Below are 72,089 nucleotides of genomic sequence, written 5' to 3' on the forward strand. Positions count from 1 at the left end.
CTCTCTTCCTCTCTCTTAACGTTAGGCCCAACAATTTTCGTTCCATCGCTTTTTGTGTGGTTCTTAACTTGTTCTCGAGCTTCTTTGTTAACCTCCAAGTTTCTGCCCCATATGTTAGCACCGGTAGAATGAAATGATTGTACACCTTTCTTTTCAACGACAGTGGTAATCTCCCAGTCAGGATTTGGCAATGCCTGCCGTATGCACTTCAACCCAATTTTATTCTTCTGTATATATCATTCTCATGATCAGGGTCCCCTGTGAGTAATTGACCTAGATAAACGTACTCCTTTAGAGACTCTAGAGGCTGATTGGCGATCCGGAATTCTTGTTCCCTTGCCAGGCTACTGAACATTATCTTTGTCTTCTGCACATTCATCTTCAACCCCACTCTTACACTTTCTCGGTTAAGGTCCTCAATCATTTGCTGTAATTCAATGTAACCGCTTAGATACTCTTAAAACCAGGCTTTGCATTTCCACATGCTCTAATACTACAACGATGGCTGTTAGGTGGTTTTATTTGCTTTGATTTTCCGTTAGTCTCTGACAGCGATTGTTAAACATTACAAATATTTTCTACAGATAATGCCGTAGACCACGAAGCAAGAAATTATGCGCCAGGAAAGGAAGAAACTATCTGTTTACTTCGAACGGTACTTCTGAGTAAGAGAAGCGCTGCAAGCTTTAGTTTGTTTATTTGGAGCGAGACACTATTCAGCAATAACTACCTAGCAGATCACGAACAATTATAGATGTTAGGTGTGCAAGTACCACCACGCCAATAGTGATGCGCAGGCCAGTGAAAGCTTGGGCAGATTATTGCTTCATTTTCGTGACACTGCATTGTACTTCTCTACTGCGTCATTGCAAGATATGCAGTGAGAAAGTGCACGAAGTAATTATAAGGTGCCAATTAACATATCTCCGAACTTGCAAATCAGTCGTGAGCAAGGAACAGTGATCAAACTGTCCGTACTTACGTTCTGCGCTAGAATTTATGCCACTGCAGCGAGATTTGTAGCGTGAGGGGCAAGCAGCTAAGGCGTGAAAAATTGCCCGGGCTTTACAGAACGTTGAACTGTAGTCTGAACGTTGAAATTGATTCTCGATTTTTACCGCGCGTAAGATGGCAAAAAGCTGCTGCAAAAAGCTGATGTGAAGGCGTCGCGTTGTTCCCGAGACACGCCGTCAACGTCGCCGGGAGCACGCTCGCGCTCGCCGTGCTGATCCTGCGTTCAAGGCAGCCTAAGCTCAGGCTCGGTTACAGCGGCAGGCAGCGATTCCACGTTAAATGTCCGCCTTACCGAAGCCCAGCGTCAACGAAGGGCAGCGAACCCCGATGCCAGGGAACGCGACACCCAATTTAGAGAGTATACGACAAGCTTCGTGTGCCCCCTCTTTTTCCGTTAGGAGAAGGGTCTTAAATTTCAGAAAGCAGAGAACAGCATCACAGTTTCCATTTCAAAGCCTTCAAACAGCTACTATTCACAGGGAGTAACTTAGAATTAACTATATTATCCAAATTAATCCAAGTTTGGCGCATCGTAAGGCAATTTTTTCTTCTCAACGAGAATAATGAGAGCACTCAGTGCCGCCTGCGGTCATCTGCTGGAGTGTCAGAGGGCAGCGCCATCCTGCTGAGGACGTGTTTGAAAGCATAAAAAAAGGGGCCCGGTGGGCAGCCCCGCGCCCCCGTGACAGGCAATGGAAATTGTAGTAGAGGAGACTCAGTTTGTTCTTATGTTAACGAATAGCCCTTGTGTCTCTATAACATGGTTTGCAGCGTGAGTGGCACCCAGCTAAGGCGTGAAGAATTGCCCGGGCTTCTTAGAACGATGAATTGGGGTCAAAGCAGAGCAATGGCTGCTCCATAGGACGCAAAACGTAGCAACGAGCTGTCTCGGCTGGTACGGTTGGCGGATGTGGAGCTCCTTGGAAATTCCTGGCAGAGGACGGTGCAGTTGCAAAAGCATGCACAGAAAAAAGAAAAGGAAAATAGACAAGCGACAGTTAGAAGCTAGAAAAGGCAGAAAGTTGAACGGCTACATGAACGTATATGATAAGAATGGTATATAATATAATCTATATGTCTTTTGAGAGTTTCAGACTCCTTTTTTTTGCAGTAGAATGGGATCCTCGGTAAAGCATCGGCTTTTTAAATATTGCCTGAGGTAATGCCATTCCGAATGAAAAGCTCAGTGATGTGTGGCCTTTTTAGATGTTTTGTGACTAGGTAGTGCCATTCCGTGCCTCCGTGTATACTACCTAAAAAGTAGGCAGAAAAATGTTGACCTATTGTGTGCTCGAATTTGATAGCGTACTTTCACTATTTAAACTTTGTTCACTTTATAAGCACAGTGCTGTAGCACAGTTAAAGCCGTGATACACTGAAGGTGTATCTTCTTGTTGCAATCCTCATGTTTTTACTTTTATTTTATTTATTTACAAAATACTGCAGGCCCAAGCTAGGGCCCATGCAGGAGGGGTATCAAAAGGTTTACACAAGCAAAAAAAAAACATCGAAATTCATTACAGATCATGAAGAGAGGAAAAAAAATATATACATAAACGTACGTTACACATCAATGAGCACCCTGTGGCCGTGAAAACAATTATAAAGATTGCAACTGTAGGGAAAACAGTCCTATGGTTCACGACAAGGAAGAAAGAAAAAGGAAAGAAAAAAAAGCAAGACGAAAACAAAAGAAAGCGCGTCACATTATGACGTTAATGCGTCGAATAAGTCACTGTGCTGTAGCAAAGATAGCGGCAAAGCGTTCCAGTCTGTAATGGTTTCCGGAAAAAATGAAAACTTGAATGTATTAGCACGTGTTCTAAATGGTGTTAGCGATTCAGCATGACGATTTCGAGTCAGTCGTGACATCAGAGGTTGGATGTACGGAGCAGGGTCTAATGCGAGATGGTTGTTTTTCAAGTGTAAAAGAAACTTTAGTCTCAGAATTTTGCGACGGAGCTTAAGTTCGTGGATATTAGTTTGTTGCATCATAAGAGTTGGGGAGTCCGTCATGCGGTATTTAGAAAAGATAAACCGAATGGATTTACGTTGAATCATTTCTAGAGCATCAATGTTTTTCTTAGTGTGTGGGTCCCAAATAATACATGCATATTCGAGGGCAGGTCTAATGATTGAATTATAGGCCAACAGCTTGACGGACAGCTGCTTGGATACATGAGCCTCCGAAATAATTGTACATAATAATTTCCACTGGATATTGCAGCCAATATGGCGGCAGAAGTCCCGAAAGTGGCACTAGTTTCGAGCTTACTTGCGAAAATCATATAACTTCGCTACGACTGTTCTTCAACTATTGATGGCACCCTGCCGTGGTTGCTTAGTGGCTATGGGTTTGGGCTGCTAAGCACGAGGTCACGGGATCGAATCCCGGCCACGGCGGCCGCATTTCGATGGGGGCGAAATGCGAAAACACCCGTGTACTTACATTTAGGTACACGTTAAAGAACCCCAGGTGGTCCAAATTTCCGGAGTCCCCCACTACGGCGTGCCTCACAATCAGATCGTGGTTTTGACACGTAAAACCCCATAATTTAATTTTTAATTAACTATTGATGGCAACGCGTGCCTTGAAGAAAATAGTGAGCAAGTTGATTCATGGTACTTTACAAGCTCAGTTCTTTGGTAGAACATTATGTGACGTTTTTATTTTATAGGACAGAAGAAGCATAATCACGGTAATTTGAGCAGGCAATCTTCATACATCCGTTCGAAAAATAACAGCTACAACTTTCGGTATACTAAAACACAGTGGTAATTTTTGAGCAGTGTGGGTATACGGATTCATTAATCCTATATTAGGTGGTAAATATGGTAAACTTGGGCTTACATGGCTGGTTATTGACTTAAAATATTGACTTAGAAATAAGAAAAACGAAGAAAATAGAATGCACTGGGGAAGCAAGTCCACTTAAATATTGCAAGACACTGCCAGACAACAGTCTATGGATAACGCACAGAAAGAGAGAAAAAAAAAAGAAAACTTTGTATCAGCACATTACTCAACCTAAGTAATCGCAAATGGTTTATTGGAAAGTATGTTAGAAAGTTCTGTGTAGCTCATCAGTCCTTTAGTCAGGGCAGGTGAGGGAAGGGTGATTGTGCACATCTTTTGCAACGTGAACGTACCTGTTGATTTTATTCGAGGATGTTCAACGTCAACGCATCATGTACACGTCGCTGCTTTTGTCCCTGTTCTGTGACCGCAGGCTAAGAATCACGGACTTATTTTCTCCAGATTTTTTCTTTCCATTTACTGAACGTACCCCCAATAGAACAGATGATTCCTTCTTCAAAAAAATATTGTTATTTACACTTATGACTTCAGTTTCTTTATAAAACTCGTGACCAATCCCGTCGTGAGGTTTTGACATTAACGATAACCTGTTCAAAATATATGAGCAGCACAAGTTCCAGCGTTCATTTTTAATTGTGTGCGTTATAAAGGTAATTGTGATTCGAAAGGAAATATAAGAAAAAAACGTACTCCTGTTGCAGGAAGTGGCCTCCACCTACCACACACTGAGGTGCGAACAGTTCGTCATACTACTGTATAACTCCTTGAAATCTTTCTGGATGAGCGCCTGTGCGAGTTGCGCTGACTGAAAGCAGAAAATAAAGTTGCCGAATTTGGCTTGACGTAATCTTTTATTATTAAAAGATATTACACCTCCACGTTGCTTTTATCTTTTAAAGTGACCAACACTTGTTGCCTGAACATGCATACAGCCTTGATGCTTTCACGTAGCATACAAGGGTTTATGGACCAGCTGCCGGCCTCGAAACGTTGCGTGCTGGGTGACACCTGCGGGAAAAACATCTGCTGTTTAGCATCTGCTGTCAGCGCCATGAGTAGAGAGGGCTAAAACTCCCGGCCGAGATCTAGCGCGCAAACACAAATACTCAAAATTTGCGCTGGAGGACAGCCACTGCCGGAGGACAGTCCGTTTCACTGTCCTCCGGCAGCGGCTGAGGAGGACAGTTGAGTCGGACAAACCGGAGGACAGTCGGTTTCACTGCCCTCGACATGGCGCCGAAACTATCCATTCATTTCAACTTTTCTTAATATTTTTACATTTGAATGAAAGCCCGTAAGCCTTGCTTAGCTTCATATGTTTGTAACTAACAAATCCAGAAGGTGTCACATAATAATGGCTATATCATATAAACTACATTGCTTTACTAGAGCTGGCAGGCATGCGATGTTACAATGACGAGCGCGTCTTATCATGTGCTCAGAAACACACACACACACACACACACACGAACTCGAACTTAACACAAAAGAAAACTCTCCCGCGACGCGTACGACAAGCCCACAACGCGGGGATTTATGTTTGAAAAGAAATAAACAAAATATACGAGGAAATGAAACAATTACACAAGGTAATTTCTGCGACAAAAGGTATAACCAAAGAATACGCTAAAAAAAAAAACACACATGATGGTTATTTAGGCGGAAGATTAAACGCGCCTAAAGAGACAGTCCGACGGAACGTTCCGAGAGCAGGTTACAACACATGACCTTATCGGTGGAGTGTTCCTCCAAATACCGTTCTGAAGAATATTTGGGCTGCTTGGTTCCTCGCTGCCGAAGGCAATGGCGGACTCACACCGCGCGTCTGTTTATTTGCCGAGTACGCCGGCCTGGTGAACTTCACCTACCGACGACATTCTTCAGCTGATTCCTGATGCACGCCACCCAGCTTTCAAGCGAACTCATGCTCTGTCACCACGGTTACCTCGCCCCTCTCTCCTACGCAGCGCGTCGGGTATTACGTGATGGACTGGTTGGCCCACTCGTGGGAGAACAGGAGACGTTCGTTTTTTGTAGCCCCGTAGGAAGAGGTTGTGCTCTTGCCGCGAGCAGCGGCCACACTCAAGGGTACACGGGCTTAGTGACAATATGCCTTTTGCATCGGCACCTTGGCATTCAAAGGCTGATCACCACCAACCACCGTGCACAAAGACGGAGAAAAACACAGAATCCAGGCTGTTTTATAACAAATCTATTGGCATTAAATTCAGAAGCACGGATGTTCACGTACTCTGAATGCAGAGCTATGTGTTGAACGCCAACTGAGATACTTTCAAAAATCAATGCACATGTAACCTGCGCCCCTGAGTTTTGAAAAATGGCACTTCTTGCCTTGTAGGGAACAAAATTAGCAACACCAAAAAAGCGCCATGTTAGGCGTAACTTTAAGAGACAGAAAGACAGCGGCGTGCATGGGAGAGTAAACGGGAACAGCCGATATTCTAGTTCATCTTAAGAGAAACAAAAATGGAGCTGTGCAGGCCAGGTAATGCGTAGGGCAGGTAACCGGTGGGCCATTAGAGTGAAAGAATTGGTGTCAAGGGAAGGGAAGCGCAGTCAAGGACGGATGAAAATTAAGTGGGGTGAGGAAATTAGGAAATTTGCAGGCGCAATTTGTAATTAGCCAGCGCAAGACAGGGGTGAATTGGAGATCGCTGGGAGAGGCCTTCGTCCTGCAGTGAACACAAAAAAGTCGCGGTTTCGCACGAATGGTGAAGCATCGTTTGTGATTGCAAATTAGTGGACAGCTATACGAAGTAAGGATAGTAGTTTTATCGTCCGTATAAACTTGCAAACATAGGCATACTAACTAAATTAACAAGCATGATGTCACGAGCGCAAAAGCAAACATGAACGCATCTCACTCGATGACTGCGGAAACTCGGTGTCAGAACGCTGGAGTAAGGAAGCGCGGCAGCATCAGTGAGGGAATTGACCTTCGTGCTGCATCTCGCATTAACGTCAACCAAGCCAAGCAGGGTTCAAATCTGACCAGTGGAGATTGTTATTTATTTACTTTATTTCTTACTAGTGGCAACTAGTGGCATCCAGTATCACAAGTAGGTCATAAACGACCAGAAACTGACAAACCGTAAACGGGGTAGAAGAGCCAAAGAGAATGATTGCTTTAAAGTCGGTCCTCGTGAAAGAAGATGCTTTCTGCTCCGAAAATTGCAAAATGGCTACAACATGCGGTCTATAAAAATGGAAACCCCGCTCCTGGAACAGCTCGACGTGCATTCCAAGTTCTTATCGCTGCTTGGACCTTGCAATAGCAGCAGTACCATTGAGAGTGCACAATCTCAGGTAAATGTTCTGGTCATTTTCATTGAAATACAAGGATATGAGCCGTGGCAAATAATTTCCCGTAAAGACACGGTGGCCCACGATACAGCACGGTTTTACACTTTTATTACTATGAGTTAGGTAGACCTGATCTTTTTCCCAACAATCACGTGAACCTGCGTATCTTAGAAGGTGCATGTTTCAGAATACATTTTACAGCGCCAAGCAAGCAGTTACCTAAGGCAAGAAGGTCATGGATACGGAAATCCAATGTTAGGTCAGACTGAAAGTGGATTCTGGAGTCTGAGGCACTTACACAATGCAGAAAGGTCATTATTGTAATTGGCATGCCATGGCTAACTTACTCGATTTAAAGATAAGCAGAAGCCTGGTCTCGAGTTTTATGAGTAGATTTCTTTTGCGTCATTACTTCTCGCCTGTTTTGTTTCTCTTTCAGTTCTCCTTTTTTCCTAGCTCAATTTAACTGGCTATAGGGATGTTCCTCATGTTGTCGTCTGTGCCTTTCATATTATCACGAGCGGCAATCCTGTGGTCGGTGCTTGGACGATGACGACGACGACGGTGTGGCTATTTGATGTGCACGTGCTAACTTCACCATTGCTGCTGCGTTGTGCACCTTGCCTAGTAAATATATTCATAGTATATAGAATCTCCCCGTAACGATATTAATACGTTTCTCTCTCTTAGTAAAAATGCTATTGAAAAATAGGTTGTTGCAACTATGGAAGAAATATGGTTAGTGAAGGGCATGATTCTCTCTTAAGCAAAGGCACATTTTCTTTAAAAATTAATGAAATTCAAGCGGTGCATGTTTAAAAGTTTAAGCCAAACATTTGTTTGTATAAGTTTATTTCTGCAACGCGGCTCTCCAGGTTACAAAAAGTTATTGGTCATGGAAACTTTAACAATCTTGGCCAGAAAATGGGTTTCTGCTTTACATTTGCCAGCACGATTTTCCTGTTTTTAAACTGATGCTACTACCGCTTTTAAAACTTGCATAGTATGTGTCTGGAGAATGAAAAACATGTTTTGTAATAATTTTATTAACTAAGTTTATCATCTATGACATACAGCCAGTCACCAATGTTTGCAATCAATCAATCAATCAATTAACGGAAGCTCTATTTTAGCCTTCAAACTAAGCTGGCAGGTTCAAAAATGCTCAACAGCTTATGTTCGAAACATTTCTTTATTTGCACTGTCGTGTTTTCAATTTTTAGTTATTTAGAAAACAGTCCTATTCACGATGCATACATCTAGTGCAGGGGGCGGACAAACACCGTGAGAGTTCGCAACGCTAGCGCGTAACAGGGAACGTTTTTGGACAGAGCTCTGCACGTAGTCATGCAGGAAAGTGAAAGCACCCAAAACAAATTACCACACTCTTATTGACTCCAGCGTTTTGACGTATGTTCTGCTTATAGTGCCCGGGGGTTGTATATGTTGCACCATGGCAAAGCGTGCCTAAATGTGCATAGTCCCTTCGACAATTAAACTGCACAGTTTTAAAAACCACAGAAACGCGCGCTCTATTGCTTTGTTTGTTCTTTGTGATAACCCAGTTTTCTTTTGCCAACTGCCGCATGTAGCACGGAAGTCACGAATCACTTCAACCCTAAAAAAAGCTTTAGGAACAACCATTATTTGCAATAAATGGAAATTTAGACGCACGTTTATGAGATCCATATCATTGGCTTCAACATAACGTCAAATAATTGGCACAGGCTTGTACTGGCCGACTATAAAATTTTTTCTCACCAACTGTTTACTTTTTCCAGACAAGCTAACTCATCTAATTTCTGTTGGAGTTCGTGCCTACGGACCATACAACAGGTGCGGACTATATAAGAGAAACGTTTTGTTATAAGCCGTATTTGGCCCTTGCGACTACACACTATAGTCTGGAAAATAAGGCACATGAGGAATAGGTATACTGGGCCAAATAAAAACCTGGATGATTTAGATTATCCCGCACACTGCTGCAGAGAGCAATTGCCCTGAATTATTCATAAATTTTGAACTGCGCCCCACAGAGGCACAGTACATTCACTGGACATCGCTTGCAGGCTAGCCGGAGCACTTGTTCGCGAAAGCGGAATCAAGATACACCGGAACACTTTCATGTGCAGACAGGGCGGCTTCGTCGGCATGGTCATTCCCGCTGATGCTGCAGTTTCCTGGAAGCCATTGAAAGGTTATGTTGTGTCCCTATTCCCGGCTGCGATAATATATTTGTCGAATTTCTGAGGCCATTTGTTCCTTAGGTCCGTGGCGCATGGGGCTTTGTATACAGGCCTGCCTTGGAATCACTAAAAACTGGTCATTGTTGCGGTGCTTCGCAATTAATTAAATCAAGTGCAGCACGGAATACCGCAAACTCAGCACCCGTCGATGTGGTTTTTAAGCATGAAATGCTTTTAGCTCCCGTTGTCAGCGACTTCCAAGTGACCTTGAGCCAAGACAGAGCCGTTATCCGGGCACTCAAACGCGAGCATCCGGGCAAGCAGTCAAAAGTTAAGAAAATGGGTCTTTGGCCCCCAACACCCTGTACAAGACCACATTACATACACTAGTTACCGCTCAAACAAGTTAAATAAACAAATATTGCTTCTGATTTCTTCCTAATGTTTTTTCACAATATCACTTAAGCTGTAACTTCTTGTACGCTGAACGTTTGTCATTTCCAATAGCGACATTCAAAAGGCAGATACCGAGCACCATACACTTGATTGTAATCTTTTGGCGCTGAGACAGGGTTGCCTGTGCTCTTTTCAGCGCCAGCAGCCCCTGAAGTCCACGGCACGGGTTTTGCGCCGCCTCGTTCGAGGGATGGCACCACGCTGCGTGACCATCAGGACGCCAGCGTCCGGCGCGGCGCGGTTGGTTGTTGGCCGAGACGAGACTTGCTACGAGGTTCAATTTACAACAGGTTTATGTCACTCAGTAAGCTTTCAGGCTTGCATCGAAGCACCAATATGCCGGTAGACATCTCATGCTCACATCTACTCTCCATTTCGGGAGAGCCATTTAACTTGATTTCTTCAGATTCTGCTAGGATGATGACTGCAGCGCCAGAGCTGTTGAGTTTCAGTGAACCATCTGTGTAGACAAGTTGCCGGAATCTGTGCATGTTGTAAATGTGTTCCAACGTTGCTTGCTTCAAAGCTTGCAACGGCGCCCCAGGTTTTGAGCGTTTTCCCCATGTGTCATTTGCATTCGCTGTCTCCGCTAATCTACTGACTGGATTACCACGACGTGAACAACACCAAGCTGTACAGTCTATGGCTAGACGCAGCACATACAAACGCTTATGCCTTCCTTATTGGAATGGCCAACAGCACCACCTGCGACACATGCAGCTGTGATAAGACGCTCGCACACATTATCTGTGTCTGCCCGTGCTATAGTGGCGAGAGGAAATTGATGCGCAGAGTGATGGACCAATTGGACAATCGTCCGCTATCAGAACTGGAAGCTCTCGGCCAGCACTCCCTGCCCCCTTCCCCCTCCCCCCCCCCCCCAAAAAAAAAGAAAAAAAAAAAAAGAAATACACGCAGCAGGCCTTGATGGCCCTTCTAAGATTCCTGCGATCTACGGGGCTTCACGATAGACCTTAAGAACATCGCGCGCTACCGCTTTCTAGCGTAAGCAGTTAGTTTATGCTCGTCTCTCTCTCTCGCACCCCGTCCGCTCTCTTTCTATTTTTTATCCCCCTACTCCTTCCCTTCGTGCAGGGTAGCCAACCCGAACTGCCTCTGGTCAACCTCCTTGACTTTCTTTGCACCTTTTCCCTCTCTCTCTCGCTTGAAGAGCCTCGAAAAGAATAGCTTGCCGACGTAGAATCGCTCAACACCAATACAATGGCTCTGCCATGAAAGTCAAGGTGATCGGTCAGATTGTTAAAAAATGAGGCGAAACAGCACAAAAGAAGTTAAAGCGCGATGTAAGGAAAGAAAAGGGAAGCAGATGCTGCATAAACATTGTTTGAAAGGGGATCTAAGCAAAGCCAAGCACGAACTCCAACTTTTGAGATTTCCGTTATCTTTAAATATGGCTAAAATTTCCAGTTTCCTACATTCTGGTCGTTTCCGTTGTTGTGGCCGCTATTCTTTCGAATACGCAAGATCTAAGTACCCCATTTGTCCTTGCTTCTCCAATTCTTGGGTGTTGTGGGAAAAAATGTCGAGCCAAACGTGGTACTAAGCAAAATCAGCAAGCACCAGAATATTATGCTCACCCAACTCCAGGTCCTCGGCCAAACAATCCTCTTATTGGTAAGCAACTACGTTTATTTCAAAACAGCACCCGTGTTAAAATAGGCTAGGTAATCCGGTTTTAACTTGCATGCCTACGTTATTTGGCTAAACGTATCACAACATTGAGCAACCCGAGAGAAAGCACACAATTGTGATTTTAGTGAAAGACCGTATATACGCCCAATACATTAATTGTTTCTTTCGTCCTTATCATGAAAACAAATAGCCGACGAACCTCGAATAAATCATGTAGCAGTTAACCTAATTTGAGAGACAGCCTACCAAAAAGTGCAATACCAGAAAATTAGTCAATCAACAATAGTATATTCAGGATTGTTGCATGCTACCCTACTTTATTATGTATACTTGTTACGATTGTTACTTCAACATTACGATTGTTACTTCAACATACTGTTACGATCCACATTGTCGGCGAAGTTATTAGTGAATTATTGAAGTCTTTTTTCACGGGCTCTGTATTATTACCACAGTATTATACGCAGATTTTGAGAAATCCAGTTACTAAATTCGAAGTCTTGAATGCGTGATTGCGATCAGAAATTATTTCGAGGCTGTTGCATGCCCCCTACTTCATTTTGCCGACCGCAGATGTCATGTGACCTCAGGTTTAGTGGACCCAGTCTGAGGCTTTACAGATAAGACAAAGAAGCCTAATTGCAATGTGCCGCCACATGTGCACTCACCCAAAATTTAACGAAAGGTCAATTGTCTGAGGCATCCATTCTGCAATAATTATATAGTCACATTTGCTGGAATTACAATTTTTCACTTCAGCGTTGCGAGTCATTGTGATTCTTGTAGAAATAAAAGGAACCGCACGGTTTAAAAAAGATAAGAACAAATCATCCCCCGATTATCATGACAGCATTTAGACGCTCAAAATTAGGGCTTGGCGGCCGTTAGTCCGTCCGCACTTTCTTTTTTTTTTAACACAGTCTGTCATTATTGTCTAGCCATAGTCGGGAGGCCAAATTCTGATCGTCAGCTCCACTGTGACCATACGACAACCTTGCCCATCACTGCTACTTGGGCTGGAACTTTTTCCCCTGGGGCAATATCTACCGGAAGCCATACACGTTAACCACTACGCTATTGTGCACCTTTTGTACAACTTTTGCGTAGCTATTGCTGAAAGCTTCGCGGAGATTGTTGCGTCATGGATTCACTATCACAGTGGTGATGGGAATCAATTTTGAATGCCACAGAGGTGACGCCATAGAGGCGACGAAGCGTGCCTCGCAAAAATAAACGTTTCTTTTGAGAAGATGGCGTCTACTTTGAGAAGCTGTTTCTGACGTAGCATATCGCATCAGATCCGAAGGAATCGCGAAAGCCACCTATTATTGTAACGCGTTTGTTCAACATTATGGTGTGTGTTCTCACTATGCATCACCCTTTCTTACTGATCCATATATACATGAAGCGGTTCAGTTTGCATCATTGCTGAAGTGAACGAGCATCGTAATGTATTATTTTTCAATAAAACATACGCACAGTAGTGCAGAATATTGCCTGATTTCTACAAATCAATGAGTTCGTTCAGCACGCATAACCTGTATGGTAAGGTGGGCTGACGCAATCAATTGCATCAGCGCTTGTAAATAAATATAAAACCTTTACCGCAACACATCACGGGCACTGACATAAGAAGTGCAGTAAACGTGCATGAAATGTAAACGTGCAATGTTGCTGAATGATAAGCTCCCGTTGACGCCGCATGAATAATAAAAAAAGAAAACAAAAGAGAAAAAAAGACTGCTAAAAAACGAATCTACCTTCGTGTGCGTATTTTCGTTCATGAACATAGCTATATACGCGCTGTGAAAAGGGAAATGCGAGAAACGAAAGTCACCTTCATTGTGACATACGCATGCACAAACGGAGCAGCTCACAAACATTTATTCCTAGCAGCGACCCCAAACAGACATTGATGACCTCAAAATATAGCATTATTTTGAACAGGAGACTAGTATCTCGATAAAACTGTATCAAGCATTTAGTTTTCAACAGCCCCTACTCCTCACGTACTGGAAGTAGTGCGGATGAAGTGCAACCAGCGGAGTTTCCCGTACGAGCCAACAAACTGCAGCAATAACCAGCCTTCTTAGAGCACATACTACATATATTGCGCTCCAACGTCTCAGCACTAAAGCCAGCGTCCCCAGTGCGATGCAGTGTCAAAAAATGCGGTGGTCTTACGCTGCAAGACCCTGGAAGGGCCTGGTTTTGCAGTAGGGATACTGAATTCACCAGTAATCTAATAGCTTTAAAAATCAACACCTGAAGTTCTAATCTTCTCATTCCTCACAATGTCATGCCTTTGAAATAGGCACTGTACTAAAGAAAATTTACAATAAATAAATGTATTTCTATTGCTGCAGGCCCTCCGAAACCACCGAGACTGCACCTGCCTCTTAGAATTCGGGAGACGAATGTGTAAGGAAGCCTAACAATCTTAGAATATCCGCTGCGGAACGCCACGCAGCAGGTAATAAGCAGAAAATAAACAAGAAATTCTTTTTGGTGTTTCAGTGGTAAATTATGAGCTGCATATACTTCTGTGTTACGTGCACTATGTTTACTGTGTTATGCCGTTTTACTGTTTTAAAATTATAGTGGCATACGCATTTTAGCTTTGCTAGCACGAACAAAGGCATCGTGTATGAGTCAGGGAAAAAAATGAATGGCCTGCAATGTGCCCATTTTTACATTCTGGTGGTTTAGCACGAGAATCACTCTTTTTCAGGTATTACCATATTTGTCTTCATCTGCGTTGTTGTGGGGTATAACGTACGCCCACAACAGCCTGCTTTGATAGGCTCACATGTAGGGCAGAGCTGCGGATCCACTTAAAGAATCCACATCAGGTCCACTAGAGATCCACATCAAGAAAAATAGTAATATTTGATATGAAAACACAGATAGATAAGCCAAAAAAAAGAGTAGCGCAGATATTGCGGGAAACGGTTTGCTACCCATCGTCAGCAACGTGGCTAACCCACGTTCTCGAGTCCAAGCAGCATGAAAATCGGTCGTAGCTAGCTCAATCACTGAATAGCAATCCAAAAGGAAAAATTTCAGTAGTTGCCAGGAAGGATTTAGCGAACGAATGACTGGTAAACACGAAGATACGCGTATTTATTAGATATTATATAATATGTAGAGAGGCACTCTAGTGTAATTAATTAGAGCGTAGAGCACTGCAACGAGAGGTTACACAGCGCAGGCAACACAGGCACACGGCTTCGACCAACTCGTCGTCGTCGTCTTTCTTGAAGCAGTGCATACTGCTCGTTCTTCTTCAGTACAATTATCTCCCCGGAGAAAAGGAGCCGTCCCGGCGACCTACGGGCAGGAGAGCACAGGGGGGTCGAAATAAGGCTTTAGCCGCTAAACGTGCACGATTTCGCGCCCTCGGCGGCGCTTATCCGAAGGTGGCTCAAGGGGTTCTATCATGTAGTTCACAGGAGACGTTTGACTGACCACACGGTAGGGACCCTGGTACTTGGAAACGAGTTTCGCTGAAAGTCCAGGGCTGGTGGCGGGAACCCAAAGCCAGACTAGTGAGTCAGGAGCATAGGGTGCAGGAGAGGCGGAAGTATCCCAACGGTGCTTCTGTCGCTGCTGGTCTTCCGTAGTAAATGTGCGGGCGAGCTGTCGGCACTCTTCCGCGTGTGCAGCAGCTTCGGACAGGGCAGTAGACTCCGTTGTGTCAGGGCGATACGGGAGGATGGTATCCATTGTGCAGGAAGGCTCGCGTCCGTAAAGAAGAAAGAACGGGGAAAATCCCGTAGTGGTCTGTGTGGCGGTGTTGTAAGCATAGGTCACGAAGGGTAGAACGCGGTCCCAATTGGTCTGGTCAGATGCGACGTACATGGATAACATGTCGCCAAGAGTGTGGTTAAAGCGCTCAGTCATCCCATTAGTCTGCGGGTGGTATGCAGTAGTGGTGTGGTGAGTTACGTGGCATTCCTTGAGTAGGGCTTCTATAACCTCAGAGAGAAACACACGGCCTCTGTCGCTGAGCAATTCTCTGGGGGCTCCATGGCGAAGTATGATGTTACGCAGAAGGAACCATGCAACATCACGCGCAGATGCGCTGGGCAGAGGCGAAGTTTCCGCGTAACGCGTTAGATGGTCTATTGCCACAATCACCCAGCGGTTGCCGTCTGAAGTACTCGGCAGGGGCCCGTAAAGATCAACTCCGACGCGGTCAAAGGCGCGTCCTGGGCAAGGCAAGGGTTGCAATGGGGCAGCTGAGGAACAAGGGGTATTCTTGCGGCGTTGGCAAGCGAGGCAGGAGCGCACATATCGGCGGACGAATCGGTACATTCCGCGCCAGTAATAACGGAGTCGCAGGCGCGCGTACGTTTTTAGTACTCCTGCATGCGCGCATTGCGGGTCATCGTGAAACGCTGTACATATGTCCGAACGTAGATGCCGTGGGACCACGAGTAACCATTTGCGGCCGTCCGAGAGGTAGTTACGGCGGTAAAGGAGTCCGTCACGAACAGCGAAGTGGTGTGCTTGGCGACGCAGTGTACGGTCAGAAGAAGGCGCTGATGGGTTGGACAGAAAAGCCAGCATAGAGACAATCCATCGATCCTTCTGCTGCTCCTAAAGCATGTCCGTGGCGGTGAGGGAGGACTCGCATATCGGTACCTTCGAATAATTGGGCTGGCCTGGCATAGGGGAGCGGGACAGGGCATCCGCGTCCGTATGTTTACGGCCAGAGCGGTACAGCACTCGAATGTCGTACTCTTGGAGGCGGAGCGCCCATCGAGCGAGTCGACCTGAAGGGTCTTTTAAGGACGACAGCCAGCAGAGGGCATGATGGTCAGTTATTACGTCGAATGGGCGGCCGTAGAGGTAAGGGCGGAATTTAGTTATGGCCCAAATGATAGCCAAGCATTCTTTTTCTGTAACGGAATAGTTGGCTTCCGCTTTCGTCAGAGCGCGGCTGGCGTAAGCAACGACGTATTCATCGAAGCCAGTCTTTCGTTGCGCAAGAACAGCGCCAATGCCGACACCACTAGCATCCGTGTGAATTTCTGTCGGTGCGCTGGGGTCGAAATGACGGAGAATCGGGGGTGAGGTTAGAAGACGACGCAGCGTCGTGAATGCGGCATCGCAAAGTGGCGACCAGGCCGAGAGGTCGTGGTTACCCGCGAGAAGCTGCGTCAAAGGCGCTATTATGGTGGCGAAGTTGCGGATGAAACGGCGAAAGTATGAGCACAATCCGATGAAGCTGCGGAGTTCTTTGGTGGTCTTTGGTCGTGCGAATTCGGCGACTGCTTGGAGTTTGGTAGGATCTGGAAGCACACCATCTTTCGAAACAACGTGGCCAAGGATGACTAGCTGTCGGGCGGCGAAGCGGCACTTCTTGATGTTGAGCTGGAGTCCAGCATCGGCGAGGCAAGTGATAACGCGTTCGAGTCGGAGCAGGTGAGAAGAAAAGTCCGGGGAAAAGATGACAATGTCATCGAGGTAACAAAGGCATGTCTGCCATTTGAGGCCGCGGAGGATGTTATCCATCATTCTTTCAAATGTGGCAGGCGCATTGCACAGGCCAAAGGGCATCACGGTAAATTCATATAAGCCGTCAGGCGTAACGAATGCCGTTTTCGGGCGATCTGACTCAGCCACCGGGACTTGCCAGTAACCAGATCGTAAGTCTAAGGACGAAAAGAATTCAGCGCCTTGGAGGCAGTCTAGTGCGTCGTCGATACGGGGGAGAGGATAGACATCTTTCCGGGTTATTTTGTTCAGGCGTCGATAGTCCACACAAAAACGAATTGTCCCATCTTTCTTTTTCACCAGCACTACTGGAGAGGCCCAAGGACTGTGGGAAGGCTGTATCACTACGCGTTGAAGCATGTCGCCTACGTGCTCGTCGATGACACGGCGCTCCGTCGCGGACACACGGTATGGACGCTGTCGTAGTGGGACATGGCTACCGGTGTCGATGTGATGAACGACTGTAGCTGTACGCCCTGAACATTGTTGTTGGTGGTCAAAAGAAGTGCGAAATCGGGTAAGGAGGTCGACGATCTGCGCGCGCTGACTCGGAGTGAGCTGCGGATCAATACACCGAGCAAACGTTCTGTCACACGCTGGCTCAGACGTAGAGACAGGAAGAGCCATGGCGTCAACCTGAAGAGGAGTCGAGTCATCAGGCACATCGTAGAGAAAGTTCGGCTCGAATTCGTCAGCAGACCCGAGGCACTCGCCATGTCGTAGGCTTGATGGACACGAAAACGGATTCGTAACGTAAAGTGCGCTGGAGCTCTGGCGAATGGGAAGGATGGCGAAGGGAAGCAAGAAGGGATGACGGCGTGCAGCAAGTTTCGATGGCGTGAAGAGAACTGCAGAATCGTAGAAAGCAGCACAGGAAACGGGCACAAGGGCGGAAGAGAAAGCAGGGATATCGGTGTCGGCGGCGACGAACACTCTAGCAGAAGAAAGAGGCAAATCTTCAGAAAGACTTCCGCAAAATGGAGTAAGCGCAAGTTCTGCACGGGCACAATCAATTACTGCGCGATTAGAAGAGAGGAAGTCCCATCCTAGAATGATGGCATGAGAGCAGCGGGGAAGAACAACAAACTCAATGTGATATAAACTGTCTTGTATGGCGACACGGACGGTGCAAGTTCCTACAGGCTCAATTGGCTCAGCGCTTGCTGTACGTAGCGAAATAGCGGAAAACGGCGTCGCGACCTTTCGGAGCGTACGGCGAAGCTGGTCGGCAATCACTGACACCGCGGCACCGGTGTCGACAAGCGCGTGAACAGCGATACCTTCCGCATAAACTTCAATGACGTTCGCAGGGGATAAGCGAGGGCTTGAGCAGTTCGATGAGATCGCAGTTCTTGCCTCCGGAACTGCGCCTTTTAGTTTTCCTCCACAGCGGGGGGCGGCGGACAAGGGGGGACAGGGAACGTCGACGGGGAGAGGGAGACCGACGAGTGGTGAAACTTCGAGGAGCAGGAGACGAGGAAGCGAAGTGCGGAACAGGTGGAACATAGCGGGGCTGAGAGTCAGGTGTATTCCCTTGGGGTCTCGCAGTATCGGGAGGGTACCAACCCCGCCGGCGGCAAAATCGTGCCACGTGGCCAGCAAAGCCACACGCGTAGCAGATCGGCCGATTGTCCTGGGTACGCCACGGATTGTGAACAGGGGGCCCAGGCTGGGGTGCACAATGTTGAGCCGGACGTAGGGGCTGCGGAGGCGCGCAGAAGTCGCTTCTGGGCACGTAGTTTGCAGCTGCAGAAGGCGACGCGTAGAAGCCGCTTGCGGGCGTGTAGTGTGAAACTGCAGGCGGAGGTCTTGGACTGGCAACGACGGCAGCGTACGTGAGTGGAACCGGCGCAGGAGGGGGCTGATGAGCGAGAGGTAGTGCGTCGCTCACTTGGTCGTGTATGACCCGACGTAGTTCCGGAGACAAGGAGGACTCAGACGACCGGGTAGCAGGCAAAAGGGACAGTTGACGCGCCACTTCCTCTCGAACAAGTTGTTTGACTTGGTCGAGGAACGCGGAGTGGGCGGGAGCAGCATTGAAACTGTCGGTGAGGGCCGAAATCGTGTCGTCCGGCGCGGCAGCTCGGCGCGTAGTGAGGCGTTGTTTGCGGAGCTCGTCGTAGCTCTGGCACAGGGTGATCACCTCGTCAACCGTTCGAGGATTTTTCGCCAAGAGCATCTGGAAGGCATCATCGTCGATGCCTTTCATGACATTCTTTATCTTGTCACTTTCTGGCATAGTGAGGTTGATGCGCCGACAAAGGTCAACGACATCTTCAATGTAGCTGGTGAAGTTTTCACCCTTTTGCTGAGCGCGACCACGCAAGCGTTGTTCCGCACGAAGCTTTCGCACAGCAGGGCGACCGAAGACCTCTTTGAAATAATTAGTAAAAGCAGTCCAGGTGGTAAGGTCGGATTCATGATTCCGGAACCAGAGATGAGCGACTCCAGAAAGATAGAAGTTGACGTTAGTCAGCTTATCCTTGTCGTCCCATTTGTTGTGCGCACTTACGCGGGCGTATGAGGAGAGCCAATCCTCGACGTCATGATCGTCGGCGCCACTGAAGACAGGAGGATCGCGGTGGCGTAGGGCACCGGAGCAGACAACAGGCGAAGCCTGGGGAGGATCGGGCTGTTCGGCGTCCTCAGGCATGGCAGAGACGGGAGGGAGCGTCCGGCTGCGGAGTTCCAGGTCGGTAAAGGGCCCAGCACCTCCACCAAATGTAGAGAGGCACTCTAGTGTAATTAATTAGAGCGTAGAGCACTGCAACGAGAGGTTACACAGCGCAGGCAACACAGGCACACGGCTTCGACCAACTCGTCGTCGTCGTCTTTCTTGAAGCAGTGCATACTGCTCGTTCTTCTTCAGTACAAATACAACAAAGCCGAGCTGTTAGCCTCTAGTTGGTCGGGATCTTTCGCGGCATCGTCCTCGCGGGTAAGAAAAAAAAAGAAAAAAAAGAAAAACCTTCAGCGATTGAAGCGAAAGTGCATACGTTCTTTAGTACTACGCATACATTCGCTTCAGTAGAAGACAAGCACAAAAAAAGCATCCAAACCACATCTTTGCTGATAAGGCGCTTCTAACAATGCGAAGTAGGTAGCATGCCCCACATACGTTCCCCGGTAAAGATTACTGGCGACGTTGGGAGTGACACAAATAGCCTTTCATATACAAAAGAACCAGCCTAGTAACCGATTTCATTGTTGCTGCAGAACCGCTATGTGTAGGCAACGGATAGTTAGCACTCCCAAGGAGCAGTGCGAATACGTGGAGCACCAAACGGAAAAGAAGCGGCAATGCTACCAGCGGCGGCGTGCTGCCAAAATTGATGAACTTGGTTCCCCAAGATGCTCAGTACGAGGGCCATGCCAGGGAGGACCCGATTGTTCTTGTTCAAGAGGCTTTAATGTTCGCGACTTTAATGCGACTTTATTGTTGACATTGCGAAACCTGACAGTAAGAACCCTGCGTTTGTGTTGTCGGGTTCGCTCCTTTTGCGTCCGTGTCTGCATACCTTATGTTGTTTCCTGACAAGGCGGGCTGATTCCTGTCGTTTCTCAAGGACAACTTTGGACTCGCATGCTACAACAATCACAGTCAACCAACCACGCGGGTACAGATCGTGTTTAGAATTAGGCCTTGGCCACGAATGTAGCGAGTGGTCGCGGAACCCATCACGGTGTATCACAGCGACCGCAAAGCGATTGTCACTACCATTACTCTCGAGCAATAAAGCACTGCATACCCCCCTCAGCAGTTGTAGTGGTGCTTTTCAACAGCTTCGCTGGATATTCACTTTGGCAGGGCCGAGATGGCGAGTCAATTATTTTGAGACAAGTCTCATACATCTGCCGCGCGCAAGAGCCATACATTGTGTTGCATTTTTTTTTGCTTCACAACACTTTTATGTGGTTTCACGTAAGAAACTGAAAAGACTTCGTATATGCTTCATTTCGCTAGGCCATTTTGCATCGAGCTATGCTTTGCAGGCTTCGGACAAGACACTTCAAAACATATTAAAAGAATGCCTTTAGCGCCAGCTGTTCAAGCAGATTTATTTCAAATGCACACGCACGACAAGGCTGGAAAAACACGCCCCAAATATAGGAGTTCGCTTGTTCTGTGTGATACATATTGTTTCTTATGTAGAAAAGCTGGACGCTTGAAAACATCTGGATTACATTGCTGGACTTCGGTGTTTTGTTGCATATTTTGCAGAGAAGTGTGATAAAGTAGCCAGCAATAAAACTAAACCTATCCCGTCATCTCCCATTTGATAATGCGGATAGTATCCATTGTGATATTGTTAAACTCCTGAGCTGGAGCATATGGAAAACTAGGGTTACTGTGCACAATGCAGACGACTGAGGGTACACGTCTGCGTGAATACTTTCACGAATCTTAGCCGCGGTTTGTCAAAGTGCAGAAAGTGCGGATTTATACATCAAAATGGGATTCCAAATAGGAATCGCTAATACGCTGGCGAAAATTTTAATATATACTTAATCAGCCAAATGAGCCGGTGGCTTATTATAGCATGACAATATTGTTGAGTGTATGCGAGCACAGTGATTTTAAGAAGAGTATGTAGGAACCGTAATAAAGAAAAAAATTGCACACACTTTGGGTGGTAATTGAATTCGTTTTTGAAGCACATGGTAGGCACGCGGTTATCAAGTATCATTTGGGAATCTACAAAACAAATACCGAGCCTAAAACACATTGCAGCAGAGGCTTGAAGCAGCAAGAGCTACGATCCCGTGACGCGCGAACACCGCAGCAAATTTAATCGAGTGGTCCGTATGGCGAGCAGTGACCTTTGCCGTGGCGCGCCGCCCAGTACAGCCATTGCTCTTATCGAGACCGGTGATGCGTGCAGACACAGAAAGTGTCGTCACTGGCTACGCTAATCCAATCTTTCGCTATAGCCCTTTTTTTTCTTCTTTCTATAAGGTTGCTCCGCTCGCCTCTTCTTTCCCTCATGACTTTCCTATCCCTCCTCGCATGCCTCGCCTCAACCTCCCCTCATCCCTCGCGCAATGCTTTTTTTTTTATTTAGCTGGCCGCGGCACGGTCTTTATTTTTCTTTCTCACGGGCGTTATCAGACGGACCGCCGGACGAAAGCGCGCACTCCTCTCTTGTCCGGCCATGCCAGGCGTTACACCGTGCTTGTGCGCAGTAGGGTTCTTGCGTTTTCATGCACGCAGTCCCATTCATTATTACGATCAAGCAACCATGTGTCCAAATTATAATAAAAATAATTCCACTTGCAACACAACAGTTCTTTGGACTCACTTTATTGTGTTCGTTTGCGAAAACCCGAATTGGAGCTGACAGTGCAACACACTATAGGATGCAACAAAAAGAGGATGGTGCTTCTCGCTCGGTCCATGAAATCCACCTCCGTGAATTTCGCCGAGCATATCCTGCGGTTGTTGACCTTATCTCTGGGCAAACCCATTAGGTCCGTCCTTCCAGCGCTTCCATCCTGAAGAACAGTGAAGATTAAAAATGAGAACATCGCAGTTGGAACATACAAAACTGAGCTCGTTTCGCGTCGCCGCAGAGTATCAGTTGTGATATATCAACCTTAATTCTCAGAAACGCATTTTGAAACGATGGCGACCAATTAGCTAGAAATGAGTGCAAAGCGCATGCGCACAGATGTGTTCCTTGCGATACGCACAGGTGGTACTATATTTATCAGGCGCTTTATGTTCGCTGCTTGTTGGCATAACGATTTACTGCATCGTTGTGTTTTCAAATCAGCTAGCTGCTGCCTCACAACCGGACAGCCATGTACGACTGCGCACAATTACTATAACAAAATAAAAACCGGGACGTAAACTGCGCAGTGCTCACCTGTTGTCTTTAGGGATGCGGTAGAATTTCACGTCGCATGGCTCACTTCGTCTTGATGTGTTCGTAAACGATTGAAGCACACACGAACAGCGACAGCTGCGAGACATTGCGGAAAAAAGCCGACAAACGTGCAACGGTAGGGTACCATACGGACCACACTGCTAGCGAGGAAGACGAAAACCGCAAAACTGACCGTATACTGCCAGAAAAAAAATCACAGCATATCCACGAAGTGAATGATGATGAGTGGGCGTAGCACCGGGGGATCATTCGGGTAACCGTGAATCCACTGTATACAGGCGAGATCGCGGGAAGCGACGGCAAAACGCCGGAAGCGTTCTCTACCCGAGGTTGGTGGCGCCGATGCTCGGCTCAAGCGCGACGCCGGCAAGCGGACCCAGAGGCGGCGAGAGCGCGGGAAGCGGTGGCAAAACGCCGGAAGCGGTCTCTACATGAGGTTGGTGGCGCCGATGCTCGGTTCAAGCACGAGCTTCGCGAGCCCTCAGCTCCGGGTCCGCTTGTTGTCTGCGTCGCCGTGCTGCAGCAGCTTTGCGAGCCCTCGATTCCGCTTGCAGTTGAGCCGCCACTCTCGCCTTTTCATCCATAGCAGGCTCGCCGTTATCAGAAGCGACTGTTATCATCCATGACTGAAGAGCGAACGAGAGCGCGCGTCGAGAATGAACGCCCTTGTGCACCGCAGGGCCCCTAGCGGACTACATGCAAACCAGAGCTACGGGCGAGAGAGAAAGACAGCGCGCATCGGGAACGAGAGAGAAAGAGAGCGCGCTTCGGGAATGAACACCCATGTGCAGCGCAGTGCCCCTAGCGGTCACCATGCAAACCAGAGCTACGGAAAAGGACGAAGAGGAGGGACAAGGCTCAGCCCTAAGGTGCTTTGCCCCTAAAAAAATTGCTGCCGTTTTGGCCTTTATCAGCACGGCCGACGGCGAGCGCGGACCGCGCCAGCCGCGCCGTCGATAGTTGAAGGCGAGAGAGAAAGGACAAAGTTCAGAGAGGGTTGACAAGAAAAAAAAAAAAAAAAAGGAAAAGCCATTTCGGTTTCACATCCATTTCATGAATGCGCTGCAATTCGCGCGGATAAAAAACCGGCTGAGTTTCCGAGGCCTGGGACAGTTTTTTAGCTTACTGATTGCTAGCTACGCCGCAGACGTTTGTGAAAGTGGGCAGCCGTTCGTTTCTACTGATGATTTCTACTGACGATCTACACGGATCGCTATCAGTATAGAGACCCTGCTGGGCTTCCAGCTGTCGCATATTATCACATGCATTGAGCACGCAGGCATGACTGACACCAATGCCTGACATGACATGGGCGACACCTAAGGTGTTCAGAAAATCATCGAACTCCCAGCTGTTAAAAGGCGGGCCGTTATCAGTGCACAGCTTCGCAGGCAAGCCACGAACCGATAATATTTTTGTGAACACCACGTGGTCACCGAGCTTGTGGCTGTCGCACGAAACTCAGGAACCTCAAAAATTATGACTGATCCCTCTTTCATAGGAATCGGTAGAACAATAAAGTGAAACATGTCTTCACAGAAGCTGTTGTATGTATATTGTACGTCAAGAATTAAGTTGCGAGTAACCATTAGCGGCACCCTACCACTGCACACGGGTCCTTGACAATTGCTACACAAGCGAAAGTTGTGGAGCGACTCGCGACAAGACATCCCCCGGAGACACCGCATCGCACGCGTCGGAGCACTGCGCAATTCCACCATAAACCACAGGCGTTCGCAAACCGTACGAGCGAAACCGAACGGGTTGTTAGTAAATCGCTTCGTGAACTCACGGTCAGCTGCAGGGAAACGCGCATGATTTGCGGGTTGGCGACCGTGTTGCAGGTTTGCCTGGCACGCGGAGTCCTGTTGGCAAGCGGCGTCCTGGTGCCGAGTCGCTTCGGCGAAGCTTCGAGCATTTTGGGTCCGGCTCCGTAGTGTCTTGGGCAGGCAATTGAGTTGTCGCAGTTGAGGCAGTTGTGGGCAATTGAGTAGGGGCACTTCCCGCATTCGTAAGGTCGAAAATAATCGCCTTATGGGTAACCGAATCAAAAGCTTGCTGTATGTCCAGGAAGAGCATATATGCAGAATGCTTGTTTTCTCGAGCAGACTCTAGAGATGATACGATGTCTGCTATGCTATCGAGGGCAGAACGGTGACAACGAAAGCCGCTCCTGACATCAGGAAAGAAATTAAGCTCTTTCAGCTTGCCATCTAGATGAAACTACCATTCGTTCCATCAGCTTCATAACATTAGAATTTAGCGATATTACCCGGTATGACTTTAGGTGTTTTGCAGGGCGGCCGGGCGTTAAGACTGATATTGCCACAGATGATTTCCAATCATTGGTTATCAGCGACGTTCGCTACACTTCGTTATCTGCGTCTGAGACATTTTTTGAAAGGCCTCAACGATTTTTCGTAACCCCTGGTACGTAACACCGTCTTCACCAGGGGCAGTGCGACGTTTAGAGAGGCTGAGCGCGTGGCGCAGGTCCTCCGGAGTAAAGTATGCTTCATCCATCTGGCAGGCTGGATCATAGCCGAAAGTTGTGGTGTTCCGACTTGTCAGAGGATTAAGGTCATTGGCAGCTATAGCCGCATTGTACAGAACAACACGGCTTCCTGAAGCTGCACAAATTTGCATTTCCTTGATGCTCCTTAAATTATGCAAGGAGAATCCCTGAGCAAAACTAAAGAAAGGAAGATAAAAAAGAGAAGACGTTTTCTATGAGCATTGTTTGAATATAGATACAAGAACCTGCTGGCGCAGTCTACAGCTTTCCCACCTGCAAGGTTCTTCAATATGAGGAAGATTCTCAGTTCGCACGTTCTGTTAGTTTTAGCTGCTACAGCCGTTACCCTTTTGACAGTGGAAAATCCATGTCCACAATTTGCCCATGCTTCACCTCTTCTCTGGTCCCGTTTACTAGATCCACGTCCCAATCCTGCACTTACGAGCAATCAGACTGTACCCCATGATCGTTTTCATCCAGTTCACGTTACTAATCAACATACTCATCAACGTCAACACAGACAAGAAAATCGACTTTCAAATCGAGCGAATCGTGCAGGTATGCAATCTTAAATTTTTGTTTCTTGTTAAACTTTGCATACCTCATATCTAGATGATTTGCTTGAACCAATATATTGTTGTAGAGGAGCGGGATAAAAGCGTTTTTATTTTTGGATACCTTATGGCACAAAACCAAACAGTAAAAAAATATAATAGCCGAAAACAATTTATGGAATTTGACGAAATTTTCCTACGGCCAGACACTAAACCTTAATTCCGTAATTCAAAGAAGCACAACGTAAAATTGCTAACTTTCTAATCGCATATATTTCTCATATTCATTGCTGGCAAAGAGTTGTTTGAGAAAGTTGCGCAGGCGTCTTCTGGTACACTCCGGCAGCATTACAGCAATCTTGCACCGAGTTCATAATTACGTGCTTGCTTGATCCTAACGTCCTCCTTTAACATATTAGTATTTGTTTAGGCTGCCTATTCATCAAGTGTGATTACTAAGATGCTGGGTTTGAGGAGTCATTTGGAATTTTAGCGTCCGTTAAAATTATTTCGTCTGACTGGTCTTCCGTCTGAGCAATATGAAGTGCAGTCAGTTATCACTTGAGCGATATAAAACACATTTGTGCATGAGCCATTTCATGTCGTTCTTTGATAACGCTATATATACTCAATATGACTGGAACAAATTGACGGTGTTTTTTCTGTAATACACATTTTTTTAAAACCTTTATTAGTTGGGGAGCATGGCGTTGTTGATGGAGGAGTTCTTAGGTAAGGTGCACACATTTTGACTCTAATTATTTGCGTTTCAGAAGACGAACTACCAATAGCTTGGTACATTATTTTATAGGAACTTAGGGAGTATTTGTTTATATAAGAAATTTCGAAGCAGTCGCATACCTGATTTTTTTGAAATCAGGAAATTGCGCCTAATTTAGGATACAGATAATGCAACTTCAAAGCTCAATCCAAGCAATATCGAAACCGAATGCGCCGGCCGCACAGAAAAGGCTATCGCGCTATCATGCCAGATGGAAATATCCCTCGACGAAAAGTGCCACGAAGTTTGAATGTGAACGTCGCGGCCAGTCACGACGGGTATACTGATACGGCACGCTTTGCATGGCTAACATGGGTCCCGATGTGCTGTACTGACATTTGCCGCAACATGCCATCATTTAAATTTCGTCACATACCTCGTAAAGGGGTGTTTCTGTCTGATGTAGCAGCTGGGAGGTTCGCTGTTGAAGCTTCTTTGATTGATCATTCATATTTTACGAGAAATATCACAACATTGGTGCGATTTCCAATATTTTTTAACACGAAAGTGTTTTATGCCGGGGTCCACCAAGACTTCACTGACGTATTTCCGTCACGGAAATACGTCACACGAACATACACGAACATAATACAAAGAAAGAAACCAGAAGAAAAAGTTCCACAAACATGCAAAATTTGGAAATCGAACCCACGACCTCTCGGTCCGCGACGATAGATCGCCGAGCGTTTAACCCATTGCGCCACAAACGCATTTGCAGAGAGTTACACAGACGCGCCTTATATATCTAACACTCCTCCGTGTACCCGCGCTCTTGCTCGGGGCGGTGCCGCCGCCTACGAGCAGAAAAGAGAAGTACTGCATTATGACACTAACGCGCACCGACAGTGAACGCTTCGGTGGTCTCAGCACTACGACGCCTCGATGCCAGCATTCGAAGGGACGCTGGCATCAAGAAGCACTACCAACGCCACCTAGGTGGCGTTCACCGTACTCAGCACAGCGGAGCGTGGCCTCCGCAATTAGCTCTGAAAATGTTTCTGAAGTTGATCGCGGAGGCTGCAATTACGACGCGCTGTACGCGCTGATTTGACTCGGTGACGATTCAGTTACGTGCTTTGTCTTGCGCGTTGTATTAGTGTGTCAGTTACGTGCTTCGTCTTTCGCGTTGTGCTAGCGTGTGCAGCGTAGTGCAGCTTCCATATGCACGACGGTTGCTCATGGTCATCGACGTTGGTAGTCGTGATGGAGGAGACGTGCCACCAGGCGTCAGCGTGGGTGCATCAACGCCTAAGGGCGCTTTAGCCACAAAACACCAATAGACATTATATATCAATGTGCAATAAACATTACACTACTTCTGTGAAGACACGTTTCACTTTCGTGTTCTATACCGATTCCTATATAAGAGGGATCAACCACATTTTTTAAAAAGAAGGACCATTACGCTTTCACGCCGTTTCACAAACAATGTTTTCGAGTGCTGTCATGTGGCACCATCTAGGATTAATAGCGGGAGTCTGCAGCAACCATTGTTTGCAGTCGCGATCGACCAGGTGCGCGCATGTGCAACGTCAATTGTGTTCTGCAGGTGTTATGAGCATAAAAACGTCAACTTACGCTGTAGAAAAAATTCTTCGTATTATTTATGTCCCAGGGATTATGACGGAGGTGTAGTGAGCCTGAGAGTGCCGTTAGTTTTGGCATCACTGCTTTGGCTACGGTATGTCACGGATTCGCGGCATTCGGCATTTGCCGCACTGAATGGCTGTAGTAACATGTTGTACAAATACCGGAAAAAAGCCTTGGTTTTTCGGCAGAGAATTAACGTTAGTTCATCTTATGGTAGAAAGGGGCTTCGCGCATGATTTCTGTAGGTGGTATAAGCGACGACATCTGCCTAAGAGAAAAAATCGAGCGAGGTCGTTGCCTGTAGCCTGTGGCGTAGCAAGGAATTGCACTTTGGGGGTGATAATTTAGGTGTTGAACTTTTCCTGCTGAAGTCAGCGATCATGACTAAACGAAGGACATGCACGGAAGTAAAGGGCAAATTGTGGAATTTCTTGGGCCATTTATACGACCCATTCGCGTCTTCCGGATATATGTTGTTGCCTCGTAGCCTCACGGGTTTCGATAGGAGTGGAAGAGCCTAAAAATATTTAATGGCAGTTGCCTCATACACTGATACGTCACTGTCTGGAAAGTAAAATATTTTGCGGCTTTATTGGCCAAGGACTCTTAAACATAGGTGCAGTACGAGCACTGCATAATGGTAATGTGCTTCGCATCCATGTTGCGCACCTACTAAACAAGCCTCCTAAATTTTGAGATGGATCAATTATTTCTTTTCAATACTAGTATATGCATATTGCAAAACTCATTATAAATCTTTATGTCGACTGTTGTGGGCGCGCTTAGAGCAACTAACTTCTAGAGGAGGTTTGAATATGAGGTATACTTTATGTGATCTCTTTTTTATTTTCGTGGTAATCATGTAAAACGTGCTAGATTTGAGCACCAATTGATTGTCACAAATACTCAGGCGCACAGCGGAGCTTAATAAAAAATGTAATCGCCGCATTAAAAAGCCACAATCTGGACAGAGCGCCACACTTGTGGTGGTTTAGAGCAGACGTGCCATATATGCGCACGCCTCTTACGTTTCTATTTCGTACAAAAGTGAAGGAAAGAAATGTGCAGATCCTATGCACTGTGGGAACCAATTGTATGCAAAACATTTAGCTAGTAACTGACTCTAGTTACCCCTGTGTTACGCTGGCTGATTCCAACTTGCGCCTGCGAATTTCCTAACTTAATCACCCCACCTAGTGCAGCATCAAAGCGCGAGCTGTCACTAGGAAAGGCGAGAAAGTAGAACAGTACGCAATCGTGAAATGTTTTAAATATCTGGCTGGCTTTGGAACTAGCGAAGTATACGTGCGATCGTGGCCTAATAATTATATAGCACCACGCTGCCAGCATGAGTCTAGCGTCGTCATCCGATTCTCGTCATACCGTCGGCGTCACGCCATCATCTTCATAAAGGTTACATGATACAGTTGTCTTCACAACATTGTCGGTACACACTCGTCGTCATCCCATTGTCCACATACCTTTCAAATGCTGTCATCGTAATTTCGTCGTCGGCCTTACGTCCTCGTCTTGCATTCGTTGTCATACCTTCTTCGTGATGCCGACAGGTTCATTCTAACGTCGTCATTTCAACTTCGTCACCTGACTCTGGTCAAGCCATCATTGTCACGCTGTCGCAACGCCACCTAGATACCACGAGGCCCGTTCACTCCGATCCATAACGTCATGTTTCCTGGCCCGACTGCCATATAATCAAATGGGGACGCTCCCGAGTGAGTAGTGGTGATTCAGACGTCACCGCTTTCGTCACGCCTGGCTTGGCAGTAGGAATTCCGGGCCAGGTAACATGACGTCATGGATAGGAGTGAACAGGCCTTGTGCTATCTAGCTGGTGTTTGCTATCCCCGTGAAGCCATTGTCGTCATGCCGTTATTGGCACACAATCCTTTACCCCATGGTCATCATTTTAGTAATGTCATCCCATATTAACGCCATCCCGTCTTAATGCCATCGTCGACACAGCGCCTTCGTCGATCCACCAATGTGATTCCTTCTTTTACAGAGCTGTTTACCTCTAGCCCCCGTAAGCGTCCCCCGCATGTGTTTCCCGGGAGGGGGGGGGGGGGGGGCTACACTGGGCGGTTTACGTCCGTACCGGGGACAGTACGTGTGGACAGGAATGGAGAAGGGAAGGGTAGAGGGGGCAAGAGTGTGTCGACGGCGCCTGTGCACGTGGCCTGCGCTCCTGTGGTTATAGCGTCACGCGGGTCGGAGGTGCCGGCGCAGCTGCAGCAGCGGTTGCGGCAGATGCATGGGAGGTGCGGTGACCGAGCCGGCGCTTCTGTCGGCGTAGTCAGATATTTTTGTAGCGTATTAATGTGCGGAAATAGTTAAACAAATTTTCACAACGGAACAGGTAAATACTCCAAGTGTAGCCAACTGGGGCTTGTTACCGCATATTTACCATGGACACTGGTAGGGCGAACTGAAGAAATAGTGGACTTCGAGACAGGCAACAGCGAACGCTAACTTCTGAAATGAGCGCTCGTCGGTTGATTCAGTGTCCGTTGTTCCTTCACTTCACGCTACCCTTCTCCTTGACTGCGAGCTCACGACGCATAGAAATGACCACTAAGTAAGGAAATTATGTCCACTTATCATATATTGCTTGTCTACAGTAGCTACCAGACTAAAAATTATCTAGTGATGGTCTAAAACTGTCATCAATACACGTAGTAGCCACATAAGGGGACACATGCAGAAGAACGAGAATATCTTAAGATTATTAGTGAAATAATAGGACTGTATAACTTGGGGCTTTGAGTTCTTAATGCACCTTAATGTAAACAATAAAAAGTATTACTAGACAATTCTTAACAGGCTACGTAGGTTCCACGATTTGATGTGCAAGTAATACGTAGTACGTAATAAGTAATACGTCATAGTAGTAAACGCCGGAATTTTGTAAGTCCCGCAGGCAATATTAATATATATATATATATATATATATATATATATATATATATATATATAAATATAAAAAACTTGAGTGGGGTGCATATTTAAAACCCGCACTTCTTTTTTAGCTGGTAAATATTGAAAAGTTGGGCACCTGATTGGCCCGCTGTCCTAAAAAATAGGAAAAACAAAACGCAAAAAAGGAAGGATTACAAAATTAGAGCACATTGCCGAAAGAAGCCCGTATAACATTGCAAGATGTAAAAGAAACACATCCGTAAATTACAACTCAAACAGGAAAAGAAAGGGAAATGGTTTGAGGAGTGCCTGACTTGTCCCTAATGTTTCCGAAATAATTTTCAGAGTACCGAAGTGTGGTTAACAGAACCTGCCGTTTAGTAAACGCAGGGTTCATAACGTATTGGTAATCACTCAACGTTGTCTCATAAGATGCCCTTAGCCGTCGATGCAACTGCTATGGGACACACGATTAGAATTGCGGGTTTATTTCCACCCAATAGAATGTGCTACGCCTGTGATTAAAATCCCCACCGGAATATGTACTTTCATCTCCAAAATATGGCTTAGACTTTACATTTATGACTTCAAGTTTATGAATGTGCTGACTGTTCACGGCGTAGAGCAGTTACCATTTACTTTATTCTTTAAAAGAGATCAGGGCAGCGCATGTTCTTCAGACGTTTGTTTTCTATTCAGCCAATCCTAATTTAATCACTTCTCTACAGACGTCCGAATAATTTAAAGTGCTTCTATTGCAGGCCCTACAGCAAGAAGACGACGATCGAGAGTGCAACGAACGAGTTGAGAGACTGTTGTATGACCATTGTCAAAACATTCAAGCCACGCGAAACGGAAGCAAGAAATAAAGCCGCCGCATCTATTCTGGCCAATTTATTGCAAATATTTAAATTGGCATAGTTGTACATTGAATCTAGCTTTCCAATTTCTTATCTGATTTCAAGGCGGCTTCCGCAAAAAAAAAGAAAAAAGAAAAGACAAATGAAACTGTTGCACATCAAGTAGCTTTAGAAAGGGACGGTGAATCAAATTCCCTGCACTGCGCAAACAAATCGATTGCGTTGATTGTCCTTGTTAATATTACTGAACAAAGTTAAAAGCCCTGTGCGCCTGCCGTGATAGCCCAATGACCATGGTGGTGCGGTGCTAAGCATGAGCTCGTGCGTTTAATTACGGCCGCCACCGCCGCATTATTTTGGTGGTGGCGCCACGGTGAAACGCTTGATTGACATGCATTCATTGCATGCGAAAGGAACCCCAGGTGGCCAGAATTATTTCGGAGCTTCCCGCAAGGCAAGATCGAAGGATCTCGTGGTTGTCTGCGTTCGAGCGACGATAAATAAAATATGTGAGACAAGAAACGGCTCACGTCTCCCTAGAAGGTTAACCCTTGCTGCTTTGAAAAACGGAAGTAAAAGAAAGCAAATAGAACGCAGGAAAGATTGAAAATTAGAGTTAAAGGCGAAGGTTGGAGGGAGAGACAAGTAAAGAAGACTACCAATTTCCCCTAGGTGAATCAGTTCGGGGGTGCCATCTACGTGAAGCGGAGGCCAAAGAGGTGTGTTGCCTACACCAAGGGGCCATAACGGTCCAAACAGTCGGCATTGGCTCAGCCCCCAGCATACCTCTTTCCGCGGATACGGCTGAGCCACGCACGGTTTAGCGCATAGTGTACGACCCCCATGTGCTCGGGTCCGTGGTGTCATAACACACCAAACGGTTGCTGACGCAGACAACCCTGCAGGTGGTCACTGTTTCGTTTATCCTCCTTCATTTACCGCTAAATGTGCCCGGAAGAAGGACTAGCGCAGTGTGCGGGCTCTAGTGAAGTAGTGAAGGATTTCTTCTGTAACGAATAAATAGTTATGGTACATAAAATGTTATCATTATTGGCATCAGCAATGATACCATTATTGTTACATTTGCATTTTCTTGACACCTGATGTGTTCGTTTCGTTTTGTTGTCGCTGCCGCAACATAACCAAAATATCGTTGCGGTCAGTGTGTTCTCGGAACTATGTGTTATCGCGTTATCTCTTTGTACCCGATCCTCCTTGATGTTCAAAAGCATTCGACACGCTATGCGCACATCATTAAAAATCTATTGCATTTCTCATAAATAGCGGCCGCCGGCTGCGGTTCTGTTTTATTGCGGTTAGCATTCTTGAGCTGCTTCTCGCAGTACCCACTCTGCGACCATCTGGGTATCTAAACATTTTCTCGACCTCTTCAAGCAAAAAGAAAACCTTTGAACTTTAGCATTGCAGGGTACAATAAAGCCTACGTCACGCGGGTCCCAGGCTTCTGCGGCAAAAAAAAAAAAAGCACAGGAAAGGTTGTGTTACTCTTTTATTTCTTTCTTGATTAGAAAATAGTTTACCTTCTTCTTCTTCTTTGTGAGGTTTTACGTGCCAAATGCAGTTCTGATTATGAGGCACGCCGTAGTGGAGGGCTCCGGATTAATTTTGATCACCTGGAGTTCTTTAACGTGCACTATAACGCAAGCACACGGGCATTTTTGCATTTCGCCTCCATCGAACTGCGGCCGCCGCGGCCGGGATTCGATCCCGCGAACTCGTGCTCAGCAGCACAACGCCTTAGCTGACTGAACCACCGCTGCTGGTAAGAAAAAAAAAAGAAAAGGAAGTTTATCATACTTATTTATTTCTCGATTGAAGAATGTGCGAGTCGTGTCTTGTCATCATCATCATCAGCCTATATATTTTATGTCCACTGCAGGACGAAGGCCTCTCCCTGCGATCTCCAATTGCCCCTGTCTTGCGCTAGCGTATTCCAACTTGCGCCTGCAAATTTCCTAACTTCATCATCCCATCTGGTTTTCTGCCGACCTCGACTGCGCTTCCCTTCTCTTGGTATCCATTCTGTAACCCTAATGGTCCACCGATTATCCATCCTACGCATTACATGGCCTGCCCAGCTACATTTCTTGCGCTTAATGTCAACTAGAATATCGGCTATCCCCGTTTATTCTCTGATCCGCACCGCTCTCTTCCTGTCTCTTAACGTTAGTCCTAAGATTTTTCTTTCCGTCGCTCTTTGTGTGGTACTTAACTTGTTCTGGAGCTTCTTTGTTAGCCTCCAAGTTTCTGCCCCATTTGTTAGCACTGGTAGAATGCAATGATTGTACACTTTTCTTTTCACCGACAGTGGTAAGCTCCCATGTCAGGGTTTGGCAATGCCTGCCGTATGCATTCCATCCCAATTTTATTCTTCTGTAAATTTCTTTCTCGTGATCAGGGTCCCCTGTGAGTAATTGACCTTGATAAACGTACTCCTTTACAGACTCTAGAGGCTGACTGGCGATCCTGAATTCTTGTTCCCTTGCCAGGCTATTGGACATTATCTTTGTCTTCTGCATATTCATCTTCAACCCAATTCTTACACTTTCTCGATTAAGGTCCTCAATAATTTGCTGTAATTCGTCTCCATTGTTGCTGAATAGGACAATGCCATCGTGTCTTGTGCCTATGTGCAAAGAAGCAGTGCTTTCTAGTTGACGTCATTCGGAGACATAACGAATACTGTGATGTGGAAGATTATATCTTGAATTCAATTTTACCGATTTTAATAATGTTCGGTGTCTTGCGTTTTGAAATAAATTGTGCAGCCAGCTGTTGCAAGCCTCGCCAGTGAGCAGAGAGCTTACTTCTTTGTTCATAACTAAAATGCTTCTTGAATTATGTCTATGATAGGTCTCGCTTTCTAGTGGTTACCTGTCACCATGTTACGAAACTTGGCGCCACTTATTACAATAGAATGACAACAGTGTGACGACAATTTCATGAAAACAGCTGCGCATTTGGGACTTCTTTTTCGTTCATTTACTCAAAAGAGGCCAGATGCTCCTAGGTTCATTCTGCTTAAAATCCCCCATATATAATGCCCTATGGAAGTTGGTTAAGCAAAGGTATAGTGAGCGGGCAATTGGTGAAATGACGTATATCAACAAATGACGTGCACCTGGCCCTGACTACGATCGTCAAAGTAAAACGCAATCGAGCCATTTATGGAGAGACCAAGAATGACACCACATATATCTCCCTGAAATGTAGCATGAAGAACCCATTGTTTCTCAATTGTGACCGGTCTTTGGCGGAGTTATTCCCTGCAGCTATAGCCAAATCGTATAGAATAACAAGGCAACCTTAAGCTACTTAACAAGAAGACAACGTCTCCAGCAGGTAAGTGACAACAAATTGTCAGACTTAGGCGTACAAGTACCACAAAAAAGCATTGTACAGTCAGAAGGACCGAGCAAAATTAAGAAAAAAAGAAGACAAAACGAGAGAAGACGCGTGCTATGAGCATTGTTTGAACATATATAAAATCACCTGCTGGCTCTAATCACAGTTGTCCGACCTGCAAGATATTTCATAATGAGAAAGTTTTTCATTTCGCGTGTTCTGTTCGTTTTGGCCGCTGCAGCCGTCATCCTTTCGACAGTGGAAAATCAATGTCCACAATTTGCCCATGCTGAACCTCTTTTCAAGTCCCCTTTGGGAAAATCAGGTAGCGGACGTCCGAGCCAACCTTCTGCACAAAATCGTTTTCCTGCAGGTCCAAGTACTAATCCACGCCCTTCTCAATCTAAACCATCAAGTGGATTTTCAAGTCGAGCAACTTATGGAGGTAAGCAATTTTACATTATTGTTTCTCGTTAAACATTGCATACCTCATCTGATTTGCTTGAACCAATATAATGCTGTAGAGGAGAGCCTTAAAAGCGCTACTTTTCGATCACTTAGGGCACAAAACCAAACCGTCAATTAATACAGCCACAGCAAGAAGCAAATTCTGGAATTTGACGGAATTTTTCTACACCTAGACAGTAAAACCAAAATTTTATAATGAAAACAAGCATAGCGTAAACTTGGTGAGTTTTTAAACGCAAATATTTCGGATATCTGTTGCTGGGAAGGAGTTGTTCGAGAAAGTTGTCCAGGCGTCTTCAGGTACACTACGGCGGCATTAAAGGGGTCTTAAGCTAAGTTGGTTATTATGTGCTTGCTTGAACCTAAAGTCCTTCCTTGAACATAATTGTACCTATTTAAGCCGCCTATTCAACAAGTGCTAGCACTAAAATGTACGTTCTAGGAGTCATTTGAAATTTTAGCATCCGTTATTATTTCTCCTGGCTAGTATTCTGTTTGAGCAACATGAAATGCAGTCAGTTCTCGCTTGAGTGATATAAAACATATTTGTGTATGAATCATTTCACGTGATTCTTTGACAACGCTTCTCAATATGACTGGAACAAATTGGCGGTGTTTTTTCTCGAATAGGCAGTTTTGTTTTCTAACACGGTAATCTGTAGGGAACACGGCGTTTTTGGCAGAGCAGTTCCTAGATGAGGTGCACATATGTTGACTCTACGTGAGTATCAAAAGACTAATTACCAAACGTTCGTTAAGTTATTTTGTAAGAACCTTGGGAGCATTTGTTTATATAACCAGTTGAGGAGCAGTCGCAAATAATTTTACCGTTTTTTATCTATAAATTTCGCCGAATTCGGGATATTAATATTTCAACTTCATAGTTAAATACAGGAAACATCGAAACCGAATGCACCGGAAGCACAGAAACGACTGTCTCTCTATCATGCCAGATGGAAATATCCCGCAACGAAAAGTTTGAATGTGACCGTCGCGGTCAGTCACGGCGGGTACTGATATCTCACGTTTTACATGGTCAATATCGACTTCGACGTGCCGTATTGGTATTTGCCGCAACATTCCATAATTTGAATTTCGTCACTCTCATCGCCAAGCGGTGTTTCCGTCTGACGTAGCAGAAGGGAGGATCGGTTTTGTAGTTTCTTCGATAGGTCGTTGACATTTAATGATAAATACTATAATTTTTGTGCGATTTTCAGATATTTTTAAAAGGGGGTGCATTAACCCGTTGACGCCACTTTCGCAAATCGGCGACATACCGAGTCATTGCAGCTTATTCCCTGAAAATGTGTTTTCTGGACTAATTGCTGGTTGTAAGGTGTGGCCAACAAGTTTTCGAGAGCTGACATGCGGTGCAATAGGAGCAATAGTGTGAGTCTGGCAACCATTTTTTTTGCAGCCGCAATCGACGAGTGGCACACACGTGCAACGTCAACTATTTTCTATAGATTTTGTGAGCATAATAAAAGTCAACTCATGCTTCAAAAATTTTTTTATTCAAAAAACGTTTTTCGGCAGGGCAGGGCGGCAGGGGAAGGGGCTTCGTGCACGCTTTCTGTAGGAGGTATAAGCGACGACATCTGCCTAAGAGGAAGAGAAATGTAGCAATGTTGTTGCCTGTGGCGTATCCAGGACAAGCCCGTGAGGTTTCCAATTTTGTCCCAAATTTGTAAGCTGGCGTAGAATGGCTTGAGACGCACCACGTGAACGACTTCAGAACCTGCGCTGCGAGATTTGTGATTACGTAATTCCGTCGTCCAGAATGACCTCATAGTCCCCTGTGCCAATACGTCAAAGGATACTGAATGACCTGAAATAACGCCAAAGTAGCATTTCGCTTACTTCAAGTCGGAGTATAGGTGTCCAAACCCAAACACCGTCGCATGGCTGGTATTCCACATTGCGTCGTCGAAAGTAGCAGTGTCGGTTGTCCGTCCTTTGCTAATTCTTGAAGAGCATGTGGGCGAGCTGCCATACTTCTTCGGCACGCTGGAGATAGGCGCCGACGTCGAGGTGTTCTTCGTCGGTGACAACCGGTAGCAATGCGTCGAGCGTCGTCGCCGGTTTCCACCCGTAGCCCAGCTTGAACGACGTCATGTGCGTTGTTTCTTGCACTGCCGTGTTGTAGGCCGACGTTATGTAAGAAAGGATGACCTTCCCCGTCTTGTGTTCGACGTCGACGTACATTGCCAACTTGTCGGTGAGGGGGTTATTAGGCGTTCCGTAAGACCATTTGTTTGCGGGCGTTAGGTGGCTTTTCTCCGGAGACTGGTTCGGGTGTATTTCAGGATGACTTGAGTCAGCTTCGGTGTAAAAGCCGTTCCTCCATCCATGATCAGAACCTCGGGAGTACCATGCCATAGCAGGATGTTCACGACGAAGAATTTCACCCATTTCGCCGCACTATCTTTGGGCGGGGCTTTCGCTTCGGCGTAGCGGCTAAGGTAGCCCGTAGCCATGACGATTGACTTATTCATAGATGCTGATTTCGGAAAGGGCCCCAATCAGTGGCGACGCGTCGGCGTAAGTTTGTGCTTCGGTTGAGCCTGCGGCAGTTCAGGAACTCCCTGTGACCATTGAATTACATCCTTGACCATGTTGGGAATGTAGACCACGAAGGGAACATCTGGCGTAATTCTTCGCGAGATGCGAATATCAACTAACACTCAGAGCAACGATAGCGGCAAGCACACTTGTCGATCGTCGAAGTCTGATCTGCGCGTCAAACTTGTCGGTTCTTGTACATGACACGTCGAGGGTTCAAGCGAAATCGCGGGTGCTTGCATACCTTCCAGAAACTACAATACAATTGTCGTCGGGCAGACAATCAGTTACCCCAAGGTTCCGCGAGAACGTTGACAACGCATAGAATCAATGATAACAATCGAATAATTTCCATATCATGTAGGCAGATTCTTGCACTGAGCGATAACTTTGTATTGTTGGAGCGTGAAATGCGATGTCTGGAAAGAGGAAAAAGAAGTACGTGTTTCAATATACCTTTATTTGTCGGAATATATTTACCCCTTCCTTCCCGCCTCCACCTCATGGCTTCAGTTCCTCCCATGCCACATTATCTCCATAATTTTTTTTATATCGCTATAAAAATCAATTAAAGTTCAGCTCTGGTCCTGTTTGAGCGTTTTGCTCGTACAATGTTTCTTTCGCGCAGCCAGGATGCATGAAAGATGTGAGAATTGGGGAACTTGTGAAATATGCACAGTCAGGCGACTTCAGGCGTAATTCCTGCGATGAAAGCTGGACCTAGGATCATTTCCAATGTTCTTCATAGGTTAAACTTTGGCCTCATGTTTCTTACTAAGGTGGTCATGAGAACTCGTGGTTTTTAAGAAGTCAGATATTTTAGTGACATATTAGCGTGCAGAAATAGTTAAACAAATTCCGATAATGGAACTTTCTAGCCACTCACCTCAAGTGTAGCCAATGGGTCTTTTAATACCTCGTATTTACCGTGAACACTGGTAGTGCGAATTGAAGAAATACCGGACTACGTGACAAACAAAATAACTTCTGAAGCTAGCACTTGTCTTTGTTTCATTGTCTGGTGTGCCTTTACTTGACGCTACCCTTCTTCTTGACTGCAATCTCACTACGCATAGGAGCAAACCGCGAAGTAATGACATTAGGTCCACTTGTCATAAGTTGCATTTCTACAGTAGCTCGTAGATAGAACATTCTCAAGTGAAGTTCTGAAACTATTAGCAATATACATCGTAGGCCCCATACGGCGACACATGTATTAGAACGAGACTACCTTTAATATTACCAGTGAAATACCCTGATTTCATTACTTCCGGTTTTCAGTTCCTAATGCACTTAATGTAAAAAAATAAAAAAGTATTACTAGACACTTCTTAATTGGCTACGTCAGTTTCGTGATTTGATGTGCAAGTACTATTCAAATTTTTATGTCGTTTAAGTACAAGGAGAAGTTTCCTAAGGCAAGCAGGTGGCCAACCCATGGTCTACTCAAGGCCGAGCAGTATGAATATTCATATTCTTTAATCTTCTTCTCTATAGACGTGAAATATGAGAAACTTTGGCACCTGATTGGCCGGCTGCACTAAAATACCAGCCAAATAGAAACCGCAACAAAAGATTACAAAATTAATCATTGTCGAAGCAAGCCCATACTGAATTGCAAGATGTGACACATCTTTAAATTACAAATAAAAACAGGAAAAGAAAGTGAAATGGTTTGAGGAGCGCCTGATTTGTACTAATGTTGCCCAAAGAACTATGAGAGTACCGAAGTGTGGTTAACAGAACCTGCTGTTTAGTAAACACAGGGTTCATAACGTATTCGACAACACTCAGCGTCGTCGCATAAGATACCCTTGGCTGTCCATGCAACTTCTTTGCGACGCACGGTTAGAATTGCGGGTTTATTTCCACCCAACAGAATATGCTGCACCTGCGATTAAAAATCCCCACCAGAATATATACTTGCATCTCCAAAATATGGCTTAGACTTTACATTTAGGACTTCAAGTTTATGAATGTGCTGACCGTTCACGGCGTAGAACATTTACTATTTACTGTATTCTATTAAAGAAATCAGGGTAGTGCACGTTCTTCACATGTTTGTTTTCTATTCAGCGCAGTCCTAATTTAATCACGTTTATACGGACGTCAAAATAATTGAATGTGCTTCTATTGCAGGCCCTTCAACAAAAAGAATATCTCAGCCATCGTACAGGCTTTGAGAGACCGCTGCATGACCATGGAGAAAAGTTTGAAGGTGTGCTCCTGTGCTATTCCACGCGAAACGGAAGCAAAAATTAAAGCTACCGAATCTCGCGTGATCACTTTATTGGAAATAATAAATTGGATATAATGCTACTACATCTATCTTATAATTTTGCTGTTTGATTTCAAGGCGGAAAAAAAAGAAAAAAAAGAAGTCGCAGTTTCGTCCCGAAAGGTGAAGCACCGATTGCGAAAGCAAATTAGTGGACAGCTATACGAAGTACGGATAGTAGATTTATCGGCCGTATAAACTTGTAAACACAGGCATACTAAACAGTGGCGTAGCAAGCAATTTTTTTCGGGGGGGGGGGGGGGGGCGCTCACGTTGCAGCGCGGCCTCCTCCTTATAGAATTTATCGAGGGATCAAATACCTTGAATAATGTATTGATCATGGCAGTGGTATGGCAGTGGCATTGTCATTGCCAATGACATTGTATATTAGATGCTGCCAACAAATTATTGAACGCTACGCACTGTCAAGTAAACTATGTATTTTTTCATAGCATAATATGTTCGTATGTCCTAAAAATTGTGGCAGAGATAACTGATATCAATGCTCCGCGTTTTCTTTGTCTATTTATTAAGTAAAGAAAATATCACACGAACTTTAGAACTATATTAGCTCGAAACCTGCAAACCAGTCCATGCAGCTGATATGAAAAACGTAAAGGCCATAAAAAGAACCAATTGAGGACAAATATTTTGATGAATCTTTGTCATTCAAGAACCTTGTTTAGATTTTTGTACATATGCAACGGCCAGGGAAAAACCTCAATGACGCTTTCCTTCGTTGCAATAGATTGCGTAGGATCAGCTGTTACCAGTCGTTATTGTAATTACACCGAGATTACAGTCGCAACAGTGAGTACAAATAAAAATCACGACTTCTGCAAAATGCACATTAGAAATGCGAAGATAAAATGGGATATACAAATGCAAAGGTACAACTTGATAAAGGGCAAAAAAGTGTCGCTGGAAACAAAGTTGACTGCTTGTATAGACAAAACCTCGCAACAATATATTTAATTATACGTATAAGTCTCCAATAAATCTACGTACTTAAGGAAGCGTCACTGTATATAACGCGTCAAACAAGACGAATAGACATGTTGCGCAGTCACAGATAGTAAACTTTACGCGTAGAAAGACAGACGTTCCAGGCAAAAACAAAACTATGATCCAGAAATCGTGATATGTACTTGAGCCATGCGACGGTCACGACAGCACCATATGGGTAGAATAATAGAGTAATAATGCAGAAATGAGTACGAAAATATGTAATTTAACTGCCTGTGGAGCGGCAACGAATAGTCTCCACCCAAAATTAAAGAAGGCATATTGCTTTGATTAAAAAAAACAAGTAAAAGCAGGTAGCTTTTTAAAAAGGAAAGAAAAGGCCAAACGAAAGCCACAGATGATACGGCAAGTTGAACTACTCAATATCTGAGTGTGTTTGTTGGGAAACGCCACGTGGGCCTGGGATTTCAATGAGCAAGGTCGGCCAAACTGGTTATTGATGTCCTCGTAATTTTCGTATTCGCATGATAATTTTGATCATGATGCTCACTGTTAGAATAAACGGTGATACTTTCTACGGTTTTAAAAGCTATTCAACAGTTATTTTCCATTTTCATAGTTACGAGTTTATGGAGCTGAAGGAACAGAGCTGGTTGCATTGATTTTCGCTCGTTTGGCTATCTAAAGGACAAGCTTCACTCAGGTGGGAAAGTTTAGCGAAGCGGTCAATGACTTCAGACACGATGATGCCGCCGTCTGTGTGGGTGTATTGAAGCGCCAGCCTAAGCATGCGTTTCTGAGACATTGTTGAGCTCACGTAGTTTTTTTAGTAATCTCATGTTAAAAAATATTCTCTCTGCGCTCGCCGTGGTCACTCGAAGGATGAATAGAATCTGCAGTAGTTTCTACACATTTACATAGAACCTGCAGTCGCAATGAGATAGGCCTCTCTTCCGGTGCTAAAACCTAAAAACACTCCTTCGATGTCGTTGGCATCCTTGTTTAGGTACCTTGCCCAAACAGTAAGCTGTTTGATTCCAGCAATATCCGCCGTTTCGTCAGCAAGTACGGAGAAGCAGCCTGCAGTGTTTACTTTTGCATCTAGGCTTTCTTTGATAATTTCCCCACAAATTTCTATAATTTGGTTTTGTACATCTGGGATTAAATACGAGGCATTACTGGGGCAGCTTTCCAAATGGTTCTTCAGATATGTATCTCCACAATCAGCTCGCATGCGAAGAAGCGCTCTGAAAATACCAGTATTTTCAGCGGGGGCTTTGCTTAAATCCATAGGACCAGTGCCCCTATGGCCATGGAGAGCCAGACCTCGTCGCCTGCAGAAAAGAACTGCCTCAATAATAGGCCGGTAACGTTCTTCTGCTTTGTATTATTTTACTTTGCCTGCACTGGTCCCGCTGATCGATCACATTGGGCGCGCTTCCTGAAAATGTTTGGAGAAAATTATCAGCTGCCAGTTGACAGTCACGGTGATATTTAGTATTTTCGTGTGTGTGGAATATTGCAAGCACATGCTTTCATTTCTGGAACGGCTTGGACACGATCGAGGGCTACACTGCGCGCATGTTGGCCAAGTTTATAAGAACATTAAACCTACAAAGTTCCAGAATAGAAAAACTAAAGCACGCCTTTGGAAATGCCAGTGGACCTTTCGCATCAAACGTTTATCAGAACTTTATACCCATAAAATTTCGGGACTGAAAGTCATGCTCTTCGCAGATTCCGCGGCCGCTGCGAGATGCCGCAATGCGTCCGCTCACTATCGAAAAACCCTTGAAAATTTGTGCTCGGATGGGGCTCCTTGCGTTACGTGACTCCAGCTGCAAGGGCGTTGTCACGAAATCCAGCCCGAGTTGGCAATGTTCGTGCCGAAATGTCTTTTCGAGCGTGAACAACTCATTTTAGACCAAATACAGAATGATTCCCGGCACCGGTGGTTGTTTTGGTCGGCGGTGCATGCCAACACGAAAAAATGTCGTGGTGGGGGGGGGGCTGAAGCCCCATCAGGCCCCCCCCCCCCCCCCCCCCCCCCCTGGCTACGCCCTGCATACTAACTAAATTAACAAGCATGGCGTCACGCGCGCACAAGCAAACATGACCGCATCTCCCTCGATAAGCGCGGGAACTCGCTGTCAAAGTGCTGTAGTGAGTACGCGCAGTAGCAGCGGCGACCATATTGACTTTCGTCCCGGCGCTCGCATCAACGCGAACTAAGCGGCGAGAACACAGCGCAGGGAGGAAGGACTCTGCCACGCTGCAGATGGCTTTCAAGGTACAGCAGCCCGAGCGGGAACGCGCGGCGTAACACGCGGCCTGCCCCTTTCCTACCCTCCCCTCGGAGCCTTGCCGAGTCTCGCGGCCTGGCGGGCGTTCGCGGTCGTTCGGGTGGCGCAGAGTAACCCCCCCCCCCCCCCCCCCCTCCCTCCCTATGGAGCGCTGCGCGCGATGGAAGACAGCACGCTTCCATCCCGCTTCCCGCCCTTGCGTGAGCGAGATTAAGCCGCGATCGCGGGCTCACCCTCGCACGCCTTCCGTCGCACATAGAGCATACGGCGCATGGCGACTATTTTATCGCCCGTGGACTTCATACGGAACCTCACGGCGACGGCAGAAATGCGCGTGGCGTGTTCATAAATTGCTATCGCAATAAAGAAAAGAACAAGATGTAAACACGAAAGCAAACTGTCGCCCATTCAGTAGCTTTTCAAAGTGAAGCAATTTTCACCGTCCTGCGCAAACGTATTCACTGCGTTATGATTGTCCTTGTTAATATTAGCGAACAAAGCTAAAAGTCCTGTGCATCCTCTGTTATAACTGAGTGACCATGGTGGTGCGGTTCTGAGCCCGAGCTTGTGCGTTTGATCACGGCTGTCGGGGCATTATTAAGATGCCGGCGCAACGGTGAAACGCTTGTTTACCATGCATACATTGCACGCGCAAGAAACCCAAGGTGGTCAAAATTATTGTGGAGCCTCCCGCCAAGGCATGCCTCGTATTCAGGTTGTGCTTTCTAGCGAGGAAAAGTCTAGAATGCGTAAGGTCCTGTCTGTACACTCGCGGTACAAAAATGCGCATTAAGATGAGGACGAAGCGATCAACTGGGGTTGAAGAAGGGGCATCTCAGATGGAGCTATTATTGCAGCAAAGCAGCTTGTTCTCATCGGGACAAGTACTTTACTACGCAGCTTTGTTATAGCGCTCATTGCGGTTGCGGTTCATCGAGATGCTGAGAAGTCAGAATCTTTGGTAAACTCTTATTATATTTGGTAAACTTCATTGTATTTGTCTGGGAGCCTTTTTAGCACCTTCCCTTACTGGTTGGCATAGACGCAGTTGTTATATGCACATGTTCTCTTATAAAAAACACCGCAACATTTTTTTCTCGAGGCATTGAGTCCTCCATGCGTCAATTGCGGCTGAATCCTCGCTTGTAGGCACACTTATCGGTGTGCTGTATAAGGTTCCACTTCCAGGTGACATTAAGAGTATATCGGCAAGTAAGGGAACGTGCGTAAATGGTTAACTTCTGTGTAGCTATAATGTTAGGCCAACTGCCTTGAAAAATTGTCAGTCCTGGTTTGCAACTCCGGACTAGGTGAATTTTTATTCAACTGCGAAGTTTTCTTTCACAAAAACCCCCTACAAGTTTTCTATTCTCAGACGGCCAGCAATTTTCTCGTTCATGAACCAGCCTCCAACACGCGGGCTCCCGCAAAACCCAATTGCCCTAAAACATGTATAATAATTTCCCCACGAAACCGGGTTCATTGGCAACAAGGCTTCTGTATAAAGCCAAAAACGTCGAATATCTTTTTTTTTTTGACTGCGTCAGTGATCCCAATTTCTCAATCATGCTCTTGCTAACCAGACAACATTCCCGAAAGCGCTTGATTTCGTGAATTTACGCGGAGTACACGAGCTATTGGTCACCACGGGCATAAGAAATGCTTGAGTATTTCTTCCCGGTGGCAATTCTGGGGTTTTTGATTTGATTGTGAGGCATGGCGTAGTGAGGGACTGCGGATTAATTTTGACCAGCAGTGGGATCTTTAACGCTCCGCCAATGCACGGGACACGGACGTTTTTGTATTTAACCCTATCAAAATGTGGCCGTCGTGACCAGGATTTGATCCCGTGACCTCATGCTTAGCAGCGCAGCACAATAACCGCTAAGCTACCGTGGCGAGTCATGGCAAAGAGTAAAACACATTCCTTAACATGTCCCATATAATTGTGACTTGTCAGCTTTTAGCTTTAGAGAACAGGTGCTGAATATGAAAAACTGCTTGCTGACCGCTTCAGCGACAAATGCCTCTACAGTCCTGTACATTGTCCCAAAGGGATAGCGATATAATGATTTTGTATTAAAATTTGGCTAGTAAGCTTTCTTCATTCTCTTTTTTTACAGTGTTGCACCCTGCGTAATTTGTATTATTTATTTAATTCGTAGACATGTATGTCTTATCTTCGGTGTTTTGTTCTGTAGAAAACCGCACTTCATATTCTCAGACTTCTTTAGCTCATAGAAATGAAAAGCGGCGGTTCTTTGAAACAATAGCTAAGACACACATCTGTTTCTTGAAGATCACTGACCTGCGTGAACGTTTATGAGAGCTCGGCAATAGGGGCTGCATTTCGATAGGGGTAGAATGTAAATTGACTTTTGAATAGCAGTTTATCTGCAGATCAAGAACAATAATCGATGCTCTATTGTAATGCATCTTAGGCCAGTTATGGTATGGGATGGTACGCCTATGTCGTGTTCAAGTCCTAGGTCACATTACTGCAAAATATACTGCAGAAATTATGGTGTTATCAATTTTCCAGCTACAGCCTTCATTGCATTTCTATTCTGCTTTCAGGCTTCACCGTAGTCCGTTTTGTGGACAGTAATGAGGCTAAAGCAGTCTCGTCACGAGTAAATGTCATTTATAAGGATGTTTTTGTACATCTTGATTGCAGCGAATGTTTTTAACATTTTCTTTATTCACAGCCATAAGTTGAAACACTTGTTATTTACTACTCCCACAGTATAATCAGTTGAGATAAACTCACATTTTCTAAATCAGTAAGAACAAATAACATGTTTTAGCAAATGTGCAAAAGTTAAATGGGCCAAGGAAGATAACATGTTCGGTCAGTAATGGCAGCGAAGTACTCTACAATTACATTATTACCAGCCCTAGATATAGTACACTGTTGCCAATTGTTTTGCTACTTGCATTTTTAATTTCTTTGCTAACGTAAGCAGCTAGAGCAGCTATTTACAGTACCTTATGTTTGCGTAAATTAAATTTTTTGTCAGTAATTAAGCAAAACAGTTTGAGGTTGCACTGGTGTTTTATTGTGCAAGTCTGTATAGCGACAACATTCTGTTGAAGAAAGAAACATTCCAGTATAACAATAAAGTGTTTCGTTAACTTACTATGCAGGCACATACCTGCGAGTGAGAGCGAGGACACAGACCTTGTGCCCTCTACAGATGCGGAAATGATCAGAGGGAAACGCCTCCGCCCAAACCACCATCGAAGTGAAACTCCAGAATGCCAAAATTCCAGGTGACTGCTATTTCATAATTATACCGATGTATAAAATTTCCAGCACACGTAACATAAATATTCCATCTCACAATGTGAAATTCGAATATTGGATCGTATAGGCATTTAAAAAATATTTTTAGACTGGGTCTGTATAATTTAGCATGTTAATAAGTTATGGTCTGAAATACTATTTTGTTTCGTCCAGCTAAGTAACATCAGCGTAAGTGCATGCTAGAAATTCTGCTCAGCTCAAAGCAGTTTCGTTGTTTGCGAACTACCAGTATGTCAAAAACTCTGCATTAGGTGGCTCATCGCCCTCTCGCATATTTTTTTGCCTAAGTTAATACTGCACATTGATGTGCCATAGTGAATCTTTAAAAGTTTGTTACACTATTGTAGTTACCTGAAATTATACTAAGCCCTGTTCACTTCTAGAAGCTTCAATAGCAAGACGATGCAGTTTCTTTACAAGTGCTTGAAAGTGTTCTTGCGGGCAGGTTTCAAACAACCAACTGATAGGCGTGTAGTACTTTGTTCTTACTGTAACTGCTTTAAACAGCTTTGCTGAAAATGGTTGCGATTCTTCAAGGTTGCACTCGTCTGCTCTCACTTTTTGAAGGAATTGTAAATTATTTGCTCAGTCTCAAATATGCAATGCCTTTCTGATGATGATGATGATATATGGATTTTATTGGCGCAAGGGCCAGGGATGGCCAAAGAGCGCCAAGAAAGATCGTATGAAGTAGTCTATGAAGTGGTAAATGGCAGATGGTGATTGCACATGGGCTGTATAGGGGCCTAAAACATACGCTGTAAATGGCGTAAAATATATAGACACTAAAATAATGAGAGTGACAAGTGATATGGGCTATGATCATAAAACTTACTTTATGTCTGAATAATACAATAAAATTTGACAACCCAATGGCACAGCTGCCTCACCAGTGCCCTTGAGCGCAAGGGCCCAGAGGCTTGTGCCTTACAGTACTACTATCGCAGCTGCACCCTCTATAGAGAGGGCGTGCTACGAATCTCTTGGGCTAATAACGTGCAACACAACATCGTTTAAGAAATTAAGCACCGCTTTAGACCCAAAGAGTGGTTCTGCGCCAAGAAATAGTGCGGGATGAAGGGGGATACACTGCTGGTAAGCTTGAGGAAAATGCTTTTTTCGTTCAGGTTCCGCTTCCCGACACTCCACCAAGACGTGGAGGACGGTCAGCCTCTCGCCACATCTACCACAGCTAGGAGGTTCAGCACCAGTTAAAAGATAAGAATGGGTACCATAGGTGTGCCCTATTCTCAGTCGGCAAAAGAGCACATCATATCGTCGTGATTTTGACAGTGGCGACCAATTCCCTAACTGGGGTTTGATTGTATGCAGCTTATTCAAGGTTTCGGTATCCCACAAGTGTTGCCAATGGCTCCTGAGCTTTTTACGAAGGAATGGCTTTAGGTCTGTGGCTGGGACTGCTATGGAGAAACTGCTAGCTTTCGCTACCGTGGCTTTAGCCATTTCATCTACTAGTACATTTCCTTCGATGCCTCTGTGCCCAGGCACCCAGCATAATACAACATGTTGGTTTGACATGTAGGTTCTGCATAGCAGTGCATAAAGGTCGTTTATTATAGGATTTTTATGTTTGTGTATTGATTTTAATGTTTTCACTACACTTAAAGAGTCTGTGAATATAATGGCTTTTGTGAGATTTGTTTTTCTAATATGTTTCACAGCCGCCATCACTGCATAAGCTTCTGCGGTGAAGATGCTGGTTTCCGGGTGCAGGACGTCGGATTCTGAAAATGACGGACCAGCAGCTGCATATGATACGCCGGAGTGTGACTTCGATGCGTCTGTGTAGAATTGTGCACAAGAATACTTCCACTGGAGTTCAAGGAACTGCATACGAATGTGTACTTCTGAAGCGTGTTTCGTGATTTCCTCAAATGATAAGTCACACACTATCTCCTGCCACAGCCATGGTGAAAGCGGCTTTGCTGGAGCCATTATTTCATGTGTAGGGAGCGGAATACCCATGTCCTCACTCAGTTTCCTTACACGCAGTGAAAAGGGCTGTCTCACTGAAGGTCGGTTTTGAAAAAGTATACTAGACGTTGTATCGTTTATCGTTGAATAGCATGGATGTTCACAGTTGGAACTTACTTTCAGAAAGTATAAGAAACTAGAGTATGTCCTCTGCAGTTCAAGAGACCACACATCTGATTCTACATACAGGCTCTGTATGGGACTTGTTCTGAAGGCACCGGTCGCAAGGCGGATACCTAGATGGTGCACAGGATCTAGCATCTTCAGAGCGCTGGGTGAAGCGGATTGGTAGACTATAGCACCGTAGTCTAACCGCGACCATATAAGGCTTTTGTGCAGAGTCATGAGGCACTTCCTGTCACTACCCCACGTTGTGTGCGACAGGATTTTAAGGATATTTAGCGTCCTTAGGCATTTACCTTTAATGTGCTTTATGTGAGAAATAAAGGTAAGCTTTGAATCTAGTATGACGCCTAAGAATTTGTGTTCTGCATTCACAGGAACGCGTTCTCCATGGAGTTCAATAATGGGCTCTGGGACCAAGCATCTTTTTCGTGTAAACAGGACACAGGAGCTCTTTTGGGGATTGAGCTTAAATCCATTCTCATTAGCCCACTTAGACAGTTTGTTCAGGCCTAGCTGAACTTGTCGCTCACAGATGGACAGGTTACATGACTTGAATCCTATCTGCACGTCATCAACATATGCGCAATAAAATAAACTTCGCGGAATACAGGAGCGCAATGAATTCATTTTGACAATAAAAAGGGTGCAACTAAGGACACCACCCTGAGGCACTCCAGTTTCCTGGACAAATTGCCTAGACAAAATGTTTCCAATTCTAACACGGAATGTCCGGTTAGAAAGGTAGCTTTCAATTAAGCTAAACATGTTTCCACGGATTCCCATTTCGGAAAGGTCTCTTAATATTCCGTAACGCCAGGTAGTATCGTATGCTTTTTCCATATCGAGGAATACCGATAGAAAGAATTGTTTATGAATGAAGGCATCACGAATAATGCCCTCAATGCGTACGAGATGGTCAGTCGTCGACCGGCCTTCCCTAAAGCCACACTGGCACGCATCAAGCAGTTTGTTCGATTCCAGAAAATGTAGAAGACGGCGATTAACCATCTTTTCGAAAAGCTTACAAAGGCAACTCGTAAGCGCTATTGGGCGGTAGCTTGTTACAGAGGAGGGATCTTTACCCTGCTTCAGAACTGGAATAACAACAGCTTCTTTCCATGCAGCTGGAAGGTACCCGGCAGTAAATATTTTATTAAAAAGTACTAGGAGCGTCCTTAATGTGTCTGTGTGGAGGTTTTTAATCATGTCATACATGATTCTGTCGGCCCCCGGGGCAGAGCTTTTGCACATGTTCAAAGAAGCTTTTAACTCAGCGATACTAAAAGGAAGGTTATAAGCGTTGTTCTTTGTGCACTTGCGGTCGAGTGCCTTGCGTTCAGCTATCTGTTTGTGCTTGAGAAATGATTCGGAGTACTGGGTCAAGCTCGACACACGCTCAAAGTGTTCACCGAGAGCATTTGCCTGGTCCTCCAAGCCGTTCCCTTGTTCATTGACAAGCGGTAATGGGTGGGTTTCCTGCCCCTTCAGCCTTCTAAGGCCATTCCATACTTTAGACTCTTGTGTGTAAGATGTTATGCCAGACAGAAACCTCTCCCAGCTAGCCCTCTTTGCTTGTCGCCGCGTCCGTCTTCCCTGTGATTTTGCCAGTTTAAATTCTATGAGATTTTCCGCAGTCGGGGAGCGACGGAGTACACCCCACGCTCTGTTCTGTTTCTTTCGTGCCAGTCTGCACTCCTCATTCCACCAGGGGACCTGGCTTTTACCTGAGAGACCTTTTGTTTGTGGAATGAATTTTTCCGCTGCGTCGATTACAAAACCAGTAAAATACGCTACTGCGTCTTCAATATTAAAATTGTTCATAAAATCTTCTGATAAGTATGTTGACTCTTTAAAACTTTTCCAATCAGCGGACGGTATTTTCCAACGAGGGGCGTGGGGTGGACTATCATGTTCCTGTATTAAGTTAAGCATTACAGGAAAGTGATCGCTCCCAAATGGGTTCTTGACAACATTCCAGTCTATGTAAGGAAGGAGGCTCGCAGTGCCAATCGCTAAATCTATGGAAGAATATGAATTATTGTGGATATTATAATACGTGGGCTCTTTTTTATTAAAGAGGCACACACGAGATGTTACCAAAAAGTTTTCAATAAGTCGACCCCTGGCATCACACCGGGAGTCTCCCCACAAAGTACTGTGAGCGTTAAAATCACCGGTTATAATATAGGGCTCCGGGAGCTGGTCAGTCAGCTTGTAGAACTCTGTTTTGCTAAGTTGGTGATGAGGCGGTATGTAAATGCAACAGATGGTTACTAATTTTTTAAAGAGAATTGCTCGCACAGATACCGCCTCAAGGGACGTCTGAAGAGAAAGGTTATGACAAGCAACAGACTTATCTACTATTATTGCTACTCCACCGGACGGGGTGACAGCGTCGTCACGGTCCCTCCGGAAGATAGCATATTGTCTGAGGAAGTTTGTTTGTTGGGGTTTTAAATGCGTTTCCTGAACACACAGCACTTTTGGCTTATATTTATGGAGGAGTTCTGTGATATCGTCGAGGTTATGAAGAAGTCCTCTCACATTCCATTGTAGGATTTGTGTGTCCATTTGAATAGTGTTTTATGCTGTATGTTCAAGAATGCAATGTTGGCTCACGGGCCTTTTCCAGGCGCCGTGACACGAGATTTTTCTTTTTTGGAGCGGTCGATAGAATCGCGCCGCTCCTTAGGCGCTGGTGGCGCCGTCTGGCCGGTTGTTGTGTCCATTGCATCTTGCGACGCGCTGGACACACGCTCTTGCGAGCGGTTAGTTTGACGTGAAGGCCTCGTCTCGAGGGACGGGACCTTGGAGGCCACCAGCCCGGAGGTCGATGGCCCCTTGTTCTGAGATGGCGGAGCAGCGCTAGCTGCAGCCGCCGAGGGGGCGGATGGCGTCACCGCCGGCTCACTATGCGTGTGCCAGACAGCCGCCGGAAGCCGTTGTGGCGCTGCCCCCTGACGCACCACTTCGGCAAAGCTGGTTTTCGGCAGGTGCGATACCCGCCTGCGTGCCTCCTTGAAAGTTATGTTTTCCTTTACTTTAATAGTTACTATTTCTTTTTCTTTTTTCCAGGATGGGCACGACCGCGAGTAGGCGGCGTGGTCCCCATCACAGTTAACACAATGTAGAGAGCTTTCACAAGACTCGGAGGAATGTTCAGGAGCACTGCATTTTGCACAAGTTTGGCGGCCTCGGCAGCTCTGGGAACTATGGCCAAACCGCTGGCACTTAAAACATCTCAGAGGATTTGGCACGTATGGCCTTACACGAAGTTTGATGTACCCGGCCTCGATAGACTCGGGCAGAACACTTGAATTGAAAGTAAGTATTAAGTGCTTGGTCTGGAGTTCTTTGCCATCACGCCTCATTTTAATCCGTTTAACATTGATGACATTCTGGTCACTGAAACCCTCAAGGAGTTCAGCCTCACTCAGCTGCAACAGGTCATCATCTGAGACAACGCCACGGGTAGTATTCATAGTACGGTGTGGGGTTACTGATAGTCGGGCATCTCCAAATGACACTAGATTGGGCAGTTTCTCGTATTGTTTTAGATCACGGAGCTCCAAGAGGAGATCCCCGCTTGCCATCCTGGATGCTTTATAGCCTGGTCCAAAAATATCAGTCAGAGTCTTTGACACAAGGAAAGGTGAAATTGTTCTTACTGATTTGTCTGTTTTTTCTGAGTGGATCACATGAAATCGGGGAAAGTTCTGTGTTTGACGTCCAAAAAACTGGAACACATCTTCGGTGCGCCCTCTTTTCAGACGGCGATCAGGGAGTGGTGGAAAAGGACTAGCCATAAGAATATCTAGGTTTTCGGCAGCAACGCCAGCCACCCACCATGGAGCCCAACAAGGGGACGCTGCAGGGCCTGTAAACACAAGATCTGCAGACGCCAGCTGTACGTCACCACTATAACCAAATATGGAATATCCAAGGTTGGCTACCCACACAAGGTTAACCCTTGCCGCCCAGAAAATCAGAAGTAAAAGGAAGTGAGTAGGAGACAGGAAAGATTGAAAGTCAGAGAGAAAGACGAAGATTGAGGAGGAGGACAGGAAAGGGCGACTGCCGATTTCCCCCGGGTGGGTCAGTCCGGGGGTGCCGTCTATGTGAAGCAGAGGCCGAAGAGGTGTGTTGCCTCCGCCGGGGGGCCTTAAAGGTCCGAACACCCAGCATCGGCTCAACCCCCAGGATCCCCCTTTCCCCAGACACGGCTAAGCCGCGCACGGCTATACGCGGGAGGGTCCAACCCTCGTGTGCTCGGGTACGTGGTGGCGCAACTCACCAAACGCCTGCTAAAGCAGACGCCCCTGCGGGGAATGCCTTTCTTTACATTGCCAAGTGTTCAATATGTTTATTGATGTACTAGTGTTACATGCTCATGCCTTAGCATTTCTGGATTAGGTATGTCATCTGTGAAGTTAATGGAGCTTTCAATTTACGATGGCAAATGAAATTGGGGTGGTGTAACAATGTTATTTCATAGCAACTGCACCTTTGTAGTGCCCAATTACCTACTTCCTTGCGCTAATTTACCTGTAAATACATTCTCTATTTCCTTCTTTGAATGCTAAGTAGTACATAACTTGCAACTTTTGAGGAGACTGCTGTCATATACGAATCATCAACTAGTCAAGACAACAGCCTCCTGAAAACTTGCAAAATAGGCGACACTTACACTGGTTGGTGAATCGTACGTGCAACGCCCTCAGTTGGATTTAAACTGTCTTCAAGAAAAACAGAGAAAAAAAATTCACTTGCGACCTGTCGATGTTAGAACCATGTTAATAAAAGTGGAGTGCTTGAAAAATTTTACGCTGGGACGAATATATTATTCGAGTGCATATTGTCAAGATAGATTGCAGTGCTTATTGCAAAGTCTTGTTGAAAAACCAAAACGTTCCCTCAGAAAAAGTCTACATGGCTACTGCGCTTACAGTAAGAATACTTATCGAAGGAGCTGGCCCAGCAGCCTGTTTTCGTGCATAATCAGCCCACAAGAATTTTGGTGCCTTCAGTGAGCCAACAAGCCAAGGGGAAAATTGAAATGCATGGAGGACGGAATTTGGCGTCGTGGAGAGGCAGACTCATCATACACGAGAGAGCGCATAGAGAACCTCTGAAGCTAAGCCTTATTCGCTTTGCATACTCTTCACACTACCGCAGTATGCACCAAGATCTGCTGGTGTGTGGAGGGGGCGGGGGGGTGTTTTTTGGGGTGATGTTCAAGTGGACATCTGCCTTCACCGAAGACTACAGTGCAAAAGCTCAAGTGGGCAGAGCTTCAACTACTGCGTCCTGTGCCTCATGTGATTAACAAAACTAACATTGTGTGCTAATTTTCAATGGAGTGTGCTTCCTGATAAAAAATATGAGATTGACGACCAGTGTTTGAGAAATCTGTGGCGTGTGGAGTGCAGTGAACGGTGTTGACCATTTGTGAGACTGGACACCTCTCGGGACTGGCATGAGTGTTAGTCTTCATGTCTTCTTTTTTATTTTATGGAGGTGTATCTAGAAACAAAGAAAACTGTTAACTTCCTCTTTGTTTTTTTACAGCGTAAGCTGTTATGGGCTCATTCCAATAGCCGTTTCGGGTCGAGGTGATGCCGCCGCCGGAGGCATCCGCCACGTAACCGCTTTCGCCGCGAACGCGAAAAAAGTACGGGATTCCCGCCGGGATCGAGCCCGCGCTCGCTGCGTGGGAGCCGGATACTCTACCACTGAGCCACGCAAGCGTTTGCTATTAGGCCGCGGAAAATACCCTAAGGCAAACGCAGGGTGAGACGACTTCGCCTCCGCCAGTATGGTGGCGCCATCTAGGTAAAATGCCTGCAAACGCAGCGTCCGCAGGCGCAGACGACGACATGTGATTCAGACGAGGTGCGCAATCAACGCGCTTCCGAGCTGCCGAGCCTCCGCCAGTATGGTGGCGTCATCTAGTTAAGGTGACTGCAAACGCGGCGTGCCCGACATGTAAGTTGTAGTTGCAAGGCTTGATCGGCATCAGCAGACTGCTGTGGAGAGAGCATTACAAGCCGCAGCTTGCCGTCGACGCCGGGCGGGAAGTTCAGATCGTTCTCGTCAAAAAGAGGCGAACAGACTGCCGCGAAGACCCTGTTGCGCGTGGTGCCCAAACTGGAGCTACTCTTGAGCCGCTCCATTAGCTTACGCTGTGACTGTGCTGCTAGTGCCGCGCATGCGCAGTGACTGTGACTTTTTTTAACTGCTTGATCATAGTATGCAGACTCATCATGTCTAGTCTTTTTGTGGTAGAACATGCCCTTTTTTCAATTTTAAGTTGTACACTTAAACAAGCCTTACTTTAATTTTTGCAGCGGTTGTTTCAGCAAAGTGTTGAACTGAGCTAGTTGGTGCATGTTTGTAAGGGAATTGAACAGTGCTATGGAAGAGACGAGGTTTACCTTCGTCCGGTCTGTAGCTCTGTGAGATTTCCTTCTGAGTTATTTCCTTGTAATTACTCAACAAATTTTATATAAGTTTTCACTTGTGTTTCCCCACCAAATTGAAGGCAACTTCTGATGTTTCTCGCACGAGACGTTTAGTGCTTTAGTCATATTTATTTTGTGTAACTTATTGGTGTGTTCATTGCTTATCGGTGCCCTATGGCTTTATTGCTTTTATGTGGCTGCTTTTCGCCCACGTTTAGTTTATGCGCCTTTTCTTGCCCTTATTAGTACCGGATTTCAAACTGTTCTGTGCAATATTATTCCTGTGTTCAAACTGTCAACATATTCTTACAAACATGTGTGTAGTTCTTCCTTAGGGAATTTATATTTACACATTTTAATTTATTTATTAAAGCATTTTATAGTACTTGGTAAATTGTAAACTATTTGTTCATTTTAATTTATTGGTGAGCGTTTTGGTTTGATACTGTTCAGTAAATTGGAAAGATGGTTTGCAAGGGGCTGATCAGAAACAGCTCTTTACGCTGATTGTCTGGCTTTCTGTACGTTCAGCTAGCATGCAATATCCACCAGGTCACGTGGATTTGTGATTCACTTTAGTTAGATGGGAACTTCCCATGCAATATGTGCCAACAATCCCATACCACTACTGCTGCCTAGTGGCAGAAGCAGTGGTAAACCATCGAGCAGTAGTAAACCACCGAGGAGTATTAAACCACCGAGCAGCGCGAAAACACTAACTGCGAATGAAGTCGGTAAATTTTCCAGGTTGTTCCTGCTACTAGCCGTGTGTTGGCTAGCATTTAGACGTAGAAGCCAAGCTAGAGCAATCCGTTTCAGCGTTGGCGTCCTTGGAGTGTGGGTGTGTTTGGTGGCGCATTGTAACTAGGCCACATGACAACGAAAATACTTTGTGTATACAATGCATTACTGAATGTTTTAAATGAGTTCTGCGTTTGCGTAATACTTGGACCAGCTACAGATGATTTCAATTGGCACTCTTTTTATGGGGCAGTCGGGAAAGAAGGCCGCGCTTTCAGCTGAATGAATAAGTCGTATTTAGGACTCGCTTTCTATTCTGCATCGATTAACGAGTGTAACGTTAAAATATATTTCGCACATGCACCAGGTCCGTTTACCGGGTGGTAGTGCCGCACGCTGACAAACGAGCTGCTGATTTCGTGAAAGTTATTGACTACGAATATCCAATGGCAACCGTAATCGTCAGTCAAATTTGCGCTCCAGGCACTCTATATTCTGCAGGACCATACCATACGAAAACAGACTTTCGCGGTTGCAAAACGAAAACCGAGGATGTAAAGTTTCGGTTTTATTCGGTGAATTCGTGAACGGGTCGGGAAATTCGTGGACGACAGAAATTGCGTTCGCGGCAATGCTGTTAACCACGCGGCTTGCGCACATAGAGTCCGAAAATTTTAAGGAACCCTTGTTTGGCATTGAACATGTCGGTCGCCGTTTTACATTGACTTTATGGGGCAGACCTAATTATCCAGCTTGTGCAAAATGTTGACTGGTGACGCTGATCGGCGACGCTGATCGGAAAGCCGATCTCTTTATGCTTTGCATAAATGTCAATTTTTTTCCTTTGTTCTCGCAAAGTCATTTGGAATGCTGGCAAATATACAATTACCAACAAAGTAACTTCGAATTTATTCTGTGGCACTACACTATGCCAGCCTAATGTCACCAAGGAATAAAAAAATAATTGAGGGCATTAGGCGAACGGCGCTCGCTGTATGTTGATCGCTGTTGTTCATGGTTGCCATTGAAAATATTGCCTGGTCGTCTTGCATGAATACGACTAATTAGCTAACTTTATAAACTTACCTAATCGGCGAGATGTGAATGAAAAACTCGTGGAGGATATTGAAGCATCAGCGATAACTGGATTTAAAGCTACCTAGGATATTATCTAATATATCCTTATCCAGTAAGTAAGGTAAATAAAGTCAGCTAATTAACCTTAATGTTAGTTGCTTGTGCACAACGAAAAAAAAGAAACTCTTGACTAGCATTAACAAAAGCCTATCAACATACAATGAGTGGTTATCGCGTAAATTCCTTGTTTATTTAATGTCTTGGCCAAATTTAGTTAACACGTCCGGTAGGTTTCTGAAGAACGCATATGAGTTTGCCTTTGTCGTGTGTACGAGATTTCTTTCCTTCAGTAAACTGTCTTCCACCGTGCTCGCTTCCGCAGAACTGATTCGTCGTAACCTAATCGTGTTGGGCAAAGCTAAATCAATAACATATTTTTTTGATTTGTCTGTATTTTAGTCATGTTGATTCTTACGTGGTATGTTCCAAAGCGCGTATCTTCTGCTCCAACACGAACAATTCCTACTCCGAACCTGCTCCAATGTGCAAAATTTCCTGCTCCCCGAGCTGCTCCAAAACTCCCTTGGCTGCTTCGATGCCTGAATGGTCACATCCGCCGCACATTAGCAACGATGTACGACCGTTTATCGCCTTATAAGTGGACTGCACGGATCTTTTAGTGCGTCTTTCCGACGTTAATTTTGTCTTGGCGAATCGCTATGGAAGCAGACTAATATCGCTTTTGTGGAGGAACCCATTGTTTTTGGGATTGAACCCGTCTTGCTCGGTTATAGCTGCAATAAATAATCACTGCAGCTTTAAACGCATTGTAGAGAATAACACGGCTTCCCGAAGCTGCACAAAAAGAAGACGACGTCACCAGCAGGTACGTGCAAAGAACCAGTCGAACGTAGGCATACAAGTACCACCAAAAGCATTGTGCAATGAGAAGAGACAAACGAAAGAGGAGGCGAAAAGAGAGAAAACGCCTTCTATGAGCATTGTTTCATCCTAGATATAAGCACCTGCTAGAGAGAACCACAGCATTCGGACCTGCAACATACTTCATAATGAGAAAGGTTTTGCAGTTTGCGTGTTCTGCTCGTTTTGGCCGCTGCAGTCATTATTTTTTTGGCAGTGGAAAATCAATGTCCACAATTTGCTCATGCTGAACCTGTTTCGAAGTCCCGTTCGAGAAATTCACGTCATGGCCATGGTCGTGCATGTCGTCCTCAACATAGACCACCCGGTGGATTCTCAAGTCAAGCGGTTCGTGGAGGTAGGCAATTTTACATTTTCGTTTCTCGTTAAACGTTGCATAGCTCATCTGATTTGCTTGAATCAATAAAATGTTGTAGAGGAGAGGCTTAAAAGTATTTTTCTTTCGATCACTCAGGGCACAAATCCAAACAGTTAATTACCATAACAATAGCCAGAGGCAATTTTTCACCATGCACCAGACAATAAAATCTAAATTTAATGATTAACACAGATTTGTTGCTGGCAAGGAGCTGTTTGAGGAGCTGTTTGAGGCAGCATTACAACAATCTTAAGCTAAGTTGGCTATTATGTGCTTGCTTGATTCTAGCGTCCTTCTTTCAAAATTATCGTGTCTATAGAGGCCACCTATTCATCAAGTGCTAGTACTAAAGCGCAGGGTTCAAGGAGTCGTTTAGAATTTCAGCGTCCGTTATAATTATTTCATCTGGCTTGTAATTCGTTTGAGCAATATAAAATGCATTCAGTTTTCACGTGGGCGATATAAAATACATTTGGCTGTGATCGTTTTCATGTCATTGGCTGATAACGCTTCTCAATATGACTGTAACAAATTGACGGTGTTTTTTTCTTGAATAGACAGTTCTTTTCTCTAAAACGGCTATGAGTGTAGGGAGCACGGCGTTTTTGACAAAGGAGTTCTTAGGTAAGGTGCACACATTTTGACTCTAACTGCCCGAGTTTCAGAAAACTAATTACCAAAAGTTTCATACAACATTTTATAGGAACTTAGGGAGCACTTGTTGATATAAAAAATTTTGAAGCAGTCAAATATACCCTTACCTCATTTTTTGAGATCCAGAAATTGCACTTAATTTAGGATATTGCTCATTTAACTTCAAAGATCAGTTCAAGTAATATCGAAACCGCACGCGCTGGAAGCACTGAAAAGGCTGTCTAGCTTTGATGCCAGATAGAAATATTCTTCGACAAAAAGTGCAACGAAGTTTTAATGTGAACGTTGTCGCCAGTCAGGCGGGTACCGATATGTCACATTTTGCATGACCAATATCGGCCCCGGCGTGTAACACTTGCATTCGCCGCGACATGCAATCATTTAAATTTTGTCACACATCTCGCCCTGCAGCCGGGATGCATGAAAGATTCAGGATTGTGGAACTTATGCAACATGCACAGTCAGGCGACTTTAGATCTAATTCCTGCGACGAAAGATTGACTTGTGATTTGAGGTTAGTAACACCGGCGGTTGATGAATAATGGGAGTAAATCTTCTTCATAGGTTAAAATTTAGCATTATTTTTTGACTAAGGTTGCCATGAGGATTTCCGACTTTTGATTAAGAAGGCAGATATTTTAGTGACATATTAACGTGCGGAAATAGTTAAACAATTTTGATACGAGAACTTTGTAAATAGTCACTTTAAGTGTAGCCACTGAGGCTTGATGTTACGTCATATTTACGGTGGACACTGGTGCGCGAAATGAATAAATACCAGACTACGAGACATGCAACAACCAACGCTAACTTTTGAAGCTAGCGCTCGTCTGTTTTATTGTCCGGTGCTCCTTTACTCCTCGCTAACCATCTTCTTGACTGTAATGTCACGACGCATAGAAACAAACCGCGGAGTAATGAAATTATGTCAACTTAGCATAAGGTGCTTTTCTACAGTAGCTCGTAGGTAGAACATTTTCAAATGATGTTCTAAAACTATTAGTAATATACGTCGTAGCCGCATACGGGCACACATGCATCAAAACGAGAGTGCCTTGAAGATTACTGATCGATGGGTTTTAATGGCGCAAGGGCATCTTTGGCCAAAGAGCGCCAAGTATATGGATGATTGAGTGATTGATAATATAAAACCAAAAGCCGTACAAGAATGGTAAGGATGTTGAAATGTGCTATATAAAGGGGTAAAAATCTTGTGACAAAGGTGTAAAAGGCCTAGCTAAACAATGGTGTTACTGTTATATGATGCATTTTAACTGTGCATGGGTTATAAGGAGATATCGGTGACTATGAGTGATCATGTTATATGCTATGTATATGTTATGCAGATTATTTGTAGTTTTCAGTGAGTGTAGTTGATAAATATTTGCCTCGAAGTCATCGTCAAGGTACTTTAACCATGCGAAACCTCGAGGCAATATTAGCTCAGGCTCCTCACGTATGTGATGGAGCATGGCGGTTTGGATTGTAGTATACAGTGTTTAAGAACTGGACGTCGGCGAGGTATTTAAAAACTCTTTTGACACTAAACATAGGGTCATGGGATAAAAATAATGCAAGGTGAGAGGTTATATTATGTGTGTAAAGTTCTCTAAATTGCTGTACTCTTGTTTGGTGAAGTCTTGGACATTCAATTAAGATGTGCCGGACCGTGAGTTGTTCTCCACATTTTTCGCATATGGGTGGTTGTGTGCCTGTTAACAGGTATATGTGTGTTGCGTATGTGTGTCCTATACGTAGCCTGCAGAGTGTGGTTTCTGTTAGTCTTGTGACTTTTTGCTGGAAAAATTTGCCTAGTTGTGGTTTTATTGCATGTAATTTGTTTTCCGTTTCTTTATCCCATTAGGACTGCTAGTGCTGGCGTAGCCGGTTACGGGCGTAAGGTTTAATATCTCGACTAGGGACCTCAGTAAGTTCAGTGTCACCACGTAGAGCAGCTTCTCTAGCACTCTGATCAGCCGTCTCATTTCCTGCTATGCCGCAATGCCCCGGTACCCAGCATACCACGAAGGAAAGTTCTTCATTGTAAGCCTTATAAATGGATTTTATCAGGCCATTAAAAACAGGGTTGTCTCCCACCTTTCGCGAAGCTAGTGCAGTTACGACACTTAGCGCATCTGTCTAGATAACAGCTTTTTGTATCCTATGTTGTGGTATATGATCCACAGCCAGTCTAATACCATATGCTTCCGCAGTGAATAGGCGGCAACTTGTATTGAGATTTCTTGAAATATTATAGACGTGACTATGTGCAGCGCATGAGACTGCCTTGTGCGTCTTTGAGGCATCCGTAAAATAGGACGTTGCTTTGTACTTGTCTTCCAGTGATTGGAAGTGTTGCATAATAGCCTCGCGTGGCACGCTTTTCTTGTCAAGCGCTTTAAAGGACATGTCGCACAGAATTGGGCGGAGGCACCAAGGAGCAATGAGATCACTACGCCCAGTTTCGTGGAGATCTTAGGAAATAAACCCGAGTGTTTCGGCAACAGTTGTGATAGCCAAAGGGAACGGCTGAGCTAGTGATGGCCTGTTAGCGTTAAGCTGTTCCGATGCTCGATTATTAAGTAGTGTTCTGCAAGGGTGTTTCCTCTGAGCAAATATGTTTAAGGCATATGTAATTCCTAAATATGTTCTCTGATACTCCAAGGGCCATTGATTGGACTCTGCATAGAGGCTTTGAACAGGGCTAGTCCGGAAAGCACCAGTAGCTAGCCGAATGCCTAAATGGTATATGAGGTCAAGCATCTTAAACGCTGTTTTAGATGCTGATTGATATACTATGCTGCCATAGTCCAACTGGGACCGAACAAGACTATTGAAGAGTGATAGCAGACATTGCTTGTCAGTTCCCCAGGAATAATGTGTAAGGATCTTTATGACGTTTATCGATTTTAGGCATTTTAGTTTCAACTTCTTGATGTGTGGAATAAATGTAAGTTTGCTATAAAAATGACGCCGAGAAATTTATGGTCACTTTTGACCGTCACTTTGTGTCCATTTAATTCAATGAATGGATCAGGGTGCATGCCTTTCTTTCTTGTAAATAGTACACATGTTTTGTCTGTATTACAGGGGAAACCATTCTCGTTTGTCCATTTCGATAGTCTATTTACACTAAGCTGAACTTGACGCTCACATATGAATAAATTGCAAGATTTAAAGCTGACTTGCAAATCATCTACGTAGACCGAGTATGCGATTGTAGGCGGTACGAAGAGAATTCATTTTCACAATGAACAGCGTACATCTAAGTACACCTTCCTGGGGAACACAGTTTTTCTGCACAAAGGTTCGAGAAAGTCTATTTCCTATCCTCACTCGGAACTTTCGATCGGAGAGGTAGCTCTGTATGACCTGGAGCATGTTTCCGTTTATCCCATATGCGGTCAAATCTTGCACTATGCCATACCGCCATGCTGTGTCGTATGCCTTTTCGAGATCAAAGAATACAGAAAGGCAGTACTGATTATGGACAAAGGCGTCTCGTATGTACGATTAGAGGAAGACCATGCTGTCGGTTGTTGATCTACCGGCACGGAAGCCGGCTTGGATCGTATCTAATATACTATTGTATTCCAAAAAGTGTATAATGCGGCGATTCATGATTTTTTCAAACACTTTGCATAAGCAACTTGTTAAAGCTATCGGACGATAATTTGCAAACATGGAGGGATTCTTGCCTTGCTTGAGGATCGGTATAACGATTGCCTCTTTCAAACTGTTGGGCAAACAGCCAGCGTCAAGGATTTTGTTAAAAAGGCCCAGCAAACACTTAATTGTCTGCTTCGGCAGTTTTCTTAGCATGTCGTAACTGATCTGGTCCTTACCCGGAGCTGAACTTTGGCAACTGTTTAGAGCGATGTTTAGTTCCTGCATTGTTATAGTGCTGTTATAGCCCTCTCGACTTCGTTTATGGCAAAGAAGTGGTCTGCGTTCAGCCTGTTTCTTGTGCGCTAAAAACTCTTTCGTATAGTAAAGTGAACTATAGAAATGCTTTCAAAATGCTCACATAGTGTGTCAGCTTGTTGTTCTAGTGTGTCAGCGAGGTTATTTACCAATGGGAGTGGGCTAGGAGCTTGGCCCTTAAGCCTCGCATACACCTTCTTTTTATCTGCGCATGAGGTTATGTGGGACAGGTAGTTTCTCCAGCTTTCTGTCTTAGCCTCACGCCGGATTCGCGGTTCCACCACGGCTTGGTATTAGCACGAGTGCGTCCTGTTTGTGGTATGGACTCTTGGGCCGCGTTTAATATGTGTTCCGTGAGAAATGCATTTATTTCTTCAATTTCTAAGTGTACGATTGAATCATATGAGAGAACGGAGAGTTCTCTAAATTTCTCCCAATTGGCATTGCTAAATTTCCATTTTTTCGGGTAGACAAATGAATCGAGCGTATCTGCAGTGGTCAGAATTAGCGGAAAATGGTCACTTCCGTACGGATTTTTTTATGACAATGCACTCTAGATATGGCAGTAGTGATGAGGAACCTATGGCAAGATCAACTGACGAAAATGTATGGTGTGCTGAGCTATAAAATGTGGGTTCTTTTTTGTTAAAAAGCCACGCAGCAGTTGAAATAACAAATTTTTCTATGAGACGTCCTCTCGAGTCGCAGCGTGCGTCACCCCAAAGCGGATTGTGAGCGTTCAGGTCACCGAGTATTATGTAGGGTTCCTTCAGTTGGTCTACCAGGTTCTCAAACTCAACACTGGTTAGATGATGATTAGGAGGGATGTATAAAGAGCAGACCGTTACCAACTTGTTGAAGAGTATGGAACGGATTGCTACGGCTTCAAGAGATGTCTGAATATTTAGATGTTGACAAGCAATTGGTTTGTCTGTAAATATAGCCACCACACCTGAGGTTGCCCCCTCACAGTTATCGCGCTCTTTTCGAAATACTGCAAATTGTTTTAGAAAATTTGTGTGCCAGGGTCTTAAGTGTGTTTCCTGAACACAGAACACTTTTGGTTGCAATTCAGATAAGAGTTCTTTTACATCATCTAGAGTATGAATGAGTCCTCTGACTATCCATTGTAACATTTGCACAGCCATTGTAGCTGGGATAAATTGTTCTGTGTTCAAGATTGCACAGCTGTGTTACTGGGCCTTTACCAGGCGCAGTAACTCTTGTGAGTTTTCCTGTTCTGGCGCGCTCTAACGAGGCACGCCGGTCCTTCGGCGCCATTGGCACCGAAGGGCCTGGGGTTATCTCCATCGCCTCCTGTGAGGCGCTGGACGCCCGCGCGGGCGGCAGTGTGCCACGCGCCACGGGCCTCGACTCTCGCGGAGTTTTGGGAGTCCCTGACTCAGCGGTCAGCTTCCCTTTTCTCGGGTTAGGTAAGGCAGCCTAGCTACTCCCACCAAGGGGGTGGGTGGCGGGACTGCAAGCTCACAGCTCGTGATCTTAGCAGCCGCCTTAGGCCGAGGTGGCGCAGCCCCCTGACCCGCTACATCGGCATACGTTGTGTGCTGGACAAACGAAAGACGCTTACGCGCTTCTTTGAAAGAAATGTTTTTTTTTTCACCTTGAGTGCTAGGATTTCTTTTCCTTGTTTCCATTTGGAACATGACCGCGAGTATGCGGCGTGCCCTCCATCACAATTAGCACAGTGAAATTCGCCTTGACAATCGTCTGAAGGGTGGTCATTCGCTGCACATTTAGCACACGTCAACCGACCTACGGCAGCTCTGCGAGCCGTGGCCAAACCTTTGACATTTGAAACATCGGCGGGGATTAGGTATATATGGTCTCACACGGATCTTCATATACCCTGTCTCAATGGACTCTGGTACATTGTTCATGGCGAAGGTCAAAGTTAGGTGCTTTGTAGGTATTTCTTTGTTTTCCCGCCTCAATTTGATTCTCTATACGTTTATTACATCTTGCTCCTTCCATCTTTCAAGACGTTCTGTTTCAGTTAGTTCCAAAATGCCTTGTTCAGACATTACTCCACAGACTATGTTAAGTGAACGATGAGGAGAAATGGAGACAGGGTTGTCCCCAATCGTCTTGAGGTTAGACAGCTTGCTGTGCTGTGTTTTATCACTCAGCTCAAGCAGCAAGTCGCCACTAGCCATCTTCGTTACTTTGTAGCCTGGCCCTATTGCTTCAGTGAGAGACTTTGACACAAGAAATGATGCGATTGTACGAACAGTCTTGTCTGGATTTTCACAATGCACAACGTGGAATTTCGGGAACGTTTCTTTAGGCTGGACGAAAAAGTTGAACGTTGCATCGGTGCGTCCCCTTTTATGAGGGAGACGATCAGGTAGTGGAGGATAGCTTGATCCCATATTATGTAGCATTATGCTCAGCAGTGATGCCTGCCACCCACCACCGAGCCCAACAAGGGGACGTCACAGCAAGGGCAAGTTGTGTACACGTCAGCAGTACATCATTGCTATGAGCAAATATGCTGTAATCTTGGTTGATTACCCACACAAGGTTAACCCTTGCCGCCCAGAAATTTGGAAGTGAGAGAAGTGACTAGAAGACAGGAAAGATGTAAAAGTGAGAGAGAAAGACAAAAGATCGGAGAGGGGGACAGGAAAAGGCGACTGTCGATTTCCTCCAGGTGGGTCAGTCTGGAGGTGCCATCTGTGTGAAGCAGAGGCCGAAGAGGTGTGATGCCTCCGCCGGGGGGCCTTAAAGGTCCGAACACCCGGCATCAGCTCGACCCCCAGGATTCCCCTTTCCCCAGACACGGCGAAGCCGCGCACGGCTACATGCGGGAGGGTCCAACCCTGATGCGCTCGGGTCCGTGGTGTCGCAACACACCAAACGCCTGCTGACGCAGACGCCCCTGCGGGGACCTTGAAGATTACTAGTAAAACAAATTTATGACTTGATTACTACGGGTTTTCTGTTCCTAATGCACCTTAACGTAAATGTTAAAAAAATTATTACTAGACACTTCTTGATAGGCCACATCAGTGTTGTGATTTGACGTGCAAGCAATATTCAAATTTTTAGGACATTTAGGTACAAGGCGAAATTTTGCAAGGGCCACAGGCAATTTCGAAATATAGGTGACATATTAGAAAAAAAATATTACGAAACCCATGGTACACTCATGGCGGAGCAGTGTGAATGTTCATTATCCTTACTCTCCTTTTTTAGCCGTAAAATATGGGAAACATGGGCAACTGATTGGCAGGCTGCACTAAAATAATAGCCAAATAGAAACAGCAAAAAGAAATAGATTATAATATAAATAACATTGTCGAAGCAAGCCCGTACTAACTTTCAAGCTGTGAACGAAACACATCCGTAAATTACAAATAAAAACAGGAAAAGACAGGGAAATTGTTTGAGGAGAGCCTGACTTGTCCTAATGTTTCCCAAAGAATTATCAGAATACCGAAGTGTGGTAAACAGTACGTGCCGGTTTAGTAAACACAGGGTTCATAACGCATTGGAAAGCACTCCACGTCATCGCGTCAGATACCGTTAGCTGTCTATGCAAATGCTTCGTCACGCACGGTTAGAATTGCGGCTTTATTTCCACCGAACAGAATATGCCACGCCTGTGAGTAAAATTCCCCGACGGAATATATACTTTCATCTCCTAAAATATGGCTTAGACTTTATATTTATGATTTCATAAACTTAATGAATGTGGTGACCCTTCACAGAATAGAGCATTTATTTACCATTTACAGTAGTCTATTAAAAAAAATTCAGGGCAGCGCATGTTCTTAGCATGTTTGTTTTCTATTCGGCCCAATATTAATTTAGTCACTTTTCCACAGACGCCCGAATAAGTCAATGTTCTTCTATTGCAGGCCCTACAACACGAAAAATATCGACTGCAAAGATCAAGCTTTGAGAGACTGCTGTATGGACCATCGTGAACATTTTCAAGATGTCCTCCCGTGCGATTCCACGCGAAACGGAAGCAACAATAGAGCTACCGAATGTATTCCGACCACTTTATTGCAACTAATAAACATGTTATAATGCTACATTGCATCTATCTTTCAATTTTGCTGCTTGACTTCAATGCGGCTTCCGCAAAAAAAAAAAAGACGTACGGACGAAAGCAAACTCGCACATTAAGAAGCTCTTGAAAGGGATGGCGAATCAATTTTCACCGTCATGCGCAAAGGTATTCAGTGCGTTATGAATGTCCTTGATAATATTATAGAACAACGTTAAAAGCGCTTTGTACCCACCGTGAAGACCAGTAACCATGGTGGTGTGTTGCTGAGCATGAGCTTGTGCGTTTGATCCCGGCCGCCACCGCATTATTAAGATGGCGGCGCAATGGTGAAAAGCTTGTTGAACATGCAGTCATTGCACGCGAAAGAAACCCGAGGTGGTGAAAATTATTTTGGAGCTTTCCTCCAAGGCGTGCTTCATATTGAGGTGGTAGTTTTTGGCGCGAAAAAGTATAGAATGTTCAAGTTTCTGTCTGCACCCTCACAAAACAAAAATGCAGATGAAGATGGTGATGAAGCTGTCAACAGGGGTTAAAGAAAAGGCATGTTAGTTGGAGCGTTTATTTTGATAAGACGGCTTGTTCTGACCGGGACATGTGCTTCACTTCGCAGCTTTGTAATAGCGCAACCCCTCCACCCCGGGCCCGGCCCTCGATCGGTGGGAGACAAAAATAGGCATCTCAGTAGAGGTGAGGCTCATCGAAATGCTTAGAAGTAGAAATCCTTGGCCAACCCTTATTCACGACACTAACTTCATTCTATTGCTCTTGGAGCCTTTTTGTCACCTTCCCTTACTGGTTAATATAGACGCAGCTGTCATAAGCGCACGGTCTCTTATAACGAACACCCCAAAATGTTTCTCGAGGCATTGGGTCCTCTGTGTTTCATTTACGGCTGAATCGTTGCTTGCCGGCACATTTATCGGTGTGCTGTGTTAGGTACCACGTTCCAAGTGACATTAGGACTATATCAGCAACTTCCTTGAAAAACTGTTAATCCTGGTTTGTAAATCCGGACTAGGCGAATTTTTCTTCAAGTGCGAAGATTTCTTTCTGAGAAACCCTTATGGAGCTTTGCACAGTCGGATGGACGGCCATGTTCTTTTTCATGACCCGCCCGCCAACATGCCGGCTTCCGCCGAACACATATGTCCTAAAGCTGATATAATAAATTCCCCATGAAACCAGCTTCATTAGGAACAAGGGTTCTGTTTGAAGCCAAAAACGTCGATTTTTTTTACTACGTCAGTGATCGCAATCTCTCAGTCATGCTCTTGCTAACGAGGCAATAATCCAACAAACGTTTCTTATTGTGAACTTACATGGGCAACATGAACTATTGGTCACCACCGACATAAGAATTTTTTAGTATTTCATCCCGATGGTAAACATTGTTTAAAATCCCAGCTTTAATAAATTCTGTAGAGTGAACAACGTTATTACAATCTGTCTGCGGCTAAATTGGCTTGCTATATTAGTCTTTAGAGGGCAGGTGATTTCTATGGCAGAACTCAAATAGTTACACAGTGCGCAAGTAGAGAAATGCTGCGTAATGTTGGCGTCAAAATCTGTGTAGCATAGATTGTGATATTTGGCTTTAAGTGGGGTTGCATTGCAACCGAACTAAATAGTACTAAAAAGTCAGCTTACCGTTATGTGGTATAGTCCGGAAACGATATTTTTTTCGGAGATAGGTACCACAGGTGCGTGCTCAGGTGCTACCACAATTTTGGAAAGAGCGTGTATGTGTTACCATGGCGTTTAATTCTTGGTCATATGAACAGCGACGTGGATGTATTTGCCTTATTTTCCAGTGCTTGCTGGTTCTGCCTCTTAGAGTGAGCTACGAATTTTCTCGTGCAATATTTCCCGCTACAGCGGAGCTTCACTGAATGTTATCACCACGGAGGTTAGGGCAGTGCAAACTTTGCCTGGGCTGGCGCGGTGTGCCTTGCATTAGAGCACTGCACGGGCTCGGGCTTACCCGAAAGCACGGGCCCGGCCCGGCCCGTGGGCCGGGCCGGGTAGGACAGTTTTTTCACGGGCTTGGGCACGGCAAGTGCTTTGTTACCCGGGCCCGGGCCGGGCTCAGGTTTTTTGACGTGGGCCCGGGCCGAGCTCGGACTTTCTGGTGGTGTGCATGTAACGTGCATCGACTTATCCTCGCACGTCTCGACTCTGAAAAAAATGTTTTTTTTTTTCGGTCTCGGGCCGGGTTCGAGCTGGTTTCTAGTCGGGCTCGGGCCGGGCTCGGGCCTAAGGTAAAGGGGTGGCGGGCCGGGCCAAGTGGGTAACGTAGGTTATGTCCGGGCCCAGGCTGGGCCCGGGTCTCGCCATAAAACTTTTGGTCGGGCTCGCGTGGGCAGCCCAACGTAAAACGGGCCAGGGCCGGGCCCGTGAGTGCTCTACCTTGCATTACAGGAAGTACCGTGCTAATACAAATACTTAGATGAAATTCATAAACAAGAGGTTTAATGGTGACAGCCGAAATGGCTCTATATAGATGTACAAATTTTACTATAGAAAACATTGAAGAAACGCTGGAGCGGGGCATCTATTCCATTTGATCGTTTCAGGTTCGATTGTCATTTGTATGCAGCCTCCCATTTCACAGAAGCCATTCAGCTATATATATATATATATATATATATATATATATATATATATATATATATATAAATGAGGTATGGTGTGGCCACTCATTGCAGAGTTGAATTGAATTGTGGGGTTTTACACGCCAAAACCATGATTTGATTATGAGGCACGGCGTAGTGAGGAACTCCGGATTTACTTTGACCAGCAGGGGATCTTTATCGCTCCCACAATACACGGGACACGGGCGTTTTTGTATTTCGCCCCCATCGAAATGTGGCCGCCGCGGCCAGGATTTGATCCCGCGACCTCGTGTTAAGCCGCACAGCACGATAGCCGCTAATACACCACAGCGTGTCATTGCAAAGAGTAAAGCGCGTTCCTTGACATGACCCCTATAATTGTGACGTGTCAGCTTTTAGCTTTGGAGAACAGGTGTTGAATATGGAATAACTTCTTGCTCCGCTAATGCCTCTACAGTCCTGTACATTGTCCCAATGAATAGCGTTTTAATGCTCTTGTATTAAATCTTAGTGAGGCGCTTTGATCATTATCTTTTTTTTTCCATTGTTGAAACCTGCCTATTTCGCCATTGTTCTTATTTGGTTCGTATACCTGTAAGTTTTTTGTTCGGTGTTTTGTTCTGCAGATAACCGCACTTCATATTCTAAGACATTCTAAACTAATAATATCGACGCTTCTCTGTCCAGTAGCAAAGACACCTACGTGCTTCTTGAGGGCGACTGACCTGTATGCACGCTTTCGAGTTAGCGCGCTTGCAGCGTGTCTTTCCTTCCGGCTCCGCTCTCTCTGATCTTTCTTTCCCTTCTCCCAGTGTAGAAAAGTCAGCCAAATGCTGTTCAGTTCAGCACCCCTCCAATCTCCGTTTCTTTTCTCCTTGTCCTCCCCTATAGGACATATTTGTCAAATCTGCTTTTGCTAAAATATTTTCTTGCGTAATTATCCTGTCATCCACATGAGCACACGAGAAGTGCTAGTTCATTTTTTAATGTCTTATTTTAGTTTGCGCAATATTTTTCATTCGCTCAGGCTGTCACCGTGATGTAGAGGGCAGACGTGCATTTCTAACTTGAATTTCGAAATTGTCCTGCTTTGAATTGTCTTGAAATTGTCCTGGAATTGTCCTGCTGAAACGCTGTAGCCAGGCGTTCTGGCATGCTGGCTCCCGTATCATAAAGAAATATGGTAAAATTTTAGCAAACACAGATGCACTGCTGGCGTTTATTCAATACAAGAACCACACACGCAAAGTAAATGGTCATTAGAAAAAAAAAGAGGCTGAAAATGACAGCTGTTAGAATAATGCAGACTGTAGCAGCGAACGGGACTCGCGCTAGTTGCCTCTTGAATCTACCGAGAAAATCTCACACTCGTCGAGCGCATTGCACACATGCGGGATGGCTGTCTGCCCCTTGCGCATCAGCAATACCATTGTCATAACAGCAGGATTAACTTTTCTTCATTTTTTGTTTCTCAGAAGCATGACCTACCAAGCACCAGGGGAGAAACTGGCGCTCGCGACGCAATTCCGGTTTACCTGGGGGGTATACCAGCTGACATAGCCGTGCTTACGTTCGCGTATGGCGGCCTCTTCTGCCGTGCGCTGCACCTGCGGCCTACCCATGGTGACGGCCGAGAATGCATTGCGTGACGCGCGTAATGCAACGTAGATATATACAGTTGGTCTGGGTAGCATGGCGTTGCAGTTCTCATTGTTCTTATCGGCACAACGGCGAATCTAAACTGCAATGTTCTACGACACATATGTCGTGCGCCGTTCTTCTATTGTGTGCGCATATGCGCAGCTGTTCTGTTCTGTGCGCAGATGCGC

General features: G+C 45.3%; 2 long non-coding RNA genes across 4 annotated transcripts; both read left to right on the plus strand.

Annotated features, from left to right (window-relative positions):
- The first annotated feature begins 11,097 nt into the window (after positions 1-11,097).
- On the plus strand, positions 11,098-33,033 carry LOC125945305 (uncharacterized). 3 transcript variants are annotated; one of them, XR_007466803.1, is made up of 4 exons: positions 11,104-11,433; positions 13,818-13,924; positions 25,774-25,914; positions 31,980-33,033. It is a non-coding gene; the product is annotated as an uncharacterized LOC125945305 (long non-coding RNA). The 3 variants fall into 3 exon arrangements; XR_007466802.1 differs by lacking the exon at positions 25,774-25,914 and having other exon boundaries at positions 11,111-11,433; XR_007466801.1 differs by lacking the exons at positions 25,774-25,914; positions 31,980-33,033 and having other exon boundaries at positions 11,098-11,433; positions 13,818-13,955.
- Positions 33,034-58,598: 25,565 nt separating this feature from the next.
- On the plus strand, positions 58,599-67,670 carry LOC125945514 (uncharacterized). The gene is made up of 2 exons (XR_007466957.1): positions 58,599-59,010; positions 67,491-67,670. It is a non-coding gene; the product is annotated as an uncharacterized LOC125945514 (long non-coding RNA).
- The last annotated feature ends 4,419 nt before the right edge of the window (positions 67,671-72,089 follow it).

This window comes from Dermacentor silvarum, chromosome 5 (assembly GCF_013339745.2).
Source record: "Dermacentor silvarum isolate Dsil-2018 chromosome 5, BIME_Dsil_1.4, whole genome shotgun sequence".
Lineage (NCBI taxonomy): Eukaryota > Metazoa > Arthropoda > Arachnida > Ixodida > Ixodidae > Dermacentor > Dermacentor silvarum.